At 37.3% G+C, this 72,089-nt stretch overlaps 1 pseudogene; it reads left to right on the top strand.

Moving 5' to 3' along the window:
- LOC103694809 (vomeronasal type-2 receptor 116-like) lies at positions 50,532-57,348 on the top strand (annotated as a pseudogene).

Here is a 72,089-nt window from a genome sequence, read left to right on the forward strand (position 1 = left end):
CACAGGTGGAGCTTAGGGACTCTGATGGAAGAACAGAATGAAAAGTTTTATATCCTCTAAGAATATAGGCACTCCACAGGCTTAGTCTTCATGCGGGTATTGAAAAATTAGAATTGGGCTTTCCCAAAATATGTTATCTATAGATGAGATATGTGTTTCTTTAAAATTCATTTATTTATATACCCACTTTTTATCCCAAAATCGGTGCTCCATCTTCATGGGATTCCAACATTCATCCCCGGGGGCTCCTGTAAAAAGACAAAGCTACACATTTGCTACCTATGTCCTGGGGGCTCAGGTTCAGTCCTCGTTCACTCTATGATAGGTGGTTCAGTCTTTGGCAAACCCCAAGAGTTGCTGTAAATTGCCTCTAATGCTCTTCCTGTGGAGTCCCTCATATATTCTGGGCCTCGATTCTTCACCGGTTTTTTTTTTCAAGACTTCCCAAGCTCCATTTAATGTTTGGTGGTGAATCTTTACACTTGTTTCTCTCAGCTGTTGGGTGGAGTGACTCAGAGAACAGTTATGCTAGGTATCTGTCTGTAAGCATGATAGAGTATCTTTACTAGTATTAGAGATTGGTGCTTGCTCATGGGGTAGGTCTCAATATGTACTAACCATTGGTTGGATATTCCTTCCATATCTGCTCTATCTATCTTTGTCTCTGAAGGACTTATAGGCTGTGTTCATTTTAAACTGAAGGTTTTGTGGGTGGGTTTTTGTCCATGTCACATCACTGTGAGTCATGCCTGACTACAGAAGTGGCCAATTAAGGATCTGTATCACCACTGCTAGAGTCACCCCAATAGACACCCTGGAACCTCACCTTTCCCAGGTCTCTGGCACTTCCTAGAAATAGGCACCCCACACTTGTGATTTCCATTCTCTTTCCCCTGCTTTCCCTATACCTAATTCCTCCAAAGACAACTCCCTTCCCTACCTCCCCTCCAATCCGGTTTCCTCCCTCCCTCCATCCTCCTCAATATCTATTCTTCTAAATGCATTTAAATGCAATATTTAGGAAAAAACACTGAGTAAGTATAGGAAGTATCCCATAAGTAATTGTGCTGGATGTTTAGGCTAGTTATGAACATAGTATGTTTTATATTAGTACATATATTGTTAGAAGAGACACTGTCTTCATTACATACAACATGAAGGAAAACCATTTATATATTCTTTTAAGTTATACAATGGAATCTATTAAATGAGTTACACACATCACACAACATTATTACTTTTAAAGCTCTCTTTATTGCAAATATTTACACATCGCAAAGTACAAAGGCTTAAACACATGTGAGTGTACTTTGTTTCAAATTATAGTTTATATATACAGGTTAATGACAACAGTCATCTCAGATTCAGAGTGTATAAATACATCAGGGAGTCCTCTATTACCTTACCTGTCTTCTTTCCTTTATTGCTGATGAAGACTCATCTCATTTGCAGCCCCTTCGGTGAGATTTTATATCACTATTTATTAATTTAATATAGTAACATAATACATTAATATTAATTATATTTACCATATTAATATAATAATTTAATATATAATACAATATGTTAATATTAATATATATTGCATGATATGCACCTACCAAAAAGTAAAATCCAAGGGGAGCTCCCACGTTAATGTGATTTGCTGTGGGCAGAATTTTTTTTTTCAGTTCAGTTTGTTAATATGGTGGATCACTTTGATGGGTTTTCATAGATTGATCCACTCCTGAATCCTCAGGAGCAAGCCTACTAGATGGTGCTGGATGGTGGATTGAAATGTCCTTAAATTTTGTTTTCGAGCATTTTACCTAGACTTTTTTCCACCAATGTTCATAAGGGAAATACGTCTGAAATTCTTTCTTTGTTGAGTCATTTTGTGATTTAGGTGTCAGGGCAACAGAGGTGTCATGGAATCAGTTTGGCGATTTTCCTTCTGTTTCTGTGTCGTGGAGTAGGTTGAGAATTCTTTGAAAATCTGGTAGGAGTCTGCGCTCAAACAATCTGGCCCTGGGGCTCTTTAAGTGGCAAAACTTAATTACTGTTTGTGTCTCTTTAAGGGTTGTAGAGCTATTTACATAGTTTATCTTACCTCAGTTTACCTGTGGTCAGTGTTATCCATCTACACAATCATCCATTTAATTCAGAGATTCTCATTTTGTACACAGTAGGTTTTTGAGACCTAATGATTCTGTGACTTTCATCAGTGTCCATCGATGCGGCTCCCTGTTCATTTCTGATTTTGTTATTTGGATGCTGTCTTAACTCCTCTTACATTATCTGTTTAAGGGTTTGTCTGTCTGCTTGATTTTCCCAAGGAACCAGCTCTTCTTTTTGTTAATATTTGTATTCCCTTTGTTTCTAATGGATCAGTATCATCCCGAGTCTGATCATTTCTTTCTGTCCCCTCCTTTAATATGTATTTGCTTCTTTTTATTTTAGAGATTTAGTGTGTGCTGGGAAGTTATTAGTATGGGATCTCTCTGGTTTCTTAATGAAAGCCCCCTGCGCTGCATATGCATGTTCCTCTTAACCCTACTTTCCTTATGTCCCTTAAGTTTGGAGAAGCTGTGTCTTCATTTTCTTTAAATTCTAGGAACCCTTTTTGTTTTTCATGTCTTCACTGAACTGGTAGTTCTTCAGTTGGGAGATATTGAATTTCAATGAATTTATACACTTTTTCTTATTGTTCAAGTCCAGTTTTAATCCATTGTGATCTGAGAAGATCCAATGGTTAGCACAGTTTTTCTGTATCTGTTGTGGCTTGTTTAGAGTGGGAGAACATGGTCAGTTTAGGATAAGGTTCCACGAGGTACTGAAAAGAGAATGTTTACTTTTGTGTTCGTGTGAACTATTCTGTAGATATCATTGAGGTCAATTTAATTGAACCCTGTGTTAGGGACATCATTTTTTTTTTAGTTTCTGTTTCAATGATCTGCCCTTGGTGAGAGTGGGGCATTGATGTGCCCCACTATTAATTGTGAGGTTTGATGTGATATTTAAACTTCAGCAATATTTCTCTCACCAATACTTCTGATTTTGTCTTTGTCTTATAGACATCCAGAATCGAGATGTCATTTTGGTGGATATTTTCTCTGATGCATATGAAGTGTCCTTCCCCATCTCTTTTGATTACTTTTGGTAGAAAGTCTGATTTGCTGGATGTTATAATGACTACACCATTTTGTTCCTTGTGTCCATTTGCTTGGAAAACCTTTTCCAAACACTTGGTCTGAGGTTGTGTCTATCTCGGTTGCTGGATTGTGTTTCTTGAGTGCAACAAAAAGATGGATCCTGTTTTTAAATCCATTGTGTTATCCTGTGTCCTTTTACTGTTGAGTAGATGACATTAATGCTTAAAGGTAATAATGAGATGTTGCGGGAGTAGGGTTTTTTTGCTTGCATTTTTTTTGGTTTTTGTGTTTTCGATTGGGATGTTTGAGTATGTATGTGAGTATTACATCTGTTCAGTAGGGTGCATGTTCTTTTTGTTTGCATTTTTTTGTTTTTGTTTTTTTTTTTTGGGGGGAGATTTTGGAGTATGCATGTGAATGTGAGAACCTTTCTGTAGGTTAAGCTGTGTAATTATTAATTTCTAGTGGGCGGCAGGGTTGGTTCAATTTCTGAAAATCCATAAATATAATTCACTATATAATGAAACTGAAAGAAAAAAATCACATGATAATCTCATTAGATGCTGAAAAAGTTTGCAAAAATATTCCAACCCCCCTTCATGTTAAAAGCATGAGAGCAATCAGGGATACGAGTCCTATGCAGAAACATAATAGAGGCAATGGACAGCAGGCTGGTACCCAACATCAATCTAAATGGAAAGAAACATAAAGCAATTTCATTAAAGTCAAGGACAATGTAAGGCTGCCCACTATCCCTATTCAGTATAGTATTTGAAATTATATCCAGGGTAAAAGCATGGATCAAATTTTGTTCTGACATGGAGTATTGGCAAGGCCTGTGAAGGAAAAATGGCACAGACCTTTAGAAATACTGGGGTATGACCCACTCTTCAGCACACTCTCGTTGGACCTTGGTGAGTCATGAAACCCACGAGGACTTCATGCAGAGTGTCGCTCAGTTATTGCACTCATTCTGTCTTAATCTAAGAAGTGCATGAAAATCCTCATGGAGCTTCCAACCACTCAGAGGGCAGTGCCATTGGCATTTGCAATAACAGTGGTGCATGTCTTTTAGCAATTGCCTCTGGGGAAAATCAGTGCTTCTATCATTGCCCGAGGAAATGTAGAATGATCAGTGAGGACCACAACCCTAAAAAAGGATTTAGAAAAATAAAACTGTTTGTGAAGCTGGCTAAGATATTTTCCCTACTGACTCTGATATAAAAAACAATGTATGAAACAATTAGTAGTTCAGAAAGGCTGGGACCTTTTAAGGTCAGGGATCAAAAACAATGGTGGCACAGACTAATGGTGTGACTGTCACAATGGCTGGACTGTTGATGACTGATTTCTGACCCAGCTTTTACCAAATCTTCCTGATAGGACTTAATAAGGATTGCCAATCACAGATTTGCATTCTGATCTTTTAAAGCAGATATGACATTTTTATTTTGCTCATTGCAGTGCTTTATTCATAAGAGTTAAATCATGGAATCAGCCCCTGTGCCTAAAAAAATGAGATATGACATTTTTATACAGATGTTTATATTTCTGTTTTTTTAAAGATTCTTATAAGAGTACTTTTAAAGATAAATAATACAATAATACTTAACCATTTCTCTGTAAATTCAAATTGCTTACTTATGAAGTTTCGTTGGCCTTGGGAGTAATTTGTTTTCTTTAGGTGACTATGTAATATTTGTTCTAATACTATATTGGTTATCACTTTTTTCAGCACTATGCAAGAGAAGAAAACTAAACCATGATCACATTTTTGTAATACAATATTCAATAAATTAATTATCTATAGGGAAAATACTGCCCATTGGAAAACAGAGAAAACCTAGAAAATTTAACTGTATCTCACAGGAATGATCCTGGGAATAAAAATATTATCTAGAAGAATCTCCTATACTTTATGTTCCTAAGTCATTTCTACCCATGCCATGCCCCTTACTAACTATCTCCATTCAGAGCATGTAACCACTAATGAAGACAAGAGACGTCTCTAGATTTAGAGAGATGTAGTATGTAAAGGTTTGTACCGTTTCGCAAGAGACTCTCCTGGTAAAGGCATTCTCAAAAATGGTAAATGTAAGGAAAGCTGTTTAGCAGGTAGGCCATGGCATGTCTCAGTGACATCATCATTAGGCCCTCCATGAAAAATCTCTTGTATCCTGGAGACCCCTAATCTCTTCTGTGATGTCACAACTGTTGTGACATCATCTGCCTCTTAGATAATCCATCAGTATCTCCAGAGTTTACTAATTGATCTATAATTCAGAGTAAACAGCCATTAGGGAGAGAAAAAAAAGGATGAAGAGATCAGAGATGCTGAGAAGGAAGATGGCCTTCTGTCTTAGTATAAAAAAGAAGAAATACGTGGTCCATGGTAAAGTTATGTGAGTCCTTTGTAGGGGTTGACTGGTTTCTCTTAAGAGACAGCCTTGATCTGAGCCTTCCACATATGGGAATCAGGAGCTGGGAACCTCTCAAAAGCATCTGGACTTCCCCGCTAGTCATGGTTCCTTGAAGTCAGAGAGTTTCTATCATTAATTTCTTTATCCCAAAAGCCAAGTGTTGGGAAGGGCACAGTTTTCTTCCTGAGAGCTCATGGATATTTTTCTTTTTGACAAGAAGAAAAAGGACCTAAGGAAGAAGGGAAGGACAAGTATTGTGTCCCTAGCTCAGAGTAAACTCCTCCATGCTATCTATATCTATTGTGCAGTGTGTGTCTGACACTGATATCTGGGAGAGAGAAGTGCTTTTAGTTGAGACTTCACCATCTCAGTCTTTACAATATTATTTCTCTGACTACCATTCCCTGACAGTGACCAATTAGATTACTGTGTCAATAGCTGTGATTAGCTGGCAGTTTTCTTTTCTTTTATTTCTTATTTTTTAATATTTTACAAATATTATTTGTTTTTTAACTGTCTGTTTCTCTATTTACAATTATAATATTATTTTCTTTACGAGTTTCCTCCTATATGATCCCTAAGAGGTCCCTCTCCACTTCTTCTATAACCCCTCTTACTGTCCCTTCAAATTCTCTTTAACTGTGAATCAAACCAAGGAAGGACCAAGGGCTTCTTCTTCCATTGGTGCCCAACAAGGCAATTCTCTGCAGTTGGAGACATAGGTCTGTTGGCGTTCAGTCTTTCAATATTGGTCTCGTACAAGAAAGCTTTGTTTCATTAGCATTGTTGTTCTTAAGGAGTTGAAAGCCCCTTCAGCTCTTGTTAGCCTTTCTCAAAATCTACTAACAAGAGGTCCATTTTCAGTTTACTGGTTTGCTCCTAACATTCAATTTTGTATTTGACATGCTCTAGCTGTGTCTCTCATATCATATCTATATCAGTTTTCTGGAAGAATACACTTCTTATCTTCATCAATTTTACGTACTATTGGTGGCGCATACATATACATATATATTTACACTTTTGGTGCCTCCTACAGCTATTTGGTTAGGTGGAATGTTAACATGGATTCTGCACATCTAGATCAAGAATGTAGAATTTGCAAATGACAATGTTATATAGACTCTCTCCTGTAATTGAAGTTGAGGTTTCACTGTTCCTCACGCTTTCTTCACCCTGCCATCCTCCAGTTTCTTATTTTTGGCCTTAAGAAAGAATCATTGTAAGACATCTAAAACTTCATGTCTGGCAATCCGAATACAGGAAGGTAGATAGTGCAGTACAGATATCAAATGTGACTAGAGAACTGAATTGTACAGTCCATATGGTCCTTTGGTTTATTGATGTCTGGTAATATTTGGATAAAAAAGGATTAGGGAGTGGATCATTTGACGTATATACACAATATTTCCACTGTTTAGTCACTCTATAGCTGGGCGAAGTTTGTTGCCGAATTCATTGCAAAAAAAATGTAATTGGAAAAATGAAATTTTTGAGTACACACGCAGGAATATATATAATGTTTCCTGGCAATGAATGTACAATCAGACAATGTAAATCAATATTCACTCAATTAAAGTTCTGTAGGGAAAATACTGGAATATGGAAAACTGAGGAAACCTAGGGAATTGAACTATCTGTCACATGATTGGACCTGGGAATAAAATTAATCTCCAGAAGAATCTCCTTCACTCCTTGTTCCTAGATCTTTTCTACTCATGCCAAGCCCCTGACAAACTTTCTCTATTCAGAGCATGTAACTACTAATGAAGCAGAGAGAAGTCTCTAGCTTTAGAGAGATGTGTTATGTAAAGGTTTTCACTGTGTAACAGGAGACTCTCCTGGAAAGGGAACTCCATATCTGGTCAATATAAGGAAATCTGTTTAGTAGGTAGGCCATGGCAGTACTCAGTGACATCATCATTAGACCCTCCCTGACAAATCTCTTGTATCCTGTAGAGATTTATCTCCTTCTGTGATGTCACAAGTGTTGTTGTGACTGCATCTGCCTCTCAGGTATTCCTTCAGTACCTCTAGGGTTTGCGAATTGGCCTCTAATACAGAGTAAACATCCATATGAGAGGGAGAACAAAGAGCATGAAGAGATCAGAGTTGGGCGAAGGAAGCTGGCCTTCTGTCTTGTATAAAGAAAGCAAGGAAGATCTGGTGTATGGGAAAGCTCAGTGAGACATGGGTAGACTTTGAGTGGGATCACTGAAGAGATAGCCTTGATCTGAGCCTTCCACATATGAGGATTAAGAGCAGGGAGCCTCTCATAAGCATCTGGACTTCCCTGTTTGTTATTTTTCTTGGAAGTCAGAAAGTTTATATCATTAATTTCCATATCTCAAAAGCCAAGTTTTGGAAAGGGCACAGATGATTTTCTGAGAGCTCATGCCCTTTATTCTTTTCGGCCAGAGGAAAAGTTCTTTAGGAAGAAAGGGAAGACAAGTATTGTGTCCTGAGCTCAGAGTAAACTTGTCAATGCTTTGGATTCTTATAGTGAAGTTTGTGTCTGACACTGATATCTGGGAGAGAGAAGTGCTTCTGCCTGAGACTTCATCATCTCAGTCTTTCCACTAGTATTACTCTACCATTCCCTGATAACAACCGTTTAGATTTCTGAGTCAATAGTTGTGAATAGCTGGCAGATTTCGTTTCTTTAATTTTTTTAATTTTTTTAAATTTTTTTTGCAAATTATATTACTTTTTTCATTGGATATTTCTATATTTACATTTTAAATATTATTTCTCTGTCCTATTTCTTGCCATAAGATCCCTTACCGGTCTCTTCTCCTTCTGCTATAGCCTCACTTACTGCGCATTTACTTTCCATTTAACTGGGATTCAAACCTAGGGAGGACCAAGCGCTTCTCCTTCCATAGGTGCCCAAAGAGGTCATCCTCTGCTAAAGATGCAATTGAAGTCTAGGACTTCCCATATATAGTCTTTGAATATTGGTTTATTCCTAGAAATCTCTGGTTCATGGGCATTGTTTTTCTTATGGGGTTAAAATCCCCTTCAACTCTTTTAATCCTTCATCAAAATCTACCAACAAGAGGATGTTTTCAGTTCACTGCTTTGACACTAACATTCAAATTTTTATTTGACGTACTCAAGCTGTGTCTCTCAGGAAATATGTATATTCAGTTCCTTGCAGAATACACTTCTAATTAGTTTCATCAATCTTATCTAGTTTTGGTAGCTGATATATATATATATATATGTATATGTATACACACACACACACACACACACACACACACACACACACACACACACATATATATATATATATATATATATATATATATATATATATATATATATATATAGTTTGTTGGCTCCTATAGCTATGACATTATGTAGAATTTTAATATGCATTCTGTACAACAAGGTCAAGAATGTAGAATCTACAAGTGACAATGTCAAATAGACACCCTCCTTTTCTTTTGAATGTATTGAAGATGAGGTTTCACTTGTCCTCTAGCCATTCTTCTCCCTGCTCATCCTCCATTTTCTTAGGTTTGGCCTTAAGAAAGAATCATTGTAAAACATCCAACCCTCAAGTCTGGGCACAGGAACACATAAAGTTTGATTGTAATACTAATATCAAATGGTACTAGAGAACTGAATTCTACAGTCCATGTGGTCCTTTGCTGTATTGATGTCTCGTAATATTTGGATAAAATATGATTTGGGAGTTTATCATTTGAAGTTGTTAAACAATATTTACACTGTTATACTCACTCTAGAGCTGGGCCTCCTTTGTTACCAAAATCATTGCAGAAAATGGAATTGGAAAACTGAATTTTGGAGTACACATTGAGGAATATTTATAAAGTCCCCTATCAAGGAATGTATAATAAGAAAGTGAAATACAATATTCATTCAATTAAAGGTCTGTATGGAAAATAGTGACCTTTGGGAAACAGAGAAAACCTAGAAATTTGTACTGTGTGTCAAAGTAATGAAACTGGGAATAAAAATATTACGTAGAAGAATCTCCTCCACTCCATGTTCTTCAATCATTTCTACCCAGGACAAACCCCTGACTAACTTTCTCCATTCAGAACTTTTAACCACTAATGGAGCAAAGAGAAGTCTCTAGCTTTAGAGAGATGTAGAAAATGAAGGTTTCCACTGTGTCACAGGAGTCACTCCTGGAAAGTGCAGCCTTGAATCTGGTTCTCCTAAGGAACACTGTTCAGCAGGTAGGCCATGGCATCTTTCAGTGACATCAGCATTAGGCACTCCCTGAAAAATCTCTTGTATCCTGAATAGCTCTTTCTTTTTCTATGATGTTACAAGTGTTGTCGTGACAACAATAGCCTCTCAGATATTCTTTCCTTACCTCTAGGATTTGCATATTGGCCTCTAATTCAGAGTAAACAACCATTTGGGAGGGAGAAGAAAGAGGAAAAAGAGATCAGAGATGGGGAGAAAGAACCTTGCCTTCTGTCTTGGTATTAAAAAAGGAAGAAATATGTGGTCAATGGGAAAGCTCAGTGAGTCCTGTGTAGGGGTTGAGTGGATCACTGAAGAGATAGCCTAGACCTGAGCCTTCAACATATGGGAATTAGGAGATTGGAGACTCTCAGAAGCATCTGGACTCCCCTGCTTGTTATGGTTCCTGGAAATCAGAGAGTTTATATCATTACTTTCTTTATTCCAGAAGACAGGTTTTCATCTTGGCACATTTGTTTTACTGACAGCTCATGGCTTTTAATCTTTTAGTCCAGTAAAAAGAAACCTCCTAATGAAGAAGAGAAAGACAAGTATTGTGTCCTCAGGTCAGAGTAAACTTCTCCATTCTCTGGATACCTATGGTGCAGTTTGTGTCTGATACCGATATCTGGGAGAGAGAACTGCTTCTAGTTGAGACTTCATCATCTCAATCTTTCGACTAGTATTACTCTGACTACCATTCCCTGACAGTGATTCTTTAGATTTCTAGGTCCATAGATGTGTTTAGCTGGAAGTTCTCTTTTCCTTTATTTATTTCATTTTTCTTTTAATTTTTAGCAAAATTTATTGCTTTTTTAATTGGATATTTCTATATCTACATTTCAAATGTTATTTCCTTTCACACTTTTCTGTCCATAAGATCCCTAACTGGTCCCCCACCCCGTCTTCTCTAATCCCCCTTACTGTTCCTTGAAGTTCCCTTGAACTATCAGTCAAACCTAGGCAGGACCAAGGGCTTCTCCTTCCATTGGTGCCCAGCAAGGCAATCTTTTGCTACATATGCATTTCGAGCCATAGGTCTGTCCACGAACACTTTGATTATTGTTTTAGTACCAGAATGCTCTGGTTCATTGACATTGATGTTCTTAGGGGGTTGAATGCACCATCAGCTCATGTAACCCTTTCTTTTTTTTTTATTGACTTGAGTATTTCTTATATACATTTCGAGTGTTATTCCCTTTCCCGGTTTCCGGGCAAACATCCCCCTCCCCCCTCCCCTTCCTTATGGGTGTTCCCCTCCCAACCCTCCCCCCATTGCCACCCTCCCCCCATAGACTAGTTCACTGGGGGTTCAGTCTTAGCAGGACCCAGGGCTTCCCCTTCCACTGGTGCTCTTACTAGGATACTCATTGCTACCTATGGGGTCAGAGTCCAGGGTCAGTCCATGTATAGTCTTTAGGTAGTGGCTTAGTCCCTGGAAGCCCTGGTTGCTTGGCATTGTTGTACTTTTGGGGTCTCGAGCCCCTTCAAGCTCTTCCAGTTCTTTCTCTGATTCCTTCAATAGGGGACCTATTCTCAGTTCAGTGGTTTGCTAATGGCATTCGCCTCTATATTTGCTGTATTCTGGCTGTGTCTCTCAGGAGCGATCTACATCCGGCTCCTGTCGGTCTGCACTTCTTTGCTTAATCCATCTTGTCTAATTGGGTGGATGTATATGTATGGACCACATGTGGGGCAGGCTCTGAATGGGTGTTCCTTCAGTCTCTGTTTTAATCTTTGCCTCTCCCTTCCCTGCCAAGGGTATTCTTTTTCCTCATTTAAAGAAGGAGTGAAGCATTCACATTTTGATCATCCGTCTTGAGTTTCGTTTGTTCTAGGGATCTAGGGTAATTCAAGCATTTGGGCTAATAGCCATTTATCAATGAGTGCATACCATGTATGTCTTTCTGTGATTGGGTTAGCTCACTCAGGATGATATTTTCCAGTTCCAACCATTTGCCTATGAATTTCATAGACTCGTTGTTTTTGATAGCTGAGTAATATTCCATTGTGTAGATGTACCACATTTTCTGTATCCATTCCTCTGTTGAAGGGCATCTGGGTTCTTTCCAGCTTCTGGCTATTATAAATAAGGCTGCGATGAACATAGTGGAGCACGTGTCTCTTTTATATGTTGAGGCATCTTTTGGGTATATGCCCAAGAGAGGTATAGCTGGATCCTCAGGCAGTTCAATGTCCAATTTTCTGAGGAACCTCCAGACTGATTTCCAGAATGGTTTTACCAGTCTGCAATCCCACCAACAATGGAGGAATGTTCCTCTTTCTCCACATCCTCGCCAGCATCTGCTGTCACCTGAGTTTTTGATCTTAGCCAATCGCACTGGTGTGAGGTGAAATCTCAGGGTTGTTTTGATTTGCATTTCCCTTATGACTAAAGATGTTGAACATTTCTTTAGGTGTTTCTCAGCCATTCGGCATTCCTCAGCTGTGAATTCTTTGTTTAGCTCTGAACCCCATTTTTTAATAGGGTTATTTGTTTCCCTGCGGTCTAACTTCTTGAGTTCTTTGTATATTTTGGATATAAGGCCTCTATCTGTTGTAGGATTGGTAAAGATCTTTTCCCAATCTGTTGGTTGCCGTTTTGTCCTAACCACAGTATCCTTTGCCTTACAGAAGCTTTGCAGTTTTATAAGATCATATTTGTCGATTCTTGATCTTAGAGCATAAGCCATTGGTGTTTTGTTCAGGAAATTTTTTCCAGTGCCCATGTGTTCCAGATGCTTCCCTAGTTTTTCTTCTATTAGTTTGAGTGTGTCTGGTTTGATGTGGAGGTCCTTGATCCACTTGGACTTAAGCTTTGTACAGGGGGATAAGCATGGATCGATCTGCATTCTTCTATATGTTGCCCTCCAGTTGAACCAGCACCATTTGCTGAAAATGCTATCTTTTTTCCATTGGATGGTTTTGGCTCCTTTCTCAAAAATCAAGTGACCATAGGTGTGTGCGTTCATTTCTGGGTCTTCAATTCTATTCCATTGGTCTATCTGTCTGTCTCTGTACCAATACCATGCAGTTTTTATCACTATTGCTCTGTAATACAGCTTGAGTTCAGGGATAGTGATTCCCCCTGAAGTCCTTTTATTGTTGAGGATAGCTTTAGCTATCCTGGGTTTTTTGTTATTCCAGATGAATTTGCAAATTGTTCTGTCTAACTCTTTGAAGAATTGGATTGGTATTTTGATGGGGATTGCATTGAATCTGTAGATTGCTTTTGGTAAAATGGCCATTTTTACTATATTAATCCTGCCAATCCATGAGCATGGGAGATCTTTCCATCTTCTGAGGTCTTCTTCAATTTCTTTCCTCAGTGTCTTGAAGTTCTTATTGTACAGATCTTTTACTTGCTTGGTTAAAGTCACACCGAGGTACTTTATATTATTTGGGTCTATTATGAAGGGTGTCGTTTCCCTAATTTCTTTCTCGGCTTGTTTCTCTTTTGTATAGAGGAAGGCAACTGATTTATTTGAGTTAATTTTATACCCAGCCACTTTGCTGATGTTGTTTATCAGCTTTAGTAGTTCTCTGGTGGAACTTTTGGGATCACTTAAATATACTATCATGTCATCTGCAAATAGTGATATTTTGACCTCTTCTTTTCCGATCTGTATCCCTTTGATCTCCTTTTGTTGTCTGATTGCTCTGGCTAGAACTTCAAGAACTATATTGAGTAAGTAGGGAGAGAGTGGGCAGCCCAGTCCAGTCCCTGATTTTAGTGGGATTGCTTCAAGTTTCTCTCCATTTAGTTTAATGTTAGCAACTGGTTTGCTGTATATGGCTTTTACTATGTTTAGGTATGGGCCTTGAATTCCTATTCTTTCCAGGACTTTTATCATGAAGGGGTGTTGAATTTTGTCAAATGCTTTCTCAGCATCTAATGAAATGATCATGTGGTTCTGTTCTTTCAGTTTGTTTATATAATGGATCACGTTGATGGTTTTCCGTATATTAAACCATCCCTGCATGCCTGGGATGAAGCCTACTTGATCATGGTGGATGATTGTTTTGATGTGCTCTTGAATTCGGTTTGCCAGAATTTTATTGAGTATTTTTGCGTCGATATTCATAAGGGAAATTGGTCTGAAGTTCTCTTTCTTTGTTGTGTCTTTGTGTGGTTTAGGTATAAGAGTAATTGTGGCTTCGTAGAAGGAATTCGGTAGGGCTCCATCTGTTTCAATTTTGTGGAATAGTTTGGATAATATTGGGATGAGGTCTTCTATGAAGGTTTGATAGAATTCTGCACTAAACCCGTCTGGACCTGGGCTCTTTTTGGTTGGGAGACCTTTAATGACTGCTTCTATTTCCTTAGGAGTTATGGGGTTGTTTAACTGGTTTATCTGTTCCTGATTTAACTTCGATACCTGGTATCTGTCTAGGAAATTGTCCATTTCCTGAAGATTTTCAAATTTTGTTGAATATAGGTTTTTATAGTAAGATCTGATGATTTTTTGAATTTCCTCCGAATCTGTAGTTATGTCTCCCTTTTCATTTCTGATTTTGTTAATTTGGACACACTCTCTGTGTCCTCTCGTTAGTCTGGCTAAGGGTTTATCTATCTTGTTGATTTTCTCAAAGAACCAACTTTTGGTTCTGTTGATTCTTTCTATGGTCTTTTTTGTTTCTACTTGGTTGATTTCAGCTCTGAGTTTGATTATTTCCTGCCTTCTACTCCTCCTGGGTGTATTTGCTTCTTTTTGTTCTAGAGCTTTTAGGTGTGCTGTCAAGCTGCTGACATATGCTCTTTCCTGTTTCTTTCTGCAGGCACTCAGCGCTATGAGTTTTCCTCTTAGCACAGCTTTCATTGTGTCCCATAAGTTTGAGTATGTTGTATCTTCATTTTCATTAAATTCTAAAAAGTTTTTAATTTCTTTCTTTATTTCTTCCTTGACCAGGTTATCATTGAGTAGAGCATTGTTCAATTTCCACGTATATGTGGGCATTCTTCCCTTATTGTTATTGAAGACCAGTTTTAGGCCGTGGTGGTCCGATAGCACGCATGGGATAATTTCTATCTTTCTGTACCTGTTGAGGCCCGTTTTTTGACCAATTATATGGTCAATTTTTGAGAAAGTACCATGAGGAGCTGAGAAGAAGGTATATCCTTTTGCTTTAGGATAGAATGTTCTATAAATATCCGTTAAGTCCATTTGGCTCATGACTTCTCTTAGTCTGTCTACATCACTGTTTAATTTCTGTTTCCATGATCTGTCCATTGATGAGAGTGGGGTGTTAAAATCTCCCACTATTATTGTGTGAGGTGCAATGTGTGTTTTAAGCTTTAGTAAGGTTTCTTTTACGTATGTAGGTGCCCTTGTATTTGGGGCATAGATATTTAGGATTGAGAGTTCATCTTGGTTGATTTTTCCTTTGATGAATATGAAGTGTCCTTCCTTATCTTTTTTGATGACTTTTAGTTGGAAATTGATTTTATTTGATATTAGAATGGCTACTCCAGCTTGCTTCTTCTGACCATTTGCTTGGAAAGTTGTTTTCCAGCCTTTCACTCTGAGGTAGTGTCTGTCTTTGTCTCTGAGGTGTGTTTCCTGTAGGCAGCAGAATGCAGGGTCCTCGTTGTGTATCCAGTTTGTTAATCTATGTCTTTTTATTGGGAAGTTGAGGCCATTGATATTGAGAGATATTAAGGAATAGTGATTATTGCTTCCCGTTATATTCATATTTGATATGAGGTTATGTTTGTGTGCTTTCATTCTCTTTGTTTTGTTGCCAAGACGATTAGTTTCTTGCTTCTTCTAGGGTATAGCTTGCTTCCTTATGTTGGGCTTTACCATTTATTATCCTTTGTAGTGCTGGATTTGTAGAAAGATATTGTGTAAATTTGGTTTTGTCATGGAATATCTTGGTTTCTCCATCAATGTTAATTGAGAGTTTTGCTGGATACAGTAACCTGGGCTGGCATTTGTGTTCTCTTAGGGTCTGTATGACATCAGTCCAGGATCTTCTGGCCTTCATAGTTTCTGGCGAGAAGTCTGGTGTGATTCTGATAGGTCTCCCTTTATATGTTCCTTGACCTTTTTCCCTTACTGCTTTTAATATTCTTTCTTTATTTTGTGCGTTTGGTGTTTTGACAATTATGTGACGGGAGGTGTTTCTTTTCTGGTCCAATCTATTTGGAGTTCTGTAGGCTTCTTGTATGTCTATGGGTATCTCTTTTTTTAGGTTAGGGAAGTTTTCTTCTATGATTTTGTTGAAGATATTTACTGGTCCTTTGAGCTGGGAGTTTTCACTCTCTTCTATACCTATATCCTTAGGTTTGATCTTCTCATTGAGTCCTGGATTTCCTGTATGTTTTGGACCAGTAGCTTTTTATGCTTTACATTATCTTTGACAGTTGAGTCAATAATTTCTATGGAATCTTCTGCTCCTGAGATTCTCTCTTCCATCTCTTGTATTCTGTTGGTGAAGCTTGTATCTACACCTCCTTGTCTCTTCTTTTCGTTTTCTATATCCAGGGTTTTTTCCATGTGTTCTTTCTTGATTGCTTCTATTTCCATTTTTAATTCCTTCAACTGTTTGATTGTGTTTTCCTGGAATTTTTTCAGGGATTTTTGCGATTCCTCTCTGTAGGCTTTTACTTGTTTATTAATGTTTTCCTGTGCTTCCCTAAGTGTGTTCATGTCTTTCTTGAAGTCCTCCAGCATCATGATCAAATATGATTTTGAAACTAGATCTTGCTTTTCTGGTGTGTTTGGATATTCCATGTTTGTTTTGGTGGGAGAATTGGGCTCCGATGATGGCATGTAGTCTTGGTTTCTGTTGCTTGGGTTCCTGCGCTTGCCTCTCGCCATCAGATTATCTCTAGTGTTACTTTGTTCTGCTATTTCTGACAGTGGCTAGACTGTCCTATAAGCCTGTGTGTCAGGAGTGCTGTAGACCTGTTTTCCTCTCTTTCAGTCAGTTATGGGGACAGAGTGTTCTGCTTTCGGGCGTGTAGTTTTTCCTCTCTACAGGTCTTCAGCTGTTCCTGTGGGCCTGTGTCTTGAGTTCACAAGGCAGCTTTCTTGCAGCAGAAAATTTGGTCTTACCTGTGGTCCCGAGGCTCAGGTTCACTCGTGGGGTGCTGCCCAGGGGCTCTCTGCAGCGGCAGCAACCAGGAAGACCTGTGCTGCCCCTTACGGGAGCTTCAGTGCACCAGGGTTCCAGATGGTCTTTGGCTTTTTCCTCTGGCATCCGAGATGTGTGTGCAGGGAGCAGTCTCTTCTGGTTTCCCAGGCTTGTCTGCCTCTCTGAAGGTTTAGCTCTCCCTCCCACGGGATTTGGGTGCAGAGAACTGTTTATCCGGTCTGTTTCCTTCAGGGTCCGGCGGTGTCTATGGCAGGTGTCCTGCCGCTCCTGGGCCCTCCCCCACGGGAGCCCAGAGGCCTTATACAGTTTCCTCTTGGGCCAGGGATGTGGGCAGGGGTGAGCAGTGTTGGTGGTCTCTTCCGCTCTGCAGCCTCAGGAGTGCCCACCTGACCAGGCGGTTGGTTCTCTCTCTCACCGGGTCTGGGAGCAGAGAGCTGCTGCGGGCCGGAATCCGCGGGTGTGGGACTTCCTTGTAACCCTTTCTTAAAATTTACCAACAAAAGTTCCATTTTCAGTTTGCCGCTAGAATTCACTTCTGTATTTGACATGCTCTGGCTGTTTGTGCCAGGAAAAATCTATATCTGGTTTCTGGCAGCATGCACTACTTCATAGCTTATAAATATTATCTTTTTTGTGGTGCATATATATTCTCTTGTACTGCTCTGGCTATCATTCCTTGACAATGACCCTTTAGATTTCTGAGTCGATAGATATGATTAGCTGGCAGTTTTCTATTCAGGTATATTATCATAGGCTAGCCATGGAAGAGGCTTTGATGAGGGACATGCTCATCTACACATCTGCTTCCAGCCCAAGTAAGGATATATTTGTCCTTCAGTCAAATGAGGCCAATATTCTTTTCTGCCTACTGTCATGATGCCTTTGCTGAAAGTCAAAAAAGTGTAAACCCTGTGTGCTAACCTGGATAGTCAATGACGTGTAATGGAGTGATATATTCACGAATAAAGGGCCAAAGACATGGGACTGTGTGGTGCCATTAGTTGCTGCCTTATCCCATGAAGGACCCTGACTAAAAGATTCTCTTGGCCATGTGACAAATATCACTCCAACCTAAGACAGACAAAGTTCTCGAGAGGTTCATTCCAGGACAAGCACAGCCATTTGACACCTATTCATTTGACTGTAAGGAAGGAGGAAATGTCGGGAGTGATGCCATTTAAGCCCTACATTGTTCATGTTATTATTATGGTTAGAATTAAGTATGACTGGGTTCATGGAAAATACGCAGTCTGGAGCAGGACATTATTACAAATTTGGTGGTCAAGAAAAATAATAATGTGATAAAGTTGTCCTGACGACTAATAATTTGACAAATCGGTGAACTTTCTGACATTCTGTCAATATCGGCCGCTTTTTGACCACAGGAATATTGTGTCCTTGACCTGCATAAATGTTTCTTACTTCCCCCTCCCTCTGTTACCCCTGTTATGGTATAAATTCAGCCATGGAGAAAAATAATATTGACGTGTGGTTCAGATTCTTGCCTTGGCATCCTTTTTCACGTTGCTTGTGCCCAATTCTCTTCCAGGTACCCTCAGATCCCTCACTTACACAGCTCTTGTAAACCTTTCTCAAAATCTACCATCAAGACATGAATTTAAAGGTCACTGTTTTGCTACTATCACTCACTTCTGTATTTGACATGCTATAGCTGTGTCTCTCAGGGAAGATCTATATAAAGTTCTGGTCAGGATGCAATTATGAGCTTCATCAATCATACCTAGTTTGGTGGCATATATATATATATATATATATATATATATATATATATATATATATATATATATATATGTTATATATATATATATATATATATATGTTATATATATATGTTATATATATATATAATTGTTATAGATATTTAATATATACACATATACATATACACATTTGGTGGCTCCTACAATTTGGAGGTTAAATGGAATTTTAACATGGATTCTGAGCAACTAGGTCAAGAATTTAGAATCCACAAACAACAGTGCCAAATAGACTTCCTCATTTTCTGATGAAAGTGTAGATGTTGAGGTTTCCCTGGACCTCAAGCCATTCATCTCCCTGACCATCCTCCTATATTTTATGGTTGGCCTGAAGAAAGAATTATGGTAAAACATCTAAAACCCTCAAGTCTGGCCATGGGAACACATGAACTGATATCTAATGGGAGTACAGAACCACACTCTGTAATCCATTTTGTTCTTTGCTTTACTGATGTCTGGTAATTGTTGGATAAAATAAGGATTTGGGAGTTTATCATTTGGAGGAGGTACACAATAAATATACTGTTAAATTCATTCTATTCTATAGCTGAGCCCACTTTCTTGCCAAAATCATTGCAAAAACTTGAATTGGAAAACAGAATTCTTGAACACAGTCAGGAATATACATAAAGTCCCATATAAAGGAATGTACAATAAGAAAAGGTAATAAAATTCTCAGTCAATTAAGGGTATGTAGTGAAAACACTAACTTTTGGGAAACAGAGAAAATCTAAGAAATTGATTCCTGTGATATGTCACAGGAATGGTCCATTGAATAAAATTATTATCCAGAAGAATCTCCTCCACTCCACATTCGTAAAACATTTCAACCCATGCCAAGCCCCTGACTAACTTTCTCCATTAAGAGCATGTAACCACTAATGAAGCAAATGAAGTCTCTATCTGTAGAGAGATGGAGTACATAAATGTTTCCACTGTTTCACAGGATTCATACCTGGAAAATGCACTCTTGAACCTGTCAATGTAAGAAAAGCTGTAAGCAGGAAGGCCATGGCAGTTCTCAGTGACATCATCATTAGGACCTCCCTGAAAAATCTCTTGCATCCTAGAGAGCCCTAGCTTCTTCTGTCATGTCACAAGTGTTGTTGTGTCTTCAACTGCACCTCGGATATTACTTCAGTACCTCTAGCATTTACCAATTAGCCTTCTATTCAGAGTAAACAGCCATTTGGGAGGGAGAATAAAGAGGATGAAGATATCAGAGATGGGGAGAAGGAAGCTGGCCTTTTATCTTCGTTTAAAAAAGGAAGAAATATGTGGTCCTTGGGAAAACTCCATTATTCCTGGGTAGGGTTTGAGTGGTTCCAAAGAAGAGATAGCCTTGTTCTGAGCCTTCCACCTATGGGAATTGGGAGCTGTCATACTCTTAGAAGCATCTTGATTTCCCTCCTTGTAATGATTCCTGAAGGTCAGAGGGTTTAAATCATTAATTTCTTTATTCCAAGAACCAGGGGTTGGGATAGGCACAGTTGTTTTCCTGAGAGCTCATGGCTTTTATTATTTTTGCCCTGAAGAAAAAGGTGTTAAGGAAGAAGGCAAAGACAAGTATTGTGTCCGCAGCTCAGTGTAAACTCCTCCATGCTTTGGATTCCTATAGTGCAGTTTGTGTCTGACACTGACATCTCTATTATCACTACACCATGTGTGTGTGTGTGTGTGTGTGTGTGTGTGTGTGTGTGTGATTTTAAGTTTGTGTGCTTAAATGGTTAGTTTGTATGTAAGTTTACAGAAATCTTGTCACTAAAAGGAGTCCATGTATGAAATCTATAAACAGTGGATGGGAGAAGCATCCAAATATTCTCCCACAACATGACCTTCTAGAAAGAGTAGCATAATCTGCAATAAAATAATATACTTGAAAGTAAAACTTGGAGGAAATGCCCTGGCATGGCTACATTATCACTGTTAACTGTGACATTTTTCAATTGGCTTTTCATTTTCTTCTGTGGCCAGACATGAAGGCCCTGAAGCAAAGTTGCATCCTGTTGATCTGTGAATAAGCTGAAGGAGTCTATCAACTTGGTCACATGAAGTATATGAGAGGTGTGACAAGACAACATCTGGCCATTGTGACACTGCCCACCCAATGGAAACATGGAAGTGTTGACTATCACAAAGTTGGGTCTCATGTCTGAACGTTGACACCAAGCTAGGCAAAGTATAACCTGTCAGTTCACTTCCTGAATACCATCCACAATCCAAGGGTAGACTCAGATGAAGCACCGTTGAAGATAGATTCTGTCCCTTGTGAGCTGCATCTCAGGGTATGTGGAAGACCATTCAGCCTCCTGTGACATGGGAGATCAGAGTAATGAGAGGCAGACAGAGGGGAAAATCTGTGTTTTTTTTTCTGGACCACCATAACTACATTTTCCAGGCTAAGGATTTGCTCATGGAAGTCTAGTGTCTCACAATGGTATAGGCCACTCTGTATCAAGTCTCAATAGCACAACTGTCTCCAGGCTTCTTTCTTAGTTACTGGGATTTACAGGCAGTCATTTACACCTTGTCTTCTAGATTCATAAATTATTTTCTAGCTTCATATACACAAGGAAAGCCACAGACAACAACATTCTACATTCTAGAATTTCAAGGACTTCTCATAAAAAAAATCCTTGTATTTTTTTTAATTCGGCAGTGAGGTAAATTGCAACCAACCTCTGGTCATGCAGCTGATATCTGGTAAACAGGCCTGTTGACTAACTATTCAATGGGGGAAAGAAAGGATCAAAAATTAGCATGAGATAAAAAGAAAACTTAAAAATGAGTCAGAACTCTGATACCTAACAGTAACTGGTCCCCATGAGGGTCACAAATATCCCGAAGGGTATTATCTTAAGCAAGATTTACTCTGCTGGAATTCTCCGATGTTCATATGTGCTTTAAAATCTGTCACAGAAGTTTGTATTGATATCATACTCTAGTTCAGAAAGACCATACCTAAAAGTATATTTTTTCCTTCTCCAGTACATTGTTGCAACTACTTCACATCACACATTTATATGTGAGGCTAAAATTAATGTTGTACATTGATGAAAGCATTCCCTCAAACCCTGTCTTAGTAATTTTTTTCTAATTTAGAAAATGGCTTTGAATTCATCAGTTCCACACCTGAACTGAAATAAATGTTCCTCTGACTGTATACATAGAGGACATCTGAGTAGTAGTTGATATTTTTAGTCAGTGACATCCCCCATTGATATCTTTGAGCCTGAATAAGCATGCATAGTCACATTTTAGCTAAGGGAATCATGTAGTATCCAAACTATTACAGGATCGTTCTAGTGTAATTATTTTTTCTTTACACTGGTGAAGGGAGGTGCATAAAAGTGTGTATATCAAAGGTTGAAGATATTACACCATCCATAGATGAAAATATTTTTATTTACATGGGTGAAGGAAGGTGTATAAAAGGCAGTATATCAAAGGTTGTAGAAATACACCATCCATAGATGAAAATATATTAAGAAGAATTGCGTAGGGCTGCACAGATTGATCTTTATATCCCCACACAATTCTACTCCAGGAGGGACAGGAAATCACTTCATATGGAAACTTAAAATAATCTGATGCTATGATATGTAGACTGTTAATAGATAATGAAAAAACCACCTAAAAAGGACATGCACATATGCAAGATGCTATTTAAAAAGTATCCAGAGACAGTTTGCAACCTACGTTTAACACAAAGAGATTGATTCCCCACTTTACAGATTCTGATCAGAACCATTGACTATTAAGGAAACTATATGAGAACTCACTTGCATATCATAAGACTGTATAACTAGGTAGTCACAGCAAACATGACATTCAGGAACCATAGCCTGAACATGCCAAAAATGGAGAGAATGCATTTAGCTGATGATTTCTGGCCATGAAACTCAAATGTCCAAAAGACCAGCTGGAATTGCATTTACAGAACAATAAATTCTAAATGAGTTTTAGGACAAAATTTGAATATAAAGACTCCAAAAATTATTTATCATTGAGTTCTGAATTCCCATGAAGATTGGAGGATATTATGAGTTTTATCTGTTTACCAGAGGTATAAGTAAATGGTGCAATTTGAAGTGATTAGATATGTTAAAAAGGCAAGCAAAACAAAGGTGGCCATGGTATCTTTGAAGAAGTGTGCTTCTCCAACATGTAGCAGGAGTTACCATGGAGTGACCAGACACACACACACACACACACACACACACACACACACACTCACATACTACAAATAAGTGACTTGGTCTGTGCTGTTGGGGCATGCTGGATTGATCCAAGATATGAGGTGTATACTGCACAAGTGACTCAAACTCAATGTCAATGAAAGAATACAGAATTCCTCCTCCTTTCTTGAGAAAGAATTCTGTGCATGAACACATTTTAAAGTTTAAGAGAAATGATTTGACACAGTAACAACTGAATCCCACTTTGAAAACAACATTTCAGAGATGTCTAGTGACTCAATTTTGATTTTATGGACCTGTATTTCCTCAGTTCTCATGATTGTAGGATTGAACCAGTTCATTACTAGTCATAACTCTGTCAGGACACTAAGAGATTTGACAATTCTTCAAGTTGAAAAACCTAAGAAACCATACTGGCAACAGGTTAATTCAAAAGGGAGAAACTTGTGCTTGGGTAAATCCTGTACCTAAGCCTGAGCAGCAGGTACAAAGCCAAGGAGAAACATTGTAGCTAAATAAAGACTTCCTAATCCAGAACCTATTACTAAAATGAAGAAAGCTAAGGGCTTAAGGCAATATGCATTAGGAAGAATTTAAATGGTAGAAATTATATGCTATTAATTTAGTGGTACACATTTAGAGGTCGAAGATTTAAAATCTTTATCTCCTTGGGAGTGAAAATGTTTGAGCTGAGTAAATGCTGTACCCCAGGTAGGAAAGGGAAGTGAGTTTCCATTCAGACATTGGAATTCCCTTCACACTGAGCATGAATATGTGAGGGTTTCAAAGAAGTGTTGAAGCACATCAAAAACTGCTGGGCATCCAGGAGGAGTCTCAGAGGGTAATTTCATTCTTGTTCTGAGGGACTTTCAAGTTTATTATTGGAAATCAGTCAAGAGATATTCAAAATCTAGAAACCAAACACGGCACATTTCTCATATTAGCTTTGGAAGTCCTTGACCTGTAAAGGCCCCAAAGAGGCATAGCTAGATTCATCTTTAAAACTCTATTACAATTGGTGACTGACTGTCTTCCCGCTCTCTTCCCAAGGCCAGCCACAGGGTATGACTGTAGTGCTAAAACTTCAACAAAAGAATACTGCTTAGCTTAATAACTGTGTTTTGTTTTTGGTTTGAGTTTTGTTTTCTTCAGGTATTAACATTGCTTGGTTTGGTTGGAAGTTTTGTTATTCATTCTTTTTTTAATTTTTGTTCTTCTGGTGAATTTTCAATTCGGTTAAGGTCATGTACTTTATATTATGATTGTATCATTTTAGCACTTTTAGAAAAAAGTTAATATATATTATTCAGAATAAATTGTGTTTTTCAAATCTTAAGAAACTTTTTTTTTTTTTATGTGTGGTGTACCCATCCTGTAATCCGACAAACCATATTTGGAGCTAGGTCACAGAAACATGCAGAGGCCTTGGCATTGATAATTTGTTCACAAGTAAAAAACAAACAAACAAACAAACATAGAACTAGAAAAAAATTAAAACCTCTAACACAACTTCCCACCACACTGGGATCATTGTTTGGAATGGAATTTTTAGATGAAAATTGAAAAATAAAATTGAAGGTATGTGACTCTGCTAGTAGATGCTTGAAAAAAACATGTATACTTAGGCTGAGGTTCTATAATATAATCCTGACTTATCCATACAACTAGATGGCGTGTTCTTTTTGCCAAACGGAAGAGGAAAATTAACAGATGAGCTCCATATCTTGCACACATTATTTTGTAAATTTCCTTGAAATCATAGTTTTGATAATTATCATCTTTATCGATAGGCAGAGTCAGGCTTTTATATTCAAAAGCATCTTTTTGTCACCTTTTTCTAACTAACTGTATTTTATTTCATACAAGAGTAAGAATAAGTAACTGCTATTGAGGTGGTTTTAAGAGTTAGCAATACCATTACAGCTCATAGGTTTTAAGTGTTTTTAAACTTTTATATTGGAAACATGGTCAAAGCATCTACACTGTCTTAATTTTTCTCATCTGATCACATATTGGATTACCCAATAGCTGTAAATGATTGGAATTGTCTCTATCCCTCTGAGGAGAAACTGATGTACAGATTACTCAGCTACAGTAATATATTTGTAGCAGCAGCAAAAATTTCAAACATCTTATATTTTTCCAAGGGAAAGTAGACTATACAGACTATGGCAAACAAATAAACTGTGAAAATATAAAATTATTAATTGATTGAATTAAATCCTAAGATATAATTCCTTACAAGAAGCAGTACTGTTTGAGTATATGACTTTCATACTTAGAATAATATTAGGAGATGAATTAATTTAAAAAAAATTGTTAAATGTGCTATGGTAGAGTGGTGAAATACAGCATCTAAGTCTTACAGACTGGGATGGAATATTGGCTATCCATTATCTAATTGTAAGCAAGTAAGAATGTAAAGAGACCAGTAACACTAAGAAAACGTTCACTATAAAATATAAAATGCCCTTATACATCCAAAAGAATACTATAAATATTTTAGATCTTCTAAAGGGACTTAAGGATGATCATTTTAGAATGGATTCATATTGCCATACAGTATATTTTATTTAAATTTTAAAGCTCACACGTGTGAAGTTTTGTTTGGTCAGAACTGTATTCCAGCCAGCATGCTTTAATTTTCTACCTGACTTACTGCTTCAATTATAATTGATTGACTTTTATTGCAACATTCTGTGTTGCCAAATTTTTGTCTGCTCTGTGATAGCAACAACCATTTGTGTGCGGGTGTATTTGTCAAACAAGTAGAAGCAGAATAAATGTGATGTGTCATGGTGAATGGAATCACAATAAGTAAAGTTTACATGATATATTTTGATATTAAGTACATGCATAAAGGAAACTCTGTAGTACATATATTTTTGCAAATTTGTTTGTAAATATTTTGAGATAACAATGTAAAAGCATGTTATTTGAGAAATGAGAATACCCAATTGGTAAAATGCAAGAAAATGTAAGATACTTATTCTGAATTGCAAGGGAATGCAAAATCAAAATTAACAAGAGTAATTTGATGGGATGGCTATTGTGTATGCAATATTTCTATGTCACAGAATTATACCCTTACATTAGAACTCATTTGGTACATTAAAAAACAAAATGAACAAACTCCATTTTATTTCTTGTAGGACAGTTAAAAAAGAACCCAAATGCTATCCTTTTAAATTCTTTTAAAACTTATTTTCCATTAGATAAATATCTCCATTATTAGAGTACAATGACTTTTTTCTAAAATACTTTTGCTAACTTGAGACATTCAAAATGAATTTTGCTTTCTTTTCCCAAAAGCCAATACCAGTGTACATGAAGAAAGTCCATCAGTAGTGAGAAAGATAATTGCTGCAGTTCTTCAATAATCATTTCCTTTCGTAAGTGAAAAATTATCCAAGTGTTTGAGAATTAATCTGACTATTGTCATTTTCATAATTAAATGTTGAAGAAACAATGATATAAACAAATGGAATTCACTGCTACCGTAAACTCTTTAAAGGTAAACCATACCTGCAAGCTATAGGAACTTTTCCAAGCAATTCCAATTGACAGTCTTACACAAATTATTTTTATAATAAATGAGGTAAACAAAATACACCCATACAAACAGTGATATCTTTGGAGTTAAGTTCACATTAAATTCAAACTTTCTCTCTAGATATAGATTCTTATTACTTAATCTATTATTACTTTGGAAGGAATAAAAGAGAATATGGATTGTGTTGGGTAGCAGGCAGTAATCAGAAGGCTCAACCTCCTTGTGGTAATCTAATAGATATGAATTTCATTTCTTCCATGAATGTTTCAACAATATTCTTCCCTTTTAATATTCCCAGTCTTTTGATTTGTTTCCAGATATCATGGATCCCCTAGTGTTTGGATTTAAAAGGGTTCACTATGTCATGATAGTAAACTTAGTCTTAGAAATTCCCTGTCTTTTGCTACCTCTGAATAAGGAAGTTTGAATCAGATCATGCAACTTGACTCCACAGAGATGTCATCCTTCTCTAATTAGCATTTGCACACCTTTGTCCAAAATACCATGTCTTAGCCAGAGTTTCTATTGCTGTTATGAAATACCATGACAAAAAGGGAAAAAAGAAAGTTGGGAAATATAGTGTTTATTTGAGTTTACATTTTCTTTCTTTCTTTTTTTTTTATTAACTTGAGTATTTCTTATATACATTTCGAGTGTTATTCCCTTTCCCGGTTTCTGGGCAAACATCCCCCTCCCTCCTCCCCTTCCTTATAGGTGTTACCCTCCCAACCCTCCCCCCATTGCCGCCCTCCCCCCATAGACTAGTTCACTGGGGGTTCAGTCTTAGCAGGACCCAGGGCTTCCCCTTCCACTGGTGCTCTTACTAGGATATTCATTGCTACCTATGGGGTCAGAGTCCAGGGTCAGTCCATGTATAGTCTTTAGGTAGTGGCTTAGTCCCTGGAAGCTCTGGTTGCTTGACATTGTTCTACTTTTGGGGTCTCGAGCCCCTAATATTTTCTTTTTTAAAATTTTATTTCATAGAATTTTACAATCCAGATTTCATCCCTCTCCCTCTCCGATGAAGCTGTCTCCAACTCCACCTGCAGTCTACCAGATCTCTCCACTCCCTGGGGACTCGAGTGTCTTGAGGATTAAGTGCATCTTCTCTGGTCATGTCCAGAACCAGCAATCCAGTCTTAGTTGCTCCATATTAGCTGGTGCATGATGCTGCATTGATGGCTCAGTGTCTAAAAAAAACACTGGGGTCCAGGTTAGTTAACACTGCTGGTCCTCCTACAGGGTTGCTCCCCTCCTCAGCTTCCTCGAGCTTTTCCCTAGCTCGACCACAGGTGTTAGCAGCTTTTGTTCATTGACTGAGTGCAATTGTCTGCATCTGACTCTTTCAGCTGTTTTTTGGGTCTTTCAGAAGGCAGTCATGTCAGGTCTGTTTTGTGGACATGTCAAAGCATGAGTAATAGGGTCAGGCCTTGGAGACCTGTACTTAATCTGATTCCCAGATATGGTGGGTCACTGGAATTCTTTTTACTCAGGCTCTTCTCTGGTTTTGTCCCTGAAGTTCTTTCAAAGAGGACCAAATATGGGTCAGAATTTTGATTTGTGGATGGCAATCTTATCTGTCACTTGATGCTCTCTTTTCCACATGGAGGTAGACTCTACAAGTTCCCGCTAACCACTCCTGGACATTTCACTGAGTCCTGATAGTATCTTGCTTCTCAGGTCTCTCCAATATTCTAGATCCACACCCCTCCTCCAACCTTTTAGTTCCTGAGGTTGCCTGTTTCCATTCATTCTGCTGGCACTCAGCTTCAGTCCTACTCCCCACCAATATCTGACCATGTTCACCTCTTTCCCTTACAATTTCCTTTCTCACTCAGGACCCCCACTCTTCCCTCCAGAGGTTCATTACTTCTCCCTCTCAAGTGAGATTGAGATTCCTCTTTGGCTATTCAGCTTGTTAAACTTTTATTTTTCCTTTTATAAAAAATGGATATTTTTGTTTACATTTCGAAAATTATTCACTTTCCCAGTTTTCCAGTCAAAACAATCCTATCCCTTCCCCCACCAGTTCTTCTATAAAGGTGCTCCACCTCACCAAACACTCCCTTCCCCAGCACACCCTGACATTCCCCTACACTGGGGGTTCCAGTTTTGGTAGGCCTAAGACCTTCTCTTCCCATTGATGGCCGCCAAGGCCATTCTCTGCAATATATGCAGTTGGAGCAATAGTTATGTCCATGTACAGTCTTTGATTATTAGTATAGTACCAGAAATCTTTGGGTCATTGGCATTGTTGTTCTTATGGACTTGAAAGCAAAATTCTCCAAATATGCTAACAAGAGGTTCGATTGAATTCCACTGGTTTGACAATAACCTTCACTTCTGTAATTGGCACTCACTACCTGGGTATCTCAGGAAAGATGTATATCCGTTTCCTAGCAGCATGCACTTTTTAACATCATCAATCTTATGTAGTTTTGTGGCATATCTATGTATGTATGTATCTCTCATCAATCTTATCTAGATTTGGTGGCTGATATATCTATCAATCTATTCCTCTATCTATCTTCCAATCTATCTGTCTATCTCTATATCTATCTCCATCTATATCTCTATATCAATATCTATCTATATATACACATAAATATATATCTATCTATATATACACACATATCTATATCTAGATCTTTATCTTTACCTTTATCTCTCTCTATATATATATACACACACACATATATATATATATATATATATATATATATATATACATATATATATATATATATATATATATATATATAAATATATTTTTGGTGGTACCTATAACTATGTGGTAGGTGGAATTTTTGGATGGATTTTGTGCATCTAGTTCAAAAATGTAGAATCAGCTAAGGATAATGCCAGTCAGATTCCCTCTTGTTATTATGAACCTATTGAACTTGAGGTTTCTCTGGACATCAAGACATACCTCTTCCTGCCCATCCTCCTCAGTCTTGTGTTTGGCCTGAAGAAAGAATCATGGTAAAACCTCCAAAACCCTTACGTCTGGCCCTGGGAAGAGGAAGGTAGATATTATTGAACTGATATCTAATGGGATTAAAGATCGACATTCTGCAGTCCTTGATGTCTTATTCTTTACTGATGTCTCAAAGTTTTTGGATAAAATAAGGATTTAGGTCTTTATCAAGTAGGTACACAATATTTACACTGTTATATTCACTCTATAGCATGGCACGCTTTGTTGCTAATTCATTGCAAAAAATGGAATTGCAAAACTGAATATTTGAGTACATATTCAGGAATATGAATATATATATATATATATATATATATATATATATATATATATATAGTCTCCTACAAAGCAAAGTACAATATGAAAATGAAATACATTATTCAATCATGTAAGGGTCTGTAGGGAAAATACTGGCCTTTGGGAAACTGAGAAAACCTAGGAAATTGAAGTGTATGTCACAGTAATGGACCTGGGAATAGAATTATTATCCAGAATAAACTCTTCCACCCCATATTCCTAGATCTTTTCTACCCATGCCAAGTGACTGAATAACTTTCTCCATTCAGAGTATGAAACCACTAATTAAGGACAAAGAAGTTTCTTGCTTTAGAGATATCGAGTACATAAAGGTTTCCCCTGTTTCACAGGAGACATACCTCGAAAACGCATTCTCAAAACTGGTCAATGTATGGAAAGCTGTTTAGAGGTAGGCCGTGGCAGTTCTCAGAGACATCATCATTAGGCCTCCTGAAAAATCTCTTTTAACCTGGAGATCCATATCTTTGTCTGTGATGTCCCAAATGTTGTCACGACTGCAACTGCCTCTCATATATTCCTTAAGTACCTCTAGGGTTTATTAATTAGCCTGTAATTCACAGTAAAAATCAATTTGGGAAGGAGTACAAAGAGAATGAAAAGATTGGATATGGGGAGAACGAAGGAAACTGGCCTACCTTCTTGGTATAAAAAAGGAACAAATACGTGGTTCTTGGTAAAACTCAGTGAGTACTTGGTAGGGATTTAGTGGGATTAATAAAGGGATAGCCTTGATCTGAGCCTCCCACCTATGGGAATCAGGACCTCGGAGCCTCTCAGAAGCATCTGACTCCCTGTTCTTATGGTTCCTGGAAGTCAGAGAGTTTATATCATTCCTTTCTTTATTCCAAAAGCCATGTGTTGGGAAGGGCACATTAGAGCTCATGGCCTTTACTCTTTTTGACAAGAAGAAAAAGGTCCTAAGGAAAAATAAGAGACAGGTATTGTGTCCCTAGCTCAGAGTAAACTCCTCCATGTTTTGGGTATCTGTAGTGCAGTCTGGGAAGCAGCAGTGCTATTAGTTGAGACTTCATCATCTCAGTGTTTCCACTCATATTTCCATTGACTACCACTTTACTTTTCTGAGTCAATAGGTTTGATTAGCTGTCAGTTTTCTCTACTTATTTCTTTCATTTTTTTATGTGTTAGCAATTTTTATTGCTTTTTTTAACTTGATGTTTCCTTATATACATTTAATGTTATTTTGTTTGGCATTTTCCTGCACATAAGATTCCTACCCGTATCCTTCCCCTTCTTCTCTAACCCCCTGACTGCGCCTTCACATTCCCTTGAACTGGGAGTCAAACCTAGAGATGACCATAGCTTCTGCTTCCATTCGTGATGAACAAGGCCATTCTCTGCCACATGCAGTCTGAGCCATAGCTCTGTCCGTGTACATTCATTGAACATTGGTCTAGTACCAGAAAGCTCTGGTTTATTGACATTGTTGTTCTTATGGGCTTGAAAGCTCCTTTAGCTCTTGTTATCCCTTCTCAAAATCTGCCAACAAGAGGTCTATTTCAGTTTACTTGTTTGCCAATAGTATTAACTTTTGTAGTTGACATGATCTACCTGTGTCTCTCAAGGGAAACATATATCCGGTTGCTGGCAGAATGCACTTTTTAGCTACATGGATCTTATGTAGTTTTGGTGGCATATATATATATATATATATATATATATATATATATATATATATATATATACTTTTTTGGTTCATTAAGCTATTTGGTTAGATGGAATGGAGGCGTGGATTCTGAGCAACCAGGTCAAGAATATAGAGTTCAGAAATGACAATGCAATAATAGATTCCCTCTTGTTCTTCTGAACCTATTGAAGTTGATGTTTCACTGGTCTTCTTTCTGCCAATCCTCAGGAATCTTATGTTTGGTTTTCAGAGAGAATCATGGTAAAACATCCGACCCTCAAGTCTAGCAATGGGAACACAGGAAGGTAGACAGTGTTGTACTGATACCAAATAGGACTAGAGAACAGAATTCTATACTCATTTTGTCCTTTTCTTTGGTGAAAATGGAATTGGAGACAGAAATTTTGAGTACACACACAGGAATATTTATATAGTCTCTTAAGAAGGAATGTACAATGAGAAAGTGAAATACAATATTCATTCAATTAAGGTCTGCATGCAAAATACTGGCCTTTGGGAAATAGGGAAATCCTGTGATATTGAACTGTATGTCACAGGAATGGACCTGGGAATAAAATATTATCTAGAAGAATCTCCTCCACTCTATGTTCCTAAATCTTTTCTAGCCATGATAAGCCCCTGACTAACTTTGTCCTTTCAGAGCATGTAACGACTAATGAAGCAAAGTGAAGTCTCTAGCTTTACAGAGATGTAGTATGTATAGGTTTCCACTGTTTTACAGGACACATTCCTGGAAATGTCACTCCAAATCTGGTCAATGTAAAAAACAGTTGTTTAGCAAGTAAGCCAAGGCGGTTCTCAATGACATCATCATTAGGCTTCCCTGAAAAATCTCTTGTATCCTTGAGAGACCTCGAATCTTTTGTGATGTCACAATTGTTGTCCTGACTTCACCTGCCTATCAGATATTCCTTCAGTACATCTAGTGTTTACTAATTGGCCTGTAATGCATTATAAACAGCCATTTAGGAGGGAGAACACAGAGAATGAAGTGATCAGACATGAGGAGTAGGAACCTGGCCTTCTGTCTTGGTATAAATAAAGAAATTCGTGGTCAATGGGAAAGCTCCTTGAGTCTTTGGTAGGGATTGAGTAGTTTCACTTTGGAGATAGCATTGATCTGAGCCCTCCACATATGGGAATCAGGAGCAGGGATCCTCTCAGAAGCATCTGGACTTCCCTGCTTGTTATTTTTCTTGGTATTCAGATAATATATATAATTCATTTCTTTATCACAAAATCCAGGTTTTGGGAATGACAATATAGTTATTCGTGAGAGCTCATGGCTTTTATCCTTTTGCCAAGAAGGAAAAGGTCCTAAGGAAAAAGGTAAGGCAAGTATTGTGTTCAGCACAGAGTAAACTCCTCCATGCATTGGATTCTAATTATGCAGTTTGTGTCTGGCCCTGATATCTGGGAGGGAGAAATGCTTCTAGATGAAACTTCATCATATAAGTCTTTTCACTAGTATTACTCTACTATTCCCTTACAGTGACCCCTTAAAATTCTGAGTTAATAGGTGTGATTACAGTACAGTTTTCTTTTCTTTTATTTCTTTCATTACAAAAAATTAACAAATTCTATTGCTTTTTTAATGGATATTTCTAAATTTACATTTAAAATAGTATTTCCTTTCCCATTTTCCTGACTATAAGGTCCCTTACCGGTCCCCTTACCCTTCTCCTATAATTCCCCTGGACATTCACTTGAACTGGGTGACAAACCAAGGCAGGACCAATGGTTCTCCTTCCACTGTTGCCCAACAAGGCTATCTCTGCATCATATGCAGTTGGAGCCATAGGTCTGTTCATGTACATTCTTTGAATATTGGTATACTACCAGAAAGCTCTGATTCATTCACATTGTTGTTTCTATGGGATTGAAAGCACCTTCACCTCTTCTAATCCTTTCGCAAAATCTGCCAATAAGAAGTTTGTTTCCAGTTCACAGGTTTGCCCCTAGGGTTCACGTTTTGGTTTGCCCTGAAATTATCTGTGTTTGATGCTAATTCCACTGCAGCAAGGTCAGCTGCATAGTCCTGTACTCAGAACTCAGGTGACATCACCAGTACCACCTCCCCATTGAATTTGTAAAGTATATGTGAGTGGCAGAAATAGGATAGAAGGAGGGTTATCATGGGAGGAGAAGGAAAAATGGGCGGGAGAGAAGTTTGAAGGAAGAGGGGGAGACTAGAGGAAAAAAGAGCGAAAGGAAGATGACAAAGTGAGAAACCATGGTAGATTAATTTAAGATTCTGCTATGTAGTTACATGTCGTTGCTAATGTTCCTAAGTGAGAGATGGTACCCGGGTTTGTATTTTAAGTGGGCAATTATATCTAATCAACTGGATCAAAGATTATTGTGTTGTGTATTCTTTATGTGAGGGTTTGTGTATAGGAAAGTGTGGTCGACATGAAACACTGGGAAGCCGAGGAGTGGGAATGTATTTCAGCCAATATATCTAGCAGAGAAATTCAGACACTTCAGTGCCAGAGTTAGCAGGGTAAGAGACAAATTTACTTTTTTATTTTTATATTTTTACAATTACACACTCACTTCTGTATTTGATATGCTCTAGCTGTGTCTCTCAGGAAATATCTACATCCTTGTTCCTGACAGAATGCACTTCTTAGCTTCATCAATCTTATATAGTTTTGATGAGCGATGTATATATATATATACATATATATATACATATATATATATATTATACACACACACACACACACACACACACACACACACACATGGGTCACTCCTACAGCTATGAGGATAGATGGAATTTTCACATGGTTTCTCTGAACGAAGTCAAGAATGGAGAATCCACAAATGGCAATGCCAAAGATTCCCTCTTGTTCTTTTGAACATACTGAAGTTGAGGTACTTGGGACTTTATCTTTTCAAGTAGGTACACAATATTTACACTGTTATATTCACTCTATAGCTGAACCACATTTTTGACAAATTCATTGAAGAAAAATGGAATTGGAAAACAGAAATTTTGAGTACTCATTCAGAAAGATTTATAATGTCCTGTATCGAGAAATTTACACAAAGAAAGTGAAAACCCACTTCTAAAACCCTCAAGTCTGGCCAAGGGAACACAGGAAGGTACACAGTGTAGTACAGATATCAAGTGTGACTAGAGAACCGAAATGTACCGCCATGTAGCACTTTGTTTTATTGATGTTCCTTAATCTTTGGATAAAATAAGTATCTGGGAGCTTATCATTTGAAATAGATACACAGTATTTAGACTTTTATACTCACTCTACTGGTGGACCCCTTTTCTTGCCAAAATCATAGCAGACAATGGAATTGGAAAACAAAATTTTTGAGTACATATTCACGAATATTTATAAAGTCATCTATCAACGAATGTACAATAAGAAAGTGAAATACAATATTCATTCACCTAAAGGTCTGTAGGGAAATTACTGGCCTATACAAAACAGAAAAAAACCTAGAAAATTGAACTGTATGTCACAGGAATGGACCTGGGAATAAAAATATTATCCAGAAGAATCTCCTACACTCCAATTTCCTAGACCATTTCTACCCATGCCAGGACCCTGACAAACTTTCTCCAGTCAGAGCATGTATCCACTATGGAAGCAAAGAGAATTCTCTAGCTTTAGAGAGATGGAGTACATAAAGGTTTCCCCAGTGTCACAGGAGACATACCTTGAAAAGAAACTGTCAACACTGGTCAATGAAAGGAAATCTCTTTAGAGGTAGGCCATGGCAGTTCTCATTTACATAATCATTAGGCACTCCATGAAAAATCTCTTGTATCCTGGAGATCCCTAGCTTCTCTGATTTCACATGTGTTGTCGTGAGTGCAAATGCCTCTTGGATATTCCTTCGGTACCTATTGGGTTTACTAATTGTCCTGTAGTTCAGAGGAAAAATCAATTTGGGAGTGAGAATAAAGAGGATGAAAAGCTCAGAGATGGGGAGAATGAAGATGGCCTTCAGTCATGTTATTAAAAAAAGGAAGAAATTTATCGACCATGGGAAATCTCACAGAGTCCTTGCTAGGAGTTGAGTAGGTATGTGGAAGAGATTGAATTGATCTGAGCCTTCCACACATGGGTACAGGAGCTTGGAGCCTGTCAGAAGCACCTGGAATTCCCTGCTTCTAGTGGTTCCTGTAAGTCTGAGAGTTTATATTATTAATATCTTTGTCCCAAAAGCCAGGTGTTGGGAAGGGCACTGTTCTTCTCCTTAGAGCTTGTGGCTTTTATTTTTTAGCCCAGAAGAAAAAGGTCCTAAGGACGTAGTGAAAGACAAGTATTGTGTCCTCAGCTCAGAGTAAACTCCTCGATTATTTGGATACCTATAGTGCAGTTTGTGTCTGATACTGGTATTTGGGAGGGAGGCATGCTTCTACTTCATCATATCTGTCTTCCCACTAGTATTACTCTGACTCCCATTGCCTGATAGTGACCCTTTAGATTTCTCAGTAAATATGTGTGATTAGCTGGCAGTTTTCTTATTTTTAACTTATTGAATTGTTTTTTTTATTTTTTAGCAATTTTTTGCTTTGTTTTTTCCATTTTACATTTCAAATATTTTTGCCTTTCCTAGTTTCCTGCCCATAAGATCCCTAACCGTTCCCCCTACCCTTCTTGTATAATTGCCTTTACTTCCCTTTGACATTCCCTTGAATTTGTAATAAAACCTAGTTTAGACCAAGGGCATCTCCTTCCATTGGTGCCCAACAAGGACATTTTCTGCTACATATGCAGTTGGAGCCATAGGTCTATCCATGTACAATCTTTGAATATTCGTATAGTACCAGAAAACTCTGGTTTGTTGACATTGTTTTATTAATTGGAATAAAAGCTCCTTCAGCTCTTGTAATCCTTTCTCAAAATCTACCAACAAGTGATCTGTTTTTAGTTCACTGGTTTCCTCTCTCTCTCTCTCTCTCATATATATATATATATATATATATATATATATATATATATATATATATATATAAACTATGAGGTTAGACAGATTTTTAACATGAATTTTGAGAAACATGGTGAAGAAAGTAGAATCCACAAATTACATTGCCAAATAGACTCTCTCCTGTTCTTATGAACCTAAGAAGCTGAGGTTTCAATGGACCTCAAGCCATTCCTCATCCTGCACATCCTCCTGAATATTGTTTGGCCTCAATATAGAATCATGGTAAAATATCCAAACCCCTCAAGTCTCTTCCTGGTAACACAGGAAGGTAGGTATTAGAGAACTGATATCTAATGGCACTAGAGAACCGCATTCTCTAGCCCATACTGACCATTGCTTCAAAGATGTCTTGTAATTTTTGGATAAAATAAGAATATGGGAGTTTATCATTTGAACAAGGTACACAATATTTACACTTTTATATTCTCTCTATAGCTGTGCCCCCATTGTTGCCACAATTATTGCAAAAAATTGAATTTGAAAATGGAATTTTTGAGTAAACATTCAGGACAAAAAATATATATAATTATATATATATATATATATATATATATATATAATGTCTGAATATATATATAATGTCTGAAGAAAGAATCATGGTAAAACCTCCAAAACCCTCAAATCTTGCTCTGGAACAACTGGAAGGTAGATATTAGAGACCTGATATGTAATAGAACTGCAGAACCACATTCCATGTTGTCCTTTGTCTTACTGATGTCTGGTTATTTATGGATAAAATAAGGATTTGGGAGTTTATCATTTGAAGGAGGTACACAATATTTACACTGTTATATTCACTCTATAGCTGTGACCCGCTTGTTCACAAATTCATTGCAAATATGGAATTAGAAAAATGAAATTTTTGAGTACACATGTAGGAATACACACACACACACACACACACACACACATATATATATATATATATATATATATATATATATATATATATATATATAATTTCCCCTGTCAATGAATGTACAATCAGAAAATGTAACACAATATTCATCAATTAAAGGTCTGTAGGGAAAATACAGGCACCTGGGAAACAGAGAAAACCTAGGGATTGAACATATGTCACAGGATTGGAACTGGGAATAAAATTAATCACCAGAGGAATCTCCTTCCTTCCATGTTCCTAGATCTTTCTTACCCATGAAAAGCCCCTGACTAACTTTCTTCATTCAGAGCATGTAATCACTAATAAAGCAGATAGAACTCCCTAGCTTTAGAGAGATGTAGCATAAAAGGTTTCCACTGTGTCACAGGAGACACTTCTGGAAAGGGCACCTCCAAATCTGATCAATGTAAGGAAATCTGCTCAGCAGGTCTGCCATTGCAGTTCTCAGTGACATCATCATTAGGGCCTCCATGAAAAATCTCTTGTAACCTGGAGAGCCTTACCTTCTTCTGTGATGTCACAAGTGTTGTATTGAAATCAACTACCTCTAGATATCCCTTCCATATATCTATGGTTTACTAATTAGCCTCTAATTAATACTAAAGAGCCATTTGGGAGGGGGAGAACAAATAGTATGAAGAGTTCAGAGATGGGAAGAAGGAAGCTGTCCTTCTGTCTTGGTATAAAAGAAAAGAAGAAATATGTGGTTCTTGGGAAAATAGCATGGGGAAATGGCTTTAGTTCTTTTGTTCTCTGGGTTAACAGAGATCTTGGAGAAGTTTCTGAACATCCTAAAGACCTTTTGGCAGATGGTAAAGTTTCTAGATTCCTCTTTTTAGATTTCGAGAGTCCTAGGGATTTTATGACTGATGGTAAATGTTTTCCAGGGAGAGTGCTAGAGCCAGATTGATTTTTCGATACTTTAGAAGACATGGAATTTTTCTGATATACTTGGGCTAATGGGAAAAGGTCTAAATGATTTTTTTTGATGTGGACTTTCCCTCAGAAATTCGGAAATATATAAAAACATTTTTTTTTTATTTTTGAAGTCGAATTTTCACAATGACAAATTAGTTTGAGGACGGAGAACACTTTCTGGAGCGCTAGAGAGGGGAGAAGAAATTCCCTGAAATCCTAGGGTAGATGGTGAACATGCCTTTTTGGTAGAGGGAGGAGTTACTTGAGCATCTTGGGATAATATGGAATGTCCAGCATGCCTTTTTAAGTTTTGGCAACTTTCCACAATTCCTTCAACATTTTTCGAATGTTCCAAGGCCCTTTGGCCAGATGGAGAAGGTGTGGGACTCACCTGAGGAGTTGCTGTGGCTTTTGGTGTCTCTGATAGCAGAAGAAGGCACACGATCCCTTTTGGAAGAAGGGAGAAGGTAAAAACTGTCTCCCTTAGAGGAGAAATTTCTCAAGACTCCATCAGAAGGATCAAATCTTAAACCTTTGTTTCTAGAAACTGGATGCCTGTGGTCCACATTGGTAGAGGGAGAATGTCAACTATTTCTCCCCAGAGTGGACACGTGAAATAAATCTGCTTGGGTAGATGGGGATAGCTGCAATGCATGCTGTTCAGATGCAGTTGATCCTAAGACATCCTTCTCAGATGAGGAAGGTCTTAATGTACCGTGTATATGTGTGGAAATCCTGACTGTGACGTCAGAATGGGGGGAAGGTAATAGAGCTATCTCTGAAGATGTGACCTCTCCTAGAGCATCATGGACATATGTGATAGGTCTAAGAGCCTCATGAGCAGATAAGAATGTTTCTAGATATCATTGTGTAATTGTGGAAGTTCCAAGAAAAAAATTCTTCTGCTGGAGAAGTGGAAACACACTTTCATATAGAAGTGTCAGGTTCCCTAGCCTGCTTGATAGGCAAAACAGGTTCCAAGGCCCCTTCAGAAGATAAAGTAAAATCCAGAGAATTTGAGGTATTTGGCAGATGCTCTGGGTCTGATTGTGGGTATAAAGAAGGACTGGGAACCCTTTCTGCATATTTGTAAGAGTGTGTAGCTTCTTCTGTAGTTGGGGAAGATGGCTGATCTTGAGGAGATAAGGAACTTCCTATAGCCTCCTATGAAGTTTGAGGAGATCATATGGCTTCTTTTCAAAAATGTAATCCAAGGAATCTGTTTCCTCAGATGTCGAGGATGCTACAGACACTGGTGTTTTCATATCATGTTCCCCCACTCCTCGTTCACATATGGTTGGATCCATAACCTTCTCTACAGATGGAATATGTCCTAGAACATCTTTTGTACATGTGTCACATCCACAAGCCATTTCAAATGATGTGGTTGTGTGTAGAACTCCTCTTTTAGATGTGTCTTGTCCCACAGTCTCTTTATGAGATAGGGTATTACTCAGAGAGTCCTGCTCAGTTTTGGGAAATTCTAGCATCTCCGATGTATATGTGGAAAGTTTTGGAGCCTCTCCTTTCAGGACAGAATGACCTAGAGTCCCCTGAGGAGGTAGGGGATGTTTCATCTTCTCTGTACCTTGTATAAATATGGAGTCTGCATGGCTCATTGACTGTGTGGTGTGATAAATTTGGATCTTTTGGGACTGATGACAAGTCATGAGGGTCCTTTTCAGTGGTAGAGGATATTTGAATAATTGTTGTATAAGGACTTTTGAAGTACTGGGGGAGATGTTGTGTGTGCTAGATCACATTTTTATGTACAGGAGGCACATGAGTCCCTTGGGTGGACACAGAATTTTCTACCACATATTGCATGGGTGTGGAACTCTTAAGAGCCCCTTCGGAAACTGTAAATGGCTCTGATCTAATGGTGTACATGCAAAATTTTTGTCTCTGCTAGGGCTGGTTTGTGTATTATATGAGGTTCACTTGGGGATTTGTGACCGCATTTTGTCCCCCTTCGAGCATAAGTGATGATTTAAGCCCATTTTTAATAGTGGAGGACTTTGAAGGTCGTTTTGGTTTAATAGGGAAGTTCTGAAATCCCTTTTGTCAGCAGTATCAGGTTTCAAGCGCATTTTACCCGAAGCAGATAGCATAAGACACTTTGGTGGAAATGGGGGACATCTTTGACTGTCTTTGTGAGTGGACATAGCTCTCTGTCCTGCTTTGGCAGCTGGCGCAGTTATTAAAGTCTCGTGTGGAGAGGGGGCAGGAATTAAACCATTTGTGGAATATGAGAAATCACTGAGATTACCTTTAAGAGAAGAAGTTTTGCAGCCATCTTTCACTGATGGGGAGTGTTGTAACTCCCCTTGAACAGAGGGGTCTTCTCCAACACACTTGGGAGAATTGGAAAGAAAGGAGACCTGTAGGATAGGGAATGAACTTTTGAAACTCCTTTCACAACCCTGTGGGACAGAGAGCTGATCACCCAGAAGAGTGAGCAATACTGAGACTTCATGGAAGGAGAAACTGCTACTTCTGCCCACCTGTGCCCACATTCCTAGCCCAAGAGGAAACTGCATAGTGCCTCTGGACACATGAATATAGGAGCAGTCAAGCTTCAGGAGTTCTGCAGTCCAAACTGCACCTGGATCTGAACTGGTCCAAACAGCATCCTACACCCAAATCTCATGTGGGGTGGGGAAGTCTTAGACCATAAGAAGGGCAGAAACCCCTGAGAACTCTGCTTACATTCTTGATTTAAGAAAAAAATAACACCTAGCTACATCTGGGCCTCCTGTGCATTGGGACATAGGACCAGTAGGGGCTGGAAATTTCTGGTTGGGCCTCTCATAGAGAGCTGAAAGTCAGCCCGAGGAGCATCATCAGGCCTGAGACCAGAGGTGATTCCAACTGTTTTGCTCTAAGTGAGCTGACTGGTGGTCTCAGGATACACAAAGGCAGAACTCCTCTTGGACCAGGCACTATCTGTTTCTAGCTGGCTAATGAACCTTGCTGATCCTGGTCCAGAACTCCCTGCTCCTAGAGACTGTGGGAGACAGAGTTGATCACCCAGGAGTGTGGGCAATACTGAGCCTACAAGGCACAGAGACTGCCACTTCTGGCCCAAGACAGTGCCTCTGGACCCAGGAATATAGGAGGAGTAAAAGTGAAGGAGCACCATGTTCCAGACTGTGCCTGGATCTGAACTGAAGTGGTCAAACAGCTCCCTGTACACAAATCCTGACGGTGGAGGAACTAGATCTTTAGAAGAGCAGATACTCCTGGGAAACCAGAGGAGACTACTCTCTGCCCAGATTCCTGACTCAAGAGGAGAACAACTTGTCCCTTCTGTGCCCCCTCCCCACACAGAAGGAGCTAGGAGAAGTATGGGAATTTCCTTCCGGTTCCTGCCCACAGGGACAGCTGAAAGCCAGTGGACAGGAGCAACTACATGCCTGAGAGCAGAATACACTGTTCCAATAACTGGGTAAAAGAAAACAGGAAAACTGGTCTACAGCAGTCCTGACACACGAGCCTACAGGATGGTCAAGACACTGTCAGAAAGAGCAAGACAAATTAACTCCGGAGACAACCTGATGGCTGGTCAGGAACACAAACAACAGAAATCAAGACTACCTGTACTCATCAGAACCCAATTCTCCAATCAAAACAAACACTGGATATCTATACACACCAGAAAAGAAAGATCTAGACTTAAATTCACATTTTATTACGACGGTGGAGGATGTTAAGAAGGTCATAAATAACTCCCTTAAGAAAATACAGGACAGCGTTTAGGGAATTTGCTCAGTGTTAGAGCGCTTGACAAGCAAGCACAGGGCCCTGGGTTCGATCCCCAGCTCTGAAAAATAAAAAAGTTAAAAAAAAGAAATTAAAGGACAACAGAAAATAAAGAAGTAAACTTGTAGAATCTCAGAAAGAGGGACCACAAAACTACCTTAAAGAACTACTGGAAAAACAGCAAAACAGGAGAAGGAAATGAACAAAATCATTTAGGAGTTAAAAATGGAAATAGAAACAATAAAGAAAGCACAAAGGAAGACAACCCTGGAGATGGAAAACCTAGGAAAGAGACCAGAAGTCATAGATGTGAGAATCACCAACAGGATAAAGAGATAGAAGACATAATCTAAGAAGCAGAAGATTCCATAGAAAACATTGATAGAACTGTCAAAGATAATGTAAAACTGAAAAGCACCGAGCCCAAAACATACAGGAAATCGAGGACACAATGAAAAGATCAAACTTAAGGATAACAGGTATAGAAGAGAGTAAAGACTGCCAACATCAAGGGACGGTAATAATTTAAACAAAATTGTAGAATAAAACTTCCCTAATCTAAATAAAGAGATGCCCATAAACATACACAAAGCCAACAGAACTTTAAATAGATTGGACCAGAAAAGGATATCCTCCCATCACATAATAGTCAAAACACCAAATGCACAAAACAAATAAAAATACTAAAAGCAGTTAAGCAAAAGGTTAAATAACATATAATTGCAAACCTATCAGAATTACTCCAGAATTCTCACCAGAGACTATGAAATCCAGAAGATCCTGGACAGGTGTCATAAAGACAGTAAGAGAAAATAAACCCCAGCCAAGGCTACTGTATCCAGCAAAAAATAACAAAGATGGAAAAACCAAGATATTCCATGACAAACCCAAATATACACAATATCTTTCTATATATCCAGTAATACAAAGGACACTAACTGGCAAGCCCCATCACAAAGAGGCAAGAAAAATCATAGACAAAGCAAGAAATTAATCTTTTCCTAACAAAACAAAGAGAACCACACAAACATAACCTACCTCCAATTGTGAAAATAAGAGAAAGTGACCATCACTATTCCTTAATATCTCTCAACTTCAGTGGTCTCAATTTCCCATTAAAAAGACACAGACTGACAAACTGGATATGTAATGAGGACCCAGCGTTTTGCACTACAGGAAACACACTTCTGAGACAAAGACAGACACTATCTCAGAGTAAAAGGCTGGAAAAAAACTTTCCAAGCAAATGGTCTGAAGGAGCAAGCTGGAGTAGCCATTCAAATATCATATAAAATCTACTTTCAACCAAAAGTCTTCAAAAAGCATAAGGAAGGAAACTTCATATTCATCAATGGAAAAATACACCAAGATGAACTCGAAATCATAAATATCTATGCTCCAAATACAAGGCTACCTACATACATAAAAGAAATATTCCTAAAGCTCAAAGAACACATGGCCCGCAAATAATTATAGTAGGAGATTTCAACACGCCATTCTCATCACTGGACAGATCACAGAAACAGACATTAAACAGAAACATAGAGTAACATAAGTTATAAACCAAATGGACTTAACAGATATTTAGAGAATATTCTATCCTAAAATAAAAGGATATACCTTCTTCTCACAACCTCATGGCATTTTTGAAACATTGATCGTATAATCAGTCAAAAAGCAGGCCTCAAAGGAAACAGAAGATAGAATTAATCCCATGTACCCTATCAGACCACCATTGGCTAAGGCGATTCTTCAATAACAATTAGGAAAGAATGCTCACATATACATGGAAGTTACATAATGCTCTACTCAATAATACCTTGGTTCAAGGAAAAATTAAAGGAAGAAATTAAATACTTCTTAGAATTCACTGAAAATGAAGGTACAATATACCAAAACTCTTGGAACACAATGAAAGCTGTGCTAAGACGAAACTCATAGCTCTGAGTGCCTGCAGAAAGAAACAGGAGAGAACATACATCACCAGCTTGCCAATAACCTTAAACTTCTCGAACAAAAAGAAGCAAATACATGCAGGAGTAGTAGAAGGCAGGAAATAATCAAACTCAGAGTTGAAAACAACCAAGCAGAAAAAAGGGACCATACAAAGAATCAACATAACCAATACCTGTTTCTCTGAGAAAAATCAACAGGATACATTGACCCATAGGCAGACTAACCAGACGATACAGAGAGTGTGTCCAAATTAACAAAATCAAATATTAAAAAGAGAGACATAACAGCACAATCAGAGGAAATTAAAAAAAAAATCATTGTACTACAAAAGCCTTTCTTCAAAAAACTTGAAAATCTGGAGAAAAAGGACTATTTTCTAGACAAATACAAGGTACCAAAGCTAAATCAGGAAAAGATAAACCATTTAAACAACCCATAACTCCCAAAGGCATATAAGCAATCATCAAAACTCTCCCAACCAAAAAGAGTCCAGGATCAGATGGGTTTAGAGCAAAATCCATCCAAAATACACTGAAAATTTCGTAACAATATTGTCCAAACTATTCCATAAAATTTAAACAGATGGTGTACTACCAAACTGCTTTCATGAAGCCACAATTACTCTTATCACTAAAACACAGAAAGACCCAACAAAGAAAGAGAACTTCAGACCAATTTCTCTTATCAATATCGACACAAAAATACTCAATGAAATTCTTGCACACCTAATCCTACAACACATTAAACAATCATCCACTATGATTAAGTAGGATTCATCCCAGGCTTTCAGGGATCCTTTAATATACAGAAAATCAACAACGTAATTCACTATATAACAAACTCAAAGATAAAAACCACATGATCCTTTCATTAGATGCTGAGAAAGATTTTGACAAAATTCAACATCCCTTCATGATAAAAGTCCTGGAAAGTACAGAAATTTAAGGCCCATACCTAAACATATAGAGCAAATCTGTGCCTAATATTAAACTAAGTGAAGAGAAACTTAAAGCATTCACACTGAAATCAGGAACTAGACAAGGCTGCCCACTATCTCACAATTTATTCGATATAGTTCTAGACATCTTAGCCAGAACAAACAGCCACTGAAGGAGGTCAAAAGGATATAGATTGGAAAGGAAGAAGTCAAAATAGCACTGGTTGTAGTTGATATGATATTATACTTAGTGACCTCAAAAGTTCCACAAGAGAATTACTTGCAGGGAGCAGCCCGGTAAAACAAAGATGGCGCTGACATCCAGTCCCGTCTGAAGGTAAGTAACTTACTGCACATGGGCAACCTTTTCCCCTTGCTTGGGAGGTCTTATGATAATGAGGTGATCCGGCACCCTCCTGTGGTGAACATCAGTACTGTGGGTGCGCGTGTTTTGCACCTGGCTTCAGTCTGGCTGGGGTGGTACTATGCTAATGGGGTGGTTCATGCTGGGCCAATCTCTGGAGGACATGTAGCTGGGAAGATGGTGGGGTGATAGTGGGGTGATTCGTGCTCCTCCATTCCCTGAAAGATGATTAGCATACTGTTGTGTACATAAGGCGAGTGACTTGCCGCCCGTGGTCCCACTGCCAACAATGAAGTGGTCCTGCAGTAAAGGCTGTTGAGAAGAATCCGACCGTGTTGTATCTTCCTTGCCATCCTAGGTGGGCACGACAATTACTAAGCCTGATAAACAATTTCGGAAATGTGGCTGGGTATAAAAATAACTCTGCACAAAAGCTAAGCAAGTGGAGAAAGAAACTAGGGATATGACACCGTTCACAATAGCCCCAAATAATATAAAATATCTCGGGGTGACTTTATCCAAGCAAGTAAAAGATGTGTATGAGCAGAATATCAAGTCTCTCAAGAATCTGTAGGGGATTTCAGAAGATGGAAAGATCTCCCATTCTCATGGACTGGCAGGATACTGGCAATTATAGTAAAAATTGTCATTATACCAAAAGCGATCTACAGATTCGTTCAAATCCCCATCAAAATTCCATTCCAATTCTCCATAGAGTTAGACAGAACATTTCATAAATTCATCTGGGATAACAAAAAACACAGAATACCTAAAACTATCATCAACAATAAAAGAACTTCCTTGGGAATCACTATCTCTGAATCAAGCAGTATTACAGAGCAATAGTGATAAAAACTGTATGGCATTGAGACAGAGCCAGGCAAATAAACCAGTGGAATAGAACTGAAGATCCAGAAATGAACCCATACACCCATGGTCACTTAATGTTTTTAGAAAGGAGTCAGAACCATCGAATAGAAAAAAAGATACAATTTCAGCAAATGGTGCTGGTTCCACTGGAGGTCAGCATGTAGAAGAAGGCAAATTGATCCACTCTTACTGCCCTGTAGAAACCTTAAGTCCAATTGGATCAAGGACATTCAGATCAAACCAGATACACTCAAACTAATAGAAGAAAATTGGGAAGCATCTGGAACACATGGACACAGGAGAAAATTTCCTGAACAGAACACCAATGGCTCATGCTCTAAGATCAAGAATCGACAAATGTGATCTCATAAAACTACAAAGCTTCTGTAAGTCAGTGGACACTGTTGTTAGGACAAAGTGGCAACCAACAGATTGGAAAAAGATCTTTACCAATCCTACAACAGATAGAGGGCTAATATGCAAAATATACAAAGAAATCATTAGGTTAGACTACACCGAGAGAAATAACCCTATTGAAAAATGGTGTTCAGAGCAAAACAAAGAATTCACAGCTGAGGAATACGGAATGGCTGAGAAACACCTTAAGAAATGTTCAACATCTTTAACCATGAGGGAAATTCAAATCAAAACAACCCTGAGATTTCACCTCACACCAGTGAGAATGGCTAAAATCAAAAACTCGGGTGACAGCAGATGCTGGCGAGGATGTGGATAAAGAGGAACACTCCTCCATTGTTGGTGGGATTGCAGACTGGTACAACCATTCTGGAAAACAGTCTGGAGGTTCCTCAGAAAATTGGACATTGAACTACCTGAGGACCCAGCTATACCTCTCTTGGGCATATACCAAAAAGATGCCCCAACATATAACAAAAACATGTGGTCCACTATGTTCATAGCAGGCTTATTCATAATAGCCAGAAGCCGGAAAGAACTCAGATGTCATTCAAAGGTAAAATGGATACAGAAAATGTGGTACAACTACACAATGGAATAATAATCAGCTATCAAAAACAATGTCTTCATGACATTCATAGGCAGATGGATGGAACTGGAAAATTCATCCTGAGTGAGGTAACCCAATCACAGAAAAACACACATGGTATGCATCTATTGATAAGTGGATATTGTCCCAAATGCTTGAACTGCCCTAGATGTACAGAACACATGAAACTCAAGAGGGATGTCCAAAATTCGAATGCTTCACTCCTTCTTTAAAAGGGGAACAAGAAAACCCTTGGCACGGAATAGGGAGGCAAATTTTAGAACAGAGGTAGAAGGAACAACCATTCAGAGACTGCCCCACATGTGGCCCATACATATTCAACCACCCAATTAGACAAGATGGATGAAGCAAAAAGTGCAGGCCGACAGGAACCGGATGTAGATCTCTCCTGAGAGACACAGCCAGAATATTGCAAATACATAGATGAATGCAAGCAGCAAGCACTGAACTGAGAACGGGACCCCCGTTAAAGGAATTAGAGAAAGGACTGGAAGAGCTAAAGGGGTTTGAGACCCCACGGGAAAAACAATGCCAACCAACCAGAGCTTCCATGGTCTAAGCCTCTACCCAAAGCGTTTACATGGACTGACCCTGGGGTCCAACCTCATAGGTATCAATGAATAGCCTAGTAAGAGCACCAGTGAAAGAGGAAGCCCTTGGTCCTACCAAGACTGAATCACCAGTGATTGTGATTGTTGTGGGGAGGGCAGTAATGTGGCAAGGATGGGGAGGAGAACACCCATAGAGAAGGGGAATGGGAAGGGTTAGGGGAGTATTGTTTCGGTAACTAGAAAAGTGGATAACAATGAAAATGTAAACAAGAAGTACTCAAGTTAATAAAGATGAAAAAAAAAGAAATAACCAATTCAATTAAGATGGAGGGAAAAAATGTAAGTAAATAAAATAACCAATGAAGACTGGTAAAATCAAAAAAGAGAAAAAAAAGGTTGTAATGGGACAACTTGGAAAAATCATCAGCAAAATTCTGCCTAACTATGTACTTTTAGTATTACAGAAGTAATATGTCATGTCAGTTATGATGCATTGTGTTAAAAAACCTATTTTAATCATGTAATAAGCAGTTAGATTTTGATTCAATAAACTAAATGGAATGTTTCTTTCCTACATATATCAGGGTCATTATAGTTGACTGAGATGCTCTTCCATTTAAATGAAGATACTGAAGTTATATTTATTGGTGCATGGATATACAAGGGACATCACAGTGCTTTGCAAATATTTGTGCTTAATCGATGAGATCTTTGTTACTTCATATTTTTGTCATGAAAGAAGAAGCCTTTCCATCCTTGGAGAGAATTCAGTTCAGATACTCATAATTCCTTCAATGTTTTACTACCTCTTATCTCAATAATGTATCCAATTAAGTGTTAAGTGATTGAAGAAACAAAAATCAGCATATGATTAATGGACTACAAGCAGCAAAAGAATTTCTTTCTAATGCATTACATCAAACATGTAATGAAAACATAACAAACACTTGTAATATTATTCTATGAAAGGAAATTGAATAGAGGCTATCACATGTTCCACGTAACTTAACAAGGAATCAGATATATAATTCCACAAGAAATAAAGGGACAACAAACTAGAAGGAGACAATGGAATCTTCTCTCTTAAACATGAAAACAAATGTTTATTTTATATATCAATCAAATATTACAGTGCAAATATTATAATGGCCATCCAACAGAATAACTTAAAGGAAACAATTGAACCAAAGGTTTCCTTAATAATCAAGAGGGACACTGTAGTGTGTGAGTGCATTTGTTTATCATGACAAGCCTATAATGTGTGATTTAGGCAAAAGGAGAAAGAGAGTTCTGAAGTACTATTTGTGTTCCAAATAACACAAAGATTGCCTCTTGTGAAACAATATGGAGCCTCACCTCGCAAACTTGACAAAAGCAAATTCGACATTACTAAAAAATCTGCATGTTTCACCTCTATGCTTGATATAATGACTACAGTATGGATCTCAGTCCAATGCATATGAGCACCAAATTACTTCCAAAAGACTCACATAGCTCAGGATGGCATTTTAATTGCAGTCACAACAGATCGAAAGAGTCAGCCTCCATGCGTGTTCCCAAATCATTTGACATGGCATTACCACAGAGTATAAAAAAGGATGGAAATTCACATTAGGACACTCTACCCATTTTTAAGTGTAGAAAAGTACTGGAAAAATACTTACACTGTCAAAGACATAATTTAACCAAAATATGGAACAAATTCTTATCCATAGTAAGTAGGAAAGTACATAATCCCCACAGCAAGATTTTATTATAAGCCAGGGAAGTACCAATTATCCTGAAAATAGAGTAAAATTTCCACTTTATTTCTATTTGAATAGAATTCAGTGTCGCTCTTATGGACATAAGAATAAGGTAGTTCAAAAATTAAAATCACATTCAATGCTCCAGCTGTGTCACTCATTGTAATGTAAACAAGTTACAAATATGAGCATAGCAGACATATATCTGTGCTATTGCAATATCAAATATTACAGTACTATATCAAAACAAATTCCAACTAGACAAAAATAAAAAATATTTTAATGTATATATTAACATTAGCAATAAAATTCTATCTCATAAATGCTACATAAATTGTTTCATTCCTTCAAATAAAACATATGCAATTGTTCTCATTCATCTTAATGAGGTATGAACAAATTCAACCAAAAAATGTTTTAACAAATCGCATTGACTTCCAAGGACTGATTATCAGGCAATCGATCAACATTATAACTCATTAAATGTCTGCACTGGAACAGATATCAGACAGCATGGGTATTGAGTCTGTATAATTCCAGGCATTATTGGATTTAGCATTATTACACATTCTCCAGATGAAAGGAATCATAGGAAGATTGAGGAGATTTTGTAAACATGAATTTCATACAGTAGGATATGAACAGAGAAAATGCTCTACTCCTTACTCAATGTTTACTGTGAGACTGTGCTTCCCTTCAACAGAAAATGGAGGACAAAATGTGTCATGATTCTACTCAAAGCCTTAATGATATGGAACATTTATAACTTCTCAATTCTATTCTTACCATAGAAGTTCTGATGAAGTCGATTGGGTTCACACATATGGCTGTTTACACATGATCTGGTTCAAGCTGTCCAAAAGAAGATTTTCCCTTGGAAAATTTGTGTCACAGATATGAATGAAATCATGGGGGTTTTGATGGAGAACATGATCTTCATAACATGTTTTTGGAAATGTTTTGATCAAAAGTTTTCAGACCTCAGATGTAGAGCTTGAGGCAAGAATTTTCCCATTGTATCCAGGGAGCAGAACATAGGATGAATGGGAAGGAACTGTTAAATATAATTAAGTGAATCTCCAGAGAGCAGAAGTCTTGAAATAATCACATAGGTGTAAATGTGGGTGTTATGTTTGTATGCATAAAAAACAGGTTTCATAGCTGCTCCAGGCTAGATCCTAGCAGACATGAAGAAGCTGTGTGCTTTCACTGTTGCCTTTTGGTTCCTGAAGTTTTCTCTCATCTTGTGCAGTTTGACTGAACCCAATTGCTTTTGGAAGATAAAGAATAGTGAAGATAATGATGGGGATTTGCAAAATGACTGTGGTTTTATACTTTTTACAATCAAGGGACCTATTGAAGTAAATTTTTATAATAAACTTCTTAATTACATTAAGTTTAGGTAAGTCATTAACATTATTCTCTCTTTCAATGTCATGAATTAGAAATATACAGCTCTGACAAAAATTGTCAGATTCCATTGTGTTTTTCTCCCTGTAACTTTGGGAACCACTGAAAAATAATTATAACATCAATCACTATTTTAATACTTTCAAATATATCACAGTTTAGCTTATCATTACTACACTGCATTCTAATTCACAAAGCTGGAAAATGAAATATCTGTTGACTCTGTGGATAACAATGGTGAAATATGTGTTCCTGTTTGCCTTGAATTTGCATTTCCCACCTTTGGCAAAAAAAGTGCGATGTAACTGCATCACTGCCTATCCTCCAATATCTGTCTATGATTCCTGTCTGAGCATGCATCAAAGGCCTCTATTAAAAGGTTATCTTATTTTGGTCTATAAAAGTTGTGTATAAATTCATATACTGGAATATATATGGGTGGGAGGGAGGGAGGTCTACTGTACTTGATTCCACTTATTATTATTACATATACACTTATGAATATACATATATTTTGCTTTATAAATACTTTTTAATGAGCCCCTCCTGTCATTCTGAAGTTGTCACTGAATAGGGAAATACCCTGCCTGTCTTGATACTATTTTTACCAGAACCTTTTTTGGTCTAGTCATGCAAATACTCAGTCACATATTAAACTGATTAACAGTATGATATTGATGATTACTATTTCTTTTAATTTTTTGATTAGTATAACAGAGAAAATCTAGGAGGAGAAATATATTTCTCATAATACAAACTTAACTGCAATTGAAATTTTATGTTTCTAACACCTCTCTAATCATCATTATGCTTAGTTTTAGAATACCAGCAAGAAAATAGTTTTTCTGTTTAAGTTTTTTGCTACTGATGAGATCAACAAGAACCCTTATCTTTTATTCATCATGTCTTTGCTATTTTAAATAATTTTTGGTATGTGTCCAGATACATTGGGGATTGTGAATTAAGTATATTCAGAATCAAGCAAAGATTTGGATTTTACTAATTTTATATGTAGATTGGGCCAACATGTATGTATAACTTACAGGACCATTATGGAAAACATTCTTTTTTTTTTTTTTTTTGGTTCTTTTGTTCGGAACTGGGGACCGAACCCAGGGAAAACATTCTTAAAACTGGCAATTAAATTCAGAGCTCCAAAGGTAAGAATGTGAGACACTGTGAATTAACAACTTTTAAACTACCTTTACATGTGCCTACAAGAAAACTTGGACCGCATGCATTTCTGAGTATGGAGTTACACACACGTACACAACACACACACACACACACACACACACAAACACACACACACACACACACACACACACACACACATATATATATATATATATATATATATATATATATATAATCTGTTGTTCAAATTACTGATGTGGCAGGCAAAACTGAATACTCAGACTAGTGAAGAATAGTCTAGAATATAATAGGAAAATATAAAATATTTGTAGTATAATCATTCTATCCTTCAACTAAGTTATGAATGGTGAGTAACATTAATTGTACATGACTGCAAATATCCTAACAATAATGTTCCTCAGGGGGATATTTTGTCCTATGTTAAACACTCTTCAGATCTTCTTTGGACCATTTAACCCTAAAGTGAGTGACCATGACCAGTTTCCCTATGTCCATCAGTTGGCATCAAAGGACACGTGTTTGTCCCATGGCGTGACATCCTTGATGCTTAATTGTAAATGGACTTGGATAGGACTGGCCATTACAGATGATGACCAAGGTATTCAGTTCCTCTCAGACTTGAGTGAAGAAATGCAAGGCATGCGTTCTGTATAGCTTTTGTGAATATGATCCCAGAAAACATGCAGCTATACATGGCAAGGATTAAGATTTATGACCAGTAACTATGACATCTAAAGCAAAAATTGTTATAATTTATGGTGAAATTAACTCTACTCTAGAAGGCAGCTTTAGGAGATGGGGAAACTTAGGTGCTCAGAGAATCTGTATCACAACCTCGCAATGGGATGTTATCACAAATATAAATTTCAGCCTTGATTTGTTCCATGGGACTGTCGTTTTTGTACACCGACACAGTGACATAGATGAATTCAAAAATTTTATGCAAACAATAAACACTTCTAAGTATCCAGTAGACATTTCACAGTGTATGCTGGTGTGGAATCATTTTATCTGTTCAGTCTCAAAGAACAATATTAAAATGGATTATTTTACTTTCAACAATACATTGCTTAGCACAGCGCACATTTGACATGGTCCTGAGTGAAGATGGTTACAATTTGTATAATGTTGGGTATGCTGTGGCCCACACTTACCATGAATTCATTTTACAGGTATAGTCTCAGAAATTCGCAAAAGCCAAAGGATTGTTCATTGACTCTCAGCAGGTAAAGCTTCATGTATTTCATTATAATTAGATATATCAATATGCTCTTTCACGCCCCTGAGAAGCTCACATACATTTTAGAGATTATTCTATTAGACTAAAGATCTCTATACTGCAAAACTCTCAAATGAATCTTTTACATGTATATATATATACATATATATATATGTATATATATATCATGCACAGTGATAACTTTTAATAGGACAAAATATATTTTTATGAATATCAGTGTATTTTGTGAAAATGTGTTTCAACAGTTTGCCGCATGACGTCAAATTTAAAATAGGAGCTGAGTGAAAACCTTAAATATTGACTAGGGTAGAAAATTTTTCTCAAGAATAGTTTCTCAAGAATAAGTACATGTGCTTTGATTAATAGTTATTCATTTAAATTAATAATTATTTATGAAATAGCAAATGATTATGAGTACACATTTTATTAAGTTTCTGTTTATTTCATATATGTATACAGTATGCATATAAAATACCTACTACCATTCTTTATTTCCACAACTTCCAGAATTTTAGACTTCTACTGATTCATTTCTTAAATAATAATGACAAACATGCACACACACACACAAACACACACACAGACACATAGACACACACACAGACACACACACACACTAAAACACACACCATGTTACTTGTTTTCTGGTAATTATTTTTTCTAGTATGTTTTAAAATCAAACATTAATAAGTATATTAATTTTTAATGATTCAGGAGATATAATGTATTTTACTACTTGTGATTAGTTTCATACACCTGTCTTGTTGGAAAGATATTAAAAAAAGTGGTACATTCTCAATTCAGCATTGCCTACATTGATATGCATATGTAATCATCTAATGATGCATCTCATTTAGGTGGATTCCATAGTGAAAACCAGGGTATTTACTAACCCTGGTGGAGAACTTGGAAACATGAATTACAGGGAAAATTAGTGTGTAGAATATGACATTTTCATCATTTGGAATTTTCCAAAGGCCTTGGATTAAAAGTCAAAATAGGAAGTTATTTTCCTTATTTCACACAGAGTCAACAACTTCATATATCTGAAGACTTGGAATGGGCCACAGGAAGAACATTGGTAGGTATGGCACAATGTTTATTTTTCAATATATATAAATTTAAAACATGAGGCACTGAAATAGTAACCATGCAATGAAGACCAAATGCTACTTTAAATTATATATTTTATTGTTTATTATATTTTATTACATTTTAAATGTTATCCCCATTCCCAGTTTCCCTTCCTCTGCACAAGATTGCTGTTTCTGTAATCAGTGGGAGGGATCTTGTGGAAGTTGGATGCCCTAGCATAGGGGAATATTAGATTACTGATGCCAAAGTGGGAAGGTTGGTGTTGAAGCTCCCTCATAAAAGCTGAGGGAGGGGAATTGGTTGGAGATTCAAGATTTTCTTTTAAACTTAGGAAAAGTTCATTAATTGTATAAGAGTCTTACATAACATACTTTGTTCTTATTCATTTGAACAACTCTTCCTTGGTGTAGCCTACCTTCTCTCTCCATACAACTCAATGTTCTAATTTATTTTTTACTTATAAATCTTGAGAGAGAAACTGATGCCAAATAAACCTTTCATTTCTATTAATCAGTTTAAGAAGAAAAAAAATTTAATTGCTGTAACTGACATGCTACATATATAATATTACATGATGTAGTAAATATTGTGTAAATTGCAGTTCACTAGAAAGTAATATATGATAATAAATTATCAGGGGAATATTTATAGCCAAGACAGATAATGTCATTTCTATCCATCTATGGGTCATTGTATATATTATATATACATGAACTACACTGACATACACGTTTGTGTCTGTGTGTGTCTGTGTGTGTCTGTATGTGTGTGTGTGTGTGTGTGTGCATTGCCTCAGGTTCCCTGCTCCATGTGTAGTGTGACATGTACTGCTGGATTCAGGAAAATCCATCAGAAAGGAACTGCTGCTTTGATTGTGTCCAGTGCCCAGAAAACGAAGGTTCCAACGATAAAGGTACATGCCTGCAGGAAGGAGAAAATTGTTCAATAAAAGTATCTTCTTTTTCAAAACTAGAAATATGATATGGCCTAGATGGAAACTGAATACCTAAAATCTCCAGGTTTCAGAATATAATGATTGAATAATGTCAATATATTTTGCACCCAAGGAAATAAACTGTAATTTCTTCTACAAAACTCTCATTTTTCCCATAATATAGTGACTACTTATTTTATTTTATGCAGAAAATGTTTAGGGTAACATACATGTGTAACACTTTTTTTTTCTTTTCTTATTTTCGGAGCTGGGAATAGAACCTACGGCCTTGCTCTTGCTAGGAAAGCATTCTAACACTGAGCTAAATCCCCAACCCACTGTAACACTTTTATACACAATAATTTCAACCATAATCTTTGCAGATGTTTATTCTTCTTTGACCTTTTGTACAAAGAATCTTGACTATATTATCAGTCACAATCTTTCTCTCTATAACACAGCTTAGTGCCTGACAAATACCAGATGCTCAGGATAACAGTTGTTCTTTAATGAAATATACTTTAATACCTTACATGGCTTAAAGGATTAAGAATTTCTTCTAAAAGTTTGAACAAGGGCAGAAACACATGGGATAGTGCTTATCATTAATCACACTCTACCTAAGGAAATAAGGATGAAAGTCAATACCCATAACCTTCACATCATAACATTCAATATCCATAACCTTGGACTGTGTAGTTGGGAAAAAAGAGATTATACAACAAGAGGGATATGCACAGATCTATGAGGCATACTTCTTCAAGGACAATAATCCCTTATGTGAATGGGTTTTGCATAAGTAATTATATGCTCTGGTGCCTTTGTATAGGTACAGACACAGTGCACAAGTCTCAAAAAAAAAACTACATAGTGTCTTTCGTGAAATGGCATCAACAACTATATCTGCACATTACATTTGTCTGTCTGTAGTAAATTTATGGTTTGAAGAATAATATAAGCTGAGATTATAAATATTATTAATCACATTTTTCTTTCTTCTTGGTATAGTAAGCATTTTTGTTCCATTCTCTGTGATGATAATTTTTTCCATCTAAAAGCATAGGTAAATAGAAAGCAGTCTTAAGGTAATGGTCCCTAAATGAGTAAGAAACATAATAGATGCTCAACATCAAATTATTTATTTATATATCTTCTGAATAATACAAATAAAAAATATTAACTACAGAAATATGATACTTTATAAGGGTTTATTGTTGTTTGCCAGCAGATATGGAACAGTGTGTGAGATGTCCAGATGATTCATATGTCAACTTAGAGCAAACACAGTGCCTCCAAAGAACTGTATCATTTCTAGCTTATGAAGATACACTGGGGATGGCTCTAGGCTGCATGGCCCTGTCCTCAGCCATCACAATTCGAGTCCTAGTCACTTCTGTAAGGTACAAGGATAATCCCATTGTGAAAGCCAATAAACACATTCTCAGCTACATCCTGCTCATCTCTCTAGCCTTCTGTTTTTTCTGCTCATTGCTCTTCATTGGACATTTTAACCAGGCCACATGCATCTTACAGCAGACCACATTTGCAGTATTTTTTACAGTGGTTATTTCTGCCTTTTGGCCAAAACAATAACTATGGTTACACATTTCAAGCTCACAACTCTAGGGAAAAGGGTAAGAAGAATGATGATAACAGGGGCAACTAACTTTCTCATTTCCCATTTAGATACTAATCCCACTTGCTCTCTGTGGTATCTGGTTGGTGACATCTCCTCCCTTTATTGACAGATATACAATCAGAACAAGGGAAGGTCATTATTATTTGCAAAAAAGACTCAATCATTGCCTTGTACTTTGTCTTGGGATATTTGGGCTCTTTGGGTGTGGGGAGTTTCACTGTGGCTTTCTTGGCTAGGAAACTTCCTGACAGATTCAATGAAGTCAAGTTCCGAACATTCAATATGTTGGTGTTCTACAGTGTCTGGATCACCTTCCTCCCTGTCTACAGCAGGCATGGGGAGGTTATGATAATTGTGGAGGTTTTCTCTATTTTGGCTTCTAGTGCAGGGTTACTAGGGTGTATCTTTGTCCCAAAGTGTTGTGTTCTTTTAGTTCGACCAGAGTTAAATTTTCTTCAGGAAAAAATGATAAATTGCTTCATCAAATGTTTGATACTTTCAAAATATTAGATGATACTCAACTTATCTGTTTTACTTTGTCTTAACAAAGGTATTCCTTAACCATGAAAAAGTTTAATCAGTATACCTCCAGATAGTAGTATTGCTTAAAATGATACCAATTAGTAAGTTTTGGTGGCAAATGAGCTCTCACAAACCTAAACATATTGAGAACAGGAAATCTCAATTGAGGAATAGCTATCATCGCTTTGACTTACAGGTATGTATTTAAGATATGTTATGAGGATTAGTATAAAGTTTCCCTGTTGCGTCTAGGCAATGACAACTCTAAGCAAGTTTTTCAGGGAGTTATAAGGAAGAAGACTGTAGATAGGATGGACATAAAGCCAGTAATCAGCATTATTCCTTGGAATATTGTTAATTCCTTGCATCCATGTTCTTATCTTGGCATTGTTCAATTATATGTGGCCAAGATAGAAGTCTCATAACATGTTAACCATGGTGCTTTGTCACAGCAACAGAACCTAAGACATCAGCAAATTGATAATTTGCCATAGAAGGGAGTAGGAGTATCTTAAATCACTGATGCAATAAAAGGCATTGATTTTAAAACAGAAACAAGGTTGAATCATAGTAGAGTGTGGAGCACAGTTACAGCTTTGGATATTCTTGATGGATATCACAGATTCCTGACATACTGGAATAGCTTTTAAATGTACTATGAAGATGTTCAGAATATCCAATAGCGTACTAAGAAAAGTACAGTATATGAAAAGTAATGTGACATTCAGATTATGTCTGATCTATAAGGCTCTTGAACGTTATATGAAAGCAGCATTTCACTATGAAATGTGTTTCTTTCACTGCGAAAAAAATAATGAAAATATTGTAATGCAAAATAACTTTATCACTCTTAGGTTACCGAAGTCGAGGAACAAATAAGTCACTTTACATGTAGAATCTCGTTACACACTTTGTCAAAATAGGAATAACAAAATACTATTCAGTTTTATATTACATTCACAAAGAAGTAAATACAAACCCATTGCTATTTGCCAACATTATTTGGTGATATACGGTGTCATTCTTCATGAAATATTACTTGTTCCTTTATTTTTAACTCTTATTTGATAGTTTATTTTGAGGCTGTAATTTTAATGCATTTTTCTTTATATTTCCTGATTCCAACTTATCATTTGTACTTCTCCCTGCACTCCTACAATGCACATGGGCTCTTATATCAATCAATATTACTGAATGCATATATGTATATTATATACATATACATTTTGAAATATAAGCTGTAGATACCGTCTAAATTTGCATACATTTATTTTCTGATAGCTCATCATTTGGTACTACATGAAAAAAATCTTTGTTCCTTTCCTTTGCAATGACAAATGCTCCGATGCACACACACACACACACACACACACACACATACACACATATATATATACATATATATTTCCTGTTAATTGATTTTTAAGGTAAAATTTTTTTGAGCTTACTACCTTCCAAACTGGCATACAAAGCGTAACGATTCTTCATTAGATTGTAATGTTTGAGAGATATTCCCAAAGCTTTTTGTTTTATGTATGCTCCTTTCAGAATGTTTGTGCTCACAGTCAACTTCCTCATCCTTTCATTTTAAAGATCTTTCCCTTCACCTGTTGCACTTTTCCCTGTGCCTTGGATGAAGGAAAAACATTTGAGAGGATACATTCATCTTTATTCCTTTCATATTTCCTCTAGTTGCATGTAACATAATTTTTAGCAACTTCAATTCCAATCTTTAGAGGTAAAGTTTCTAGTTGGAGTCTAACACTACTCGTACATACAGATATAATATATAATCCCCATTTTCTCCCACTGTCACACATCCCTGGCTGTGAGTAAGTTTGTTAGTGTGATCTATAACTGTGTTAAATAACTTCTTAGGTAATTGTACTTAATCATTGAGCATATTGTCAGCAAGTTCAACCTTTGATGAACATTCACACGGGATGCAAATATTCTCAAAATATTTGCACATTTTTTAAAAGATCTATCCAAATATCTCTTCCTCAGATGTCTTTTTTACCAAGTTCTTATTTTTCATTGAATTTAATTTAACTTTCTACATTTTATTTCTGCTTTGTGAATTTCGTACCATGTATCCACACAGGTTCATCTGATAAAGCATACACAAAATATTATGTTGGTTAATTTTTCACCTTGATACAAATTGGAGTCACTTGAGAGGAGGGACTGTGTACTTAATTTTAGGGTATGTCTTTGATCAATGATCAATGCAGCAGAAAAACAAACAAATGTGGGCAATGCTCCCTGTAGTCCATTAGCCCTGGGCAGTATAGAAAAGCAGGCTGAGCAAGCCAGTAATTTTTATTCCTCCATGGTAGTGTATAGTTCCCGACTAATTTTTCTCTACATCAGGCTAGAAGTAGGAAGCCAAATGAACCCTAAAATTCCCCAAATTTCTTTGGTTAGTGTTTTAGCTCAGCAACAGAAATTGACTTCAAACTTGCTGACAAATTTGACTCAAATTAAGGACTGAGTCTTAAGCACAAAATAATTTGATTGAAGTGTTTTCTTAAGTAATGTATTTTTAATTGAAGCTCAATGATCAGTGGAGGCATGGCAGTACTTGATCATAATTTTCTTAATTGGAAGGATGAGAATGGGTTATGAGAAACAAGGTCAATATTGAGCTGAGTGATGCAAGATTCCTTTAGTATACGTGAGCACCTGTACCTTTATTATGAATAGAAATATTTTCAAATGTTTTTTGTTTTGGGTTGGGGATATAGTTTGGTAATGAAGGGAATTGTGTTCGCTGACTCAGAAGATTCTATTTATAAACCTTTTAGTTCTCATTTCCACTTTAATGTTCATGCACGCATGGACATATTAGTCTCTCTGCACAACATATATATGATTTAAAAGTATAAAGAAAACAAAACAAATAAAAAGACAACCAAAATTCTATGAATATGTTCTCTGATTTACTTCTTTTTCTCCAAAGTGAATTTCTACTACTCAAATTTAGGCTCAATTTCAAGAACCTATACTAGTCTTGAACATTCAATTTTTCTGCGCAAGCATCCCTAAGGGATTCTGGCCTGAAACTGCACACTGCACAGGTGTACTTCCTAATGTGAACAAACAACACCACACATGAATCACATAAGAAGAAAAAAAGCAGCAGCCATAACTACATAAGTGTTCTCTAGGAAGCTGGGTGGAGTTGCTGCCAAATGCCTGTAATCTCTGTAAGAAGAAAGCATATGGGAGGCCTCTAAGTTCATCAAAAAAATCTTCTGTTAAACTGTGAACATAAGACTAACATGAGAGATTAGAGAATATCTTACAAATAAAAACAAAGATTCTTTCAGCTTTGAAAGCTTCATTTTCCTATAGTCAATATTGATTAGAATGTTTGGTGGTTTCTGGAATCTTCTCAAGCCAACACCATCACTTGTTCCCCGAATTATTGTCACTTGTATTCGAATTACATTAAAATAAATAAAAAAAATCTATAGGTTTCCATTTAAAAATTAACTTCTATACTTGATGGTTTCAATCTTTCTTCTTTATTGTATATCTCTAAATTGTTAATTATCTTCTATATTGTCAGATTAGATTCTAAGTTTTGACAAAAGGCTTTTAAACAAATTGTCAACTGTGGCTAGGACACCATGGTGAAATTTTTCATTAAATTATTTCATTTTCTTAAATTCCACACTTTGCTCTCCATGATCCACTTTCTTGGAGTTATTCACCCATCACTTCTAGCATATGTCTTGACATTGTATTCCCCCAAATGTTACTGGTGCTCTCAATGACGCACTCTTCACCCTCCCCCACAACAATTTTCCCTGTGACATAAAGTCTCTACAGAATTTGGCACATCTTCTATAACTGGGGACAAACAATGTTCTCCTCTGAAATATATGTGCTGGGGGAAATAGACCAGCTTATTAATGTTCTTTGGATGCTGTATTAGCTTTTGATAGCTCTCAGTGATGTACGTTAGTTGACACTGTTTTTCTTCCTATGGGGTATCCATAACCTTAATCTCCTTGGATCCTTTCTCTAACTCTTTGTCAGTGATGTGTGTTTCAGTCCAATGATTGACTATAAGTATCTGTCGCAGTAGGCTATGGATATAGACTCACAAGAGACAGCCATGATAGTCTCCTGTCTGCAAACACAACAAGGTATTAAAAACAGTGTCAGTGTTTGGTGGCCATGTTGGATGGATCCCATATTGGACAGGCCCTTCAGTGGCAAAATTACAGTTCTGAAGGAAAAACTGAAAATTTTTTAGTAGGACTCGTCAGAATATAGGAATTGTATTAAGTATTCATGGCATTAGGAAGATGGAGAACAACTGCTCTAAAATGACAAATACTTGTTGGTGTGTGTTTGATTTAAAGGTCGAACACATTACATTCTACAGCCAGTAATTAACCCTCTGATTCTGAAAGATGGGTCAGTTTTCTTCTGTCCCTAGTTCTTTGTAGATTTCTGCTTAATGTGGGGGTGTGAACATGGAGCCGCATAAAATTTCTTCCTTTTCATGTTCATAAGTACATTGATATTACAGTTTTTGCTTTTGTTTCTTTTATCATTTTCTAGGGGACAATGATTTACAATAATGATCTGGTATTCTTTTCACTGCCTCCTCAATTAGGTTCCATGAGTCAAAGATGAAGTAGCTGCAATGCAGTTGTATTTGGATGTTGGTAGCTGTACCTATCTGTGGTTAAATAAAAGGAGTGATTCTCAATCTTCCTATTACAGGAACCCTTGCACCATCCCTGACTGGGCTATGTTATTTGTACTCAGTGGGAGAGAAAGTGGCTAGCCCTACAGACTTTTGATGTATCAAGGTGACTGTATATGCGAACGGTATTCTACCCTTTCATAAGATGATCGAGGAAGTATGGAGAGCAGAAAATGCTCCTAACCCTAAAGACACTGGAAACTCCAAGAAGTTTAGAGGTCTGATGGGGTGGGTAGGTTTTAGTCACTATGGGATGTAGAACTGTCCAGGGAATAGAACAGAAGTGGAATAAAATATGGAGTGTAAAATTAAATAAATAAATAAATAAATAAATAAATAAATACTTTTAAAAAGGATATGTGAAAGGAGAACTCCAAGAGGGGGAAGCAATTATGATGTAAAGTGAATAAATCAAAATATACATACATACATACATACATACATAAATACATACATACATACATGTAGAGAGCTGCGAAGTGCCGCGTTACAAAGATGGCGCTGGTTTCCGCCTTCCACCCTCCCAATGGTGAGCGCTCCTTGCAGTAAACAAGTCCTTATTTGGCTATGTCAGCTTGGCCAGCTAGCTTCCGCATAGTGACAGCCTATCTACATGACCCACGTGGCTTGCTAGGACTGGCCAGTGGTAGCTATTTAAGTGTGGTGAGTGCGTTCCCCGAAGATAGAAAGAGTCAGAAGAAAGAGAGAGACAAAGAGAGAGAGAGTCAGGAGAGAGAGAGAGAGAGAGAGAGAGAGAGAGAGAGAGAGAGAGAGAGTCAGAGGAGAGAGATTCAGAAGAGAGAGAGGTCAGAAGGTTGTATCAAGGTTCCTGAGAAAAACTGCTTGAAGAAGATCTCCTGTGGTCGTGTCTTCCTTGCTGGTCAAGGTTGGGCGCGGCACATACATACATACAAACATGAATACATTAATTACTTATTTAGCTAGTTAGTTAAAGAATGAATGAAAAAAGAAAAAAAACAAAAACAGGTGGGAAGAGAGTGGGATTCCCAGAGTGCAAACAATCCTGAGAGCACAGTAGAGACCACCACTTCTGCTCACATTCCTAGCCAAAGAATTACCTGCCTGGATCCCACTGGACAAAGGAACCTATGAGCACTCCAGCACAGGATCTGTCTGGTTTCTGCCAGTGCCAATAGCTGATTCTCTGACACAGGCCTCTCTCACAAAACAAATCACACTGGAAAAAAAAAGTCTCCCGAGTGCCCACAAACAGACTTACAGGAGTCTCAAGCCACTGTCATAGACAGCAAGACAAGCTAACACCACAGATAAAATGATGGCTGGAGGCAAGGTTAAGAAAATAACAAGCAGAATCCAACTACACTTGACATAATCAGAACCAAGTTCCCTCATCACAGCAAGCCCTGGATGGGGGTCAGCACACTGGAAAAACAAGATTTTTATTTAAAATCACAGCTTATGGTGATGTTAGAGGATTTTAAGGACCTTAAAGTAATACAGACAACACAGGGAAAAAAGTAGGAGCCCTTTAAAAGGAAACACAATAATTCCTTAAAGAATTACAGGAAAACACAACCAAACAGGTGAAGGAAATGGTCAAAATAATCCAGGCCCTTAAAATGGAATTAGAAACAATAATAAGGCACAAAGGGAGACAGCCCTAGAGTTAGAAAACCTAGGGAAGAGATGAAGAGTCATAGACACAAGGAATACCCAAAGAATACTAGAGGTTGAAGAGTAAATGTCCGGGTCAGAAGATACTGTAGGAAACATTAAACAACCATCAAAGATAATGTGAAACACAAAAGGCACCTAACCCAAAACATCCAGTAAATCTGAGGTACAATGTCCGGATTAAACCTAAGGATAGTAAATGTAGAAGAGAGGGAAGATTATCAAGTTAAAGAGTCAATAAATATATTCAGCAAAATTATGGAATAAACTTCCAGAACCTAAAGTAAGAAATGGCCCGTAAATATTAAACGAATTATACAGAACGTCAAATAGATTGGAAAGAAAATAAAGTCCTCCTCACATAATAGTCAAAACACCAAATATAGAACGCAAAGAACAAATATTAAAAGAAGTAAGAACAAAGGGTCAAGGAAAATATAAGGTCAGAACTATCAAAATGGCACCGGACTTTGTACCAGAGAAAATGAAAGCCAGGAGATCCTGTGCAAGTATGACAAAAAACCCTGAGATTCAACAAATGCCAAATCAGTCTACTATATTCAGCAAAACACTCAAATAGCATAGATGGAGAAACAAAGATATTGCATGACAAAGGAAAATTTACACAATATCGTTCTAAAAAGGAGAGTAGATGGTAAACTCGAACACAAGGTGAGAAAATAAACCCAAAACCTCAGGAAAGTAATTTCGACTAACCCAAAAGAAGATAGCCACACAAACATAACTCCATCTCTAACAATAAAAATAATGGGAAATAACCATCATTACTTCCTAATATCTCTCAACATTAATGGGCTCAATTCCCCAATGAAAAGACATAGACTAACAGCAGAAAAGATATGTAAAGAGGACCCAACATTTTTCTGAATACAGGAAATATTTCTCGGTGGGAAACACAGACACTACTTCAGAGTGAAAGGATGGTAAACAACTTTCCAATGAAATGGTTCAAAGAAATAAGCTGAAGTAGTCATTCTAACGTCAAATAATATTAGCTATCAACTAAAAGATATCAATAAAAATTAGGAAGGACACTTCATATTCATCAAAGGAAAAATCCACTACCATGAAATCTCAATCCTCAATATCTATGCTCCAAATGCAAGGGTACCTATATTCATAAAAGATACCTTAACAAAAATGAAAGAATACATGACATGTCACACGATAATAGTAAGAGATTTCCACAACACACTCTCATCTATGGACAAATCATGGAAACAGAAACAATGACACCTAGAGAAACTAAATAAAGTCACGCACCAGGGGTTGGGTATTTAGCTCAGCAGTAGAGCGCTTGCCTAGCATTTGCTAGGCCCTGGGTTCGGTCCCTAGCTCTGGAAAAAAGAAAGTCATGCACCAAATGGATTTAACAAACATATATAGAACATTTCATCCTAAAACAAACAAACAAACACACACACACACACAAACACACACACACAAACACACACACACACGCACGCACACACACACACACACACACACACACACACACACACAGACACACACACTCTTCTTAGGACCTCATGGTAGCTTCTCCAAAATTCACCATATAGTCAGTCACAAAACAGGCCTTAACAGATATAAGAAATTGAAAAAATTCCATTCATCTTATCAGATCACCACAGTCTAAGGTTGGTCTTCAATAAGAAAAATATTTAGAGAAAGCCCACACATACATGGAAGTTGAACAAAATTTTGCTCAATGATAACTAGGTCAGGGAAGAAATAATGAAATAAATTAAAGTCTTTTTTAGAATTTAATAAAAATGAAGGCCCATAATTATGGTTCACAATCAAAGCAGTGATAAGATGAAATCTCAAAGCTCTGAGTGCCTCCAAAAAAAATCTGGAGAGAGCAAATATTAGCAATTGGACAGCTCACCTAAAATCTTTAGAACAGAACAAAAGCAAATACTATTTTCAGATCATATGATAGTATAATTAAAAGACCTGAAAAGTTCAACCAGAGAACTACTAAGCCTAATCAACAAATTCAGCAAAGTGACTTGAAATAATTAACTCAAACAAATCACTAGCCTTCCTCTATCAAAGGATAAATAGTCTGAGAAATGTGTTAGAAATATGACACCCTTAACAGTAGCCACAATAATATAAAAACACAGTGTGACTCTGAACAAGCAAAGAATCTGTATTATAAGAATCCACAGGTTCGTAGGGACAGAAACAATTGGCCGTTTTCTGGTAACTCAGCTTTACCAGGCTACCTGTCCTGGGTCCACAGACCTCTATGAATTGCCAGTACCAATGTATGTTATAATTACCTACATTGGACAGCATGGCAGGATATGTCTAAGCCAGACATTGGGTTTATAAAGTACATAAAGTAATCTAGAACATTACAGCATTAATGTATATCGTACATTAATTTATATTCCCCTAGCATATAACCATGTAATTTAAATTAATGAATTAAGACATAAAACCAAACATTAAATTCAATCCATATTAACATGGACATTCTCAAATACATTAAAATAATGCTTTACGGACTTATCTGTGTTATCAGAAATACACCATAAAAGTCATAAACCTTTCTTTTCCATATGAATATCACCTACCACAATTGGTTTCTATTTCTACCATCCTCTGTGAAATCAACAACCTGCCCACTAGCCCCCCTCTTTTCGTTCTGGGCCCATAAAACATGGGGTTGACTAAAGTGAAACTTTACCAGGCATCTGGTTCTTAATTCAGGGCCAGTTACTGCTTTATCGTCCATACATTCACCAGAAATAAGACATCTCTATGGTAATGGGTCTAATCAATCCATGACCATCACAACTGTGATGTCATACATTTAGTATTTTTTTAATTTTTGGAGGCCTACAGTCAACTTAGCTGCTGAAGCTGTTTAGAAGGTAGGCCATGGCAGGTCTCAGTTACAACATCATTAGGCCCACCCTGAAAAATCTTTTGTATCCTGGAAAGCCAAGCTTCTTCTGTGACGTCACATGTGTTGTCATGAAAGCAACTGTCTCTCACATATTCCTTCAGTACCTCTAGGGTTTGTCCTCTGATTCAGAGCACACCATCATTTGGGAGGGAGAACAAAGAGGATGAAGATATCAGAGATGGGGAGAAGGTAGCTGGCCTTCTGTCTTGGTATTAAAAAAGAAAACATATGTTGTTCATGGGAGAGCTCAGTGGGTCTTGTGTAGGGGCTTAGTGGGTTTTCTTAAGAGATAGCATTGATCTGAGCCTTCCTCATATGGGAATCACGAGCTGGGAGCCTCTCAGAAGCATCTGCACTTCCCTGCTTGTTATGGTTCCTGGATGTCATAGAGTTTATATCATTAACTTCTTTATTCCAAAGCTAAGTGTTGGGAAGGGTACAGCTGTTTTCTTGAGAACTCATGGCTTTTATTCTTTTTGCCCAGAAGAATATGTCCTAAGGAATAAGGGTAAGAAAAGTACTGTGTCCTCAGCTTGGTATAAACTTTTCCATGCTTTGGATCCCTATAGTGCAGTTTGTGTCTGACACTGATATCTGGGAAGACTCATCATCTCAGTCTTTCCACAAGTATTACTAGTGGAGACTTCATCATCTCAGTCTTTCCACAAGTATTACTCTACTACCCTACCCTGACATTGATCCTCTAGATTTCTGAGTTAATAGATGTGATTATCTGTCAGTTCTTTTTTCTTCTATTCCTTACATTTTTTTTTATTTTTTAGCAAATTTTATTGCTTTTCTAATTGGATGTTTCTATATTTACATTTAAAATGTTTTTTTCTTTTCCTTTCCCAGTTTCCTGCCCATAAGATCCCTACACTTTCCCTTCCCCTTACTATTTAATCCCCCTTAAGGACACTTGGCATGCCCTTGAACTTGGAGAGAATCCAAGGAGGACCAAGGGCATCTCCTTCCATTGGTGTACAACAAGGCCATCCTCAGCCACATATGCTGTTGGAGCCATAGGTCTGTCAATGCACATTCTTTGAATATTGGTCTAGTACCAGAAATATTTGTTCATTGGAATTGTTGTTTTCATGGTGTTGAAAGCCCCTTCATCTATTGTAATCCTTTCTCAAAATCTTCCAACAAGAGGTCCATTTTCAGTTCACTGGTTTGCCACTAGCATTCATGTATATAGTTGACCTGCTCTAGCTGTGTCTTTCAGGAAATATCTACATCTGGTTCCTGGCAGAATGCACTTCTTAGCTTCATCAATCTTCTCTAGTTTTGGTGGAGATATATATATATATATATATATATATATATATATATATATATATATATATATATATGTACTCTGGTGTCTCCTATAACTATGAGGGTAGGTGCAATGTTAACATGGATTCTGCATAACTTTGTCAAGAATGTAGAATCCACAAATGACAATAACAAATAGATTCCCTCCTGTTCTTATGAACCTATTGAAGTTGAGGTTCCACTGGACTTCAAGCCATTCCTCTCCCTGCACATCCTCCTGAATCTTATGTTTGGCCTGAAGAAAGATGATGGTAGAACATCCAAAACCCTCAAGTCTGACCGTGGGAACACAGGTAGGTAGATATTTGAGAAATGATATCTAATGGGACTACAGAACCACATTCTCTAGACCATGTTGTCCTTTGCTTTACTGATGTCTGATAAATTTTGGATAAAATGAGGATTTGGGAGTTTATCATTTGGAGGAGGTACACAATATTAAACTTATATTCCCTCTATGGCTGGTTGTTCTTTGTTGCCAAAATCATTGCAAAAAATTCAATTGGAAAACAGAATTTTTGAGTACACATTCAGGAATGTATGTAAAGTCCACTATCAAGGAATGTACAGTAAGAAAATGTAATAAAATATTCTTTCAATAAAGGTCTGTTGGGTAAATACTGCCCTTTAGGAAACAGAGGAAACCTAGGAAATTGAACTGTATTCACAGGAATGGTCCAGTGAATAAAATTATTATCCAGAAGATTCTCCTCCACTCCATGTTCCTAGATCTTTTCTACCCATGCAAAGCCCCTAACTAACTTTCACCGTTCAGAGCATGTAACCACTAATGGTGCAAAGAGAAGTCTCTTTCTTTATGGAGATGGAGTATGTAAAGTTTTCCACTATGTCAAAGGACACACTTCCTGATAGGACGCTCTCTAATATTGGCAATGTAAGGAAAGCTATTCTGCAGTTAGGCCATGGCAATTCTCAGTGAAATCCTCAATAGGCCTTCCCTGAAAAATCTCTTTATCCTGGAGAGCTTTAGCTTCTTCTGTGATATCACAAGTGTTGTCGTGACAGCAACTGCCTCTAAGATATTCCTTCAGTACCTCTAGGGCTTACTAATTGGCTCCTAATTCAGAGTAAAGAGCCATTTGGAAGGGAGAACATAGAGGAAGAAGAGATCAGAGATGGGGAGAAGGAAGCTGGCCTTTTGTTTTAGTTTAAAAAATGACGAAATATGTAGTCCATGGGAAAGCTCACTGAGTGCTCTCCCGGAATTGTGATGGTTCACTGAAGAGATAGTGTTGATTTCAGCCTTCCACACATGAGAATCAGGAGTCTGTATCCTCTCAGTAGCATCTGGATTTACTTGCTGGTTATGGTTCCTGGAAATCAGAGAGTTTATATCATTAATATCTATATTCCAAATATCAGGTGCTGGGATGGGCACAGTTGATTTTCTAAGAGCTCATGAATTTTATTCTTTTTGCCCAGAAGGAAAAGGTCCTAATGAAGAAGGGAAAGACAAGTATTGTGTCCTCAGCTCAAAGTTAACTCCTCAAGACTTTGGATTCCTAGAGTGCAGTTTGTGTCTGACACTGATAGCTGGGAGAGAAAATGCTTCTAGTTGAGACCTCATTACATCAGTCTTTACACTAGTATTTGACTACCATTCCCTGAGAGTGACCCTTTAGATTTCTGAGTCAATAGGTTTGATTAGCTGGCACTTTTCTTTTATTTCTTCCATTTTTTTTTATTTTAGCAAATTTTATTCTTTTTTTATTGGATATTTCTTTATATACATTTCAAATAGTATTTCCTTTTTCAATTTCCTGGCCCTAAAATCCCTTACCAGTCCCCTTCCCCTTGTTCTATTACACCCCTTACTGCCCCTTGATATTCCCTTGAACAGGCAGTCAAACCCAGGGAAGACCCATGGCTTTTCCTTCCATTGGTCCTCAACAAAGTCGTCCTCTGCTACATATGCTGTTGGAGCCATAGGTCTGTCCATGTACAGTCTTTGAATATTGGTTTAGTACCAGAAAGCTCTGGTTCATTGGCATTGTTATTCTTATGGGATTGAAAGCCCCTTCAGCTCTTGTAATCCTTTCTCAAAATCACCAAAATGAGGTCCATTTTCAGTTCCCTGCTTTGCCACTAGCATTCACGTCTGTATTTGACATGCTCTAGCTTGGTCACTCTGTAAAGTTCTATACCTGGTTCCTCTCAGCACTTCTAAGTTTAGTCAGTGTTATCTAATTTTGGTGGCATATATATATATATATATATATATATATATATATATATATATATATACTCCTGATTGACTTTACAGCTATGAGGTTATGGGGAAATTTAACATGGAATGTTCATATCTACGTCAAGAATTTAGAATCCAAAAATTACAGTATCAAATAGACTCCCTCCTGTTCTTATGAACCTATTGAAGTTGATGTTTCCATGGACCTAAAGCCATTCCTCTCCTTGCCCATCTTCCTGCATCTTGGTGTTGGAATGAAGAAAGAATCATGGTAAAATATCCAAACCTTCATGTCTGTCCGTGGTAACACAGGCAGGTAGATATTAGAGAACTGATAGAGAATGGGACTACAGCAACACATTCTATAGTCCATGTTGTCCTTTGATTCCCTGATGTCTGGTAATTTTTGGATAAAATGAGGATTTGGGAGTTTATCATTGAAATAGGAACAGAATACTTAGACTGTTATAATGACTCTATAGCTGGGCCCCTTTTGGTGCCAAAATAATTGCAAAATAATGAAGTTGCAAAATGAAATTTTTGAGTACACATTCAGAAATGTATATAAAATTCACTATCAAGGAATGTACAATTGGAAAATGTAGTAAAAAATTCATTCAATTAAAGGTCTGTAGGAAAAATACTGGCCATAGGAAACAGAGAAAACCTAGAAAATTGATCTCTAGGTCACAGGAATGGACTGGGAATAAAAATATTATCTAGAAGAATCTCCTCCCTTTCATGTTCCTAACTTTTTTCTACTGGTACCAAGCCCCTGACTAACCTTCTCCTTTCAGAATATGTAAACACTAATGAAGCAAAGAGAAGTCTGTAGCTTTAGAGAGATGGAGTACGTAAAGGTATCCACTATGTCACAGGAGACAATCCTGGGAAGGGCACCCACTAATCTGGTCAATGTAAGGAAAGCTGTTCAGCAGGTAGGACAGGGCAGTCCTCAGGGACATCATCATTAAGCCCTCCCAGAAAAATCTCTTGTAACCTGGAGAGCACTAGCTTCTTCTTTGATGTCACAAGTGTTGTCCTGACATCAACTGCCTCTCAGATATTCCTTCTATACCTCTAGGGTTTACTAATTGGTCCCTAATTAATAGTAAACAGCCATTGGGAGAGAGATCAGCGAGGAGCAGTGATGGGGAGAAGGAAGCTGGCCTTTTGTCTTGGTATTAAAAAGGAAAAAATATGTGCTCCATGGAAAAGCTCAGTGAGTCCTGTTTAGGGGTTGAGTGGGTTCCTCAAGGGATAGCCTAACTTTAGCCTTCCACATATAGGAATCAGTAGCTGGGAGCCTCTCAGAAGAATGTAGACTTCCCTGCTTATTATGGTTCTTGGAAATCATAGTGTTTATATCATTTGTTTCTTTATTCCAAAAGACATGTTTTGGGAAGGACAAAGTAGTTTTCCTGAGAGCTCAAGGCTTTTATTCTTTTTGCCTAGAACAAAAAGGTGCTAAGGAAGAAAGCAAAGGCAAGTATTATGTTCTTATCTCAATATAATCTCCTCTATGCTTTGGATTCCTATAGTGCAGTTTGTGTTTGACACTGATATCTGGGAGGGAGAAGTGATTCTAGTTGACACTTCATCATCTCACTCTTTTCACCACTATTATTCTGATTAGCATTCCCTGACAGTTACCCTTAAGATTTTGGAGTCAATAGGTGTGATTAGCTGGCAGTTTTCATTTCTTTTCTTTCCTTCATTTTTTAATTCTTTCAGGAAATTTTATGGCTTTTTTTAATTGGATATTTCCATACTTACATTTCAAATGTTATTTCATGTCCCAAGTTCCTGTTCATAGAAGCCTAATAAGTCTCCTCCCCTTTTCCTATAAACTCCAGTTACTGCCCCTTGACATTCT

Source organism: Rattus norvegicus, chromosome Y (assembly GCF_021556685.1).
Source record: "Rattus norvegicus strain SHRSP/BbbUtx chromosome Y, alternate assembly SHRSP_T2T, whole genome shotgun sequence".
NCBI classification, from domain to species: domain Eukaryota; kingdom Metazoa; phylum Chordata; class Mammalia; order Rodentia; family Muridae; genus Rattus; species Rattus norvegicus.